At 39.1% G+C, this 72,089-nt stretch overlaps 3 protein-coding genes and 1 long non-coding RNA gene across 4 annotated transcripts; 2 read left to right on the top strand and 2 right to left on the bottom strand.

Annotated features, from left to right (window-relative positions):
• The first annotated feature begins 16,290 nt into the window (after nt 1-16,290).
• LOC110802764 (uncharacterized) lies at nt 16,291-17,604 on the top strand. Its single transcript, XR_002537312.2, has 2 exons — nt 16,291-16,547; nt 17,312-17,604. It is a non-coding gene; the product is annotated as an uncharacterized lncRNA (long non-coding RNA).
• Nucleotides 17,605-21,199: 3,595 nt separating this feature from the next.
• Nucleotides 21,200-29,489, bottom strand: LOC130463225 (uncharacterized). The gene is made up of 7 exons (XM_056832297.1): nt 29,373-29,489; nt 28,323-28,571; nt 27,762-28,139; nt 27,485-27,657; nt 24,750-24,892; nt 21,877-22,076; nt 21,200-21,241 (listed from the first exon to the last, which is right to left on the bottom strand). The coding sequence occupies exons 1-7, from the start codon at nt 29,487-29,489 to the stop codon at nt 21,200-21,202; spliced, it is 1,302 nt and encodes a 433-aa protein (XP_056688275.1).
• An 8,235-nt stretch (nt 29,490-37,724) lies between these two features.
• Nucleotides 37,725-38,411, bottom strand: LOC110802759 (uncharacterized). Its single transcript, XM_022008207.1, has one exon. It carries the CDS (start codon nt 38,409-38,411, stop codon nt 37,725-37,727), a length of 687 nt encoding a protein of 228 aa, XP_021863899.1.
• A 25,315-nt stretch (nt 38,412-63,726) lies between these two features.
• Nucleotides 63,727-64,200, top strand: LOC130463832 (glycine-rich RNA-binding protein RZ1B-like). Its single transcript, XM_056833094.1, has 2 exons — nt 63,727-63,997; nt 64,087-64,200. The coding sequence occupies exons 1-2, from the start codon at nt 63,769-63,771 to the stop codon at nt 64,101-64,103; spliced, it is 246 nt and encodes an 81-aa protein (XP_056689072.1). The 5' UTR covers nt 63,727-63,768; the 3' UTR covers nt 64,104-64,200.
• Nucleotides 64,201-72,089: the final 7,889 nt, after the last annotated feature.

The following is a 72,089-nucleotide window of genomic DNA, read 5'->3' as shown; positions in this document are numbered from 1 at the left end:
AGGATTACATGAGTGAATCAAAATACCGTTACGATTTTTGGAATGCTGTCTAAGGATTTGCTGGAAGCCAGGGTGCAGGCGTCAAGATATACTTGTGCCCGTTTGGCATATGCTTTAGGCTTTTAGGGCCATCTTTTCCAGAATTGCGGGAATATAAATCGTTTTCAAATTGACTTAGATTTACTTGGTGTATGTCTGCACAAAAGGTCAAGGTATACTTAGTTCTTTCCCTAGCATTTTCATTTCACTTTTTAGCCCCCAGTTGCTGTTATGTCTTCCCATTAATGATGCTTTCAGATTTCGATTTTAGATGCCCATGTCATATTCCTGAGTAGGGTGAGCCTTGGTTAAGTGCCAAGTCCTATTGACAATGTACCATTTTTTTTAGTATTTTTTTGTTTCAAAGGGGATTAGCAAGCATTTGAATTATCATGAACGGGTGCCCTGAGTTCGAAGGAACGATGGGGCGATGCCGTAGAACAATCCTCTTTATTTCAAGCTTACTGCCCTTACTACTTGTTGGCGATCATGACTGTGTCTAGTGGTGAAAAGAAGGTCTTTAAGTGAGTTAGTTCGCTTTAGGGAGGGTCAAGTCGAGTACTTTAGAGGTCATGGACGCTTGCGCTAGCCCCCATTCAATTGAGGCAAAGCGATCTTTTGAGTTTTGGCTAAGTGCCTAGGAGTGTGAGTGCTCCTTCTGGCAAGGGTACGTGCCCTTATTATTTTTCGATGTGTGCTCATTTTGGCATCTTGGTGACTTGGATTCTTCCTTTGACAACCAATTTTTCTTTCGACTTAGGTCGCAAGTAATTAAATTTCAATAAGGGACTTCTATTCGTTATTCTTGTTATTCTATAGGCTTTTAATATTTTTGCAAATTGGTTGGACCGAATCATGGATTGCCTACGTATCCGCCTTAAATAATTTTAATTTGGAATCAGGTCTTGCGTAGTTCTTAGCCTAGAAAATGGTTTCATAGAATGCCGATTTTAAACAAGTATGTTCTAAGGTGGAAACATATTATTTGAAATGGTAGAATAAGTGAAGTTTATTATTATTTTAATATGCTTCTTTGCCGTAAGCCAAAATTTTGTTTTATTTTTTAAGTACATGTATTTTTTGGTGGTACGTATGTCTGACTACGTGTTGTACCCCTCCAAGTGATCGTTATTTTTCCGTGCATGTGCGGATAAAATGACGAGCACTTCTGGACAAAATTTGGCAAGCAGAGAGATTCAACGCCCAGGCTGGGGCGCTAAAGATTTCGGCGCCCAACTCTGGGCGCTGAAAATGATATCTGGCGAATCCCTTTTTTAGGTGCGCTAAATGCTTTTTTTTTTCTTTTTAGACTAACTTTAGAGGCGCTTTGCAAAGTTCCTTTTTATTATTTATTACTTTTTTATACTTTTCATTTGTTTTCCTTTTTTATATTCGTGACTCAAGACGGTTTGAAAGATGGGTTGAATGGGATAGGATAATTTGTGTAGGTATTGGTCAAGCATGAGGATTATGTTTGCTAGGACTCACAATTTGCAGCCTCGAGCTAGTGTCATGAGTTTACATCAACCAGGGCCAATGAGTAGCATGGGGACGGCTCAAGGGTATATCAATAGGATGCATCCAAACAAGTTATATGGTCATTATGCTAATGGTGGTGTAAGAGCAGGTTTGGACTTTGGAAATGATGGGCATGACGCACGTGTCAATGGCCGTGCGCGGTTTGCGGTTGATAACAAGTTCAAAAAACAAGAGTTGAGGTAATGGTTTCTTGGGTTATGGCAACGAGAACATGGATGGGTTAAATGAGCTGAACAGGGACCCCAGAGCGAAGGCGTCTAAGAGCATAAGGATTGGAAAGGGTAGACATCGTAGAATTTTATGATTTGGATTGGTTGACTCAATTCTTTTCCTTCGTTTACTTGGGTAGATTTCGCACTTTGGGAGGTACGGGCTAAGTATTTCATGGCTCTTTTCGCTCTCCCTTTTCTCTTTCTCTTTTTTCTTTTTTGCTTGGGATTTCTCCCCAACATAAATTTTTCAAAATCTTTTTTATTTGGGCTAAAAGGTAGATGGTTGTGGTCTTTGAGTCACGAGGCGAGACTGAGTGAGCCTCGTTTGGTAGGCCTATATTGGACCTTTAATTTTAGTGGGCCTAGGGTGGACCTTTTAAATTGTCTTACTTTTCAAGCGTATTTAGTCGTTTCTTAAAAGGTGCAAATAGCGTAGATTCAAAATGTTGTTTTTACCTTATTGAAATTTAATGAAAGAATTACATCGAAAATAATAATTTTTTGCTTCTTTTCAGATTCTAGTTTCTGGGGTTTAATTGGAAGTTGTGATTTAGACTCAAACTTTCATTAATCTTTCTGATTACAACCCGTGTATGAATACAAGGAGGTGGCCTAGACTCAAAATAATGACGTGGCGTAAGCCTATAATACTTGACCAAGCAACTCTCAGACTTAGGCTAATTGGACCATAACTTTGGTTGACACTTTAGATTTTAATCCTTGGGTGTTCATTTGTCATGTGCCATTTTGCTTAATGTTGGCAAGGTAGTTAATTGGGGAGATCAAATTTTTATTTTTGCAAGACTAAAATCATTAGTGCGGCTTTTATCTTAGTGTGTATTACTTTACCCCAATGGTAGCCTTATGGTATGCCGATTTGGGTATTTTCATGGTTGGTCATGTTGCATTTATGGAAAATCTTGGGGCCATTAATTTTTTCTTTGCCAATGGTATTAACACCTTAGGTTCACTTAGGGGGTTGTGCGACTATGGGGGAATGATTTCCAGAATGTGACCGTTTCCATTTCGCAAATACTATAATATATTCTTTTTATTGGTGAGAGAGAGTATTGAGGCCGTAGACTTTTAGCAAGGGATGACAATTACATATGGGTGCTTATTAATTTAAATGTTAGGAAGGGAGACTCAATATGGCTTAACCTTTTAACTTGCAGAACGACACCCAGCATTAGGACCGATTCTATGGATAAGACAACTAAGACTTAGGATTTAGATTGTACTTTGGCATAGCCTAGTCTAGACTCGGATTTATTTGAACATTTATTTTTTTCTTGAAGACTTTATTCGAACATTATTTTTTGAATACTTTGCCCATGTGACATTCAAGGTTATTTCAATTAGCGTGCTCGGTTTTGGAGCCGAACATTGCCGTCGTAGGAGGCCTATCAACGACACAAAGAGTTATTATTTTTTTTTTATAAGTCGCTTTTGAAATCGAGTGCTTTTTCATACGCCCTCGCAGCAATTTTTTTCGAAAAGTTTTTTTTTTGCTACGTATATTTTTTATGCGCGGGCACCGAGGCTGCTGTGCCTGACCAAAAGGCCAGGCAGGAACTTCAGCGCCCAGCAGTGGGCGTGAGAAATTTCGGCGCCCAGCCAGGGGCGTTGAAAATGCGTCCCTGGCTGGTTCTCGTTTTCTGTTTGCGTCTACTTTTTTTTATGCGACTTCGATTTTGCGTGCTTGCCTAATAACGTCCTTACGCGTTGTGCAGCGTTTGTGGGATTCGTTACAGGCCCTCCCGAGCGTCGCTTATTTTTGTGGCGATCGTTCGGGTTTGTGGAACACGTATTTTGGTATAACTCTTTGGCCAATTGGTTTATGAATGTTTGGGTAATTTTTAAGGTCGTTGGTTTTTCTAGGATTATTTGTCTAGCATTATTCGTATGCACAATCATAACATAGTCACATAGTTCGCTACACATAACTACATTACAAACATGGATTTGAAAATTAAATATGTCACGTAGTTTATGATAGGCTTCTATGGGTAGTTATTTGCGCCTGGTTTGGTACCGCTTCTATCGTAGATCCAACACATGCCCCGGTCGAGGTAGTGTCTTTAACAGACGAATTTCGCTCAAGAGGCCAACCCGCAAGTGCAAGCCAAGGGAGCATGCAGGCGAGAGGGACCTAATGGGCGAGCGATTGGGTTCGGGATAGGTGTACTACCTGCACAAGTACCGAGTGGGCAACATGCGCGGCGTATGCACCCCCCTATTGGCGAAAAAAGGTATCCTTAGTCCCAACTCCCGAGGCAGCCGAGATTCGTTATGCTGTTCTGCCCGTTCACATTAATATGCTGATTTTCAGGTCGTCCCAACTTGATGGGGAAATAAACGCGGGGTAGGATCGTTTCACCCTTCGGCTATTTTGATTACCTACAAGCACGAGTATTTCCTTCACTATCCCCAGTGGAGTCGCCACTGTGAGGGGGTCGAAAAAGCGCGAGGCTAATGCGTGACCTTGTCCCTCGTGGGTGTGACGATTCTTTTTATTCAATCAAGTGTAATTGGATTTCCTGTGAGTATACACCCAATTGACTAGTAATATAGGAGTCGCCATTCACTTTTTAACGACAATGAGAAAAACTGACAAAACCCGGTTATCGTGACATAAAGGGAGTGCAATTATGTTTGACCACGACGGCCGTAGGTTCCCTTGTGATCCCTGGTGTGGGGATCTATCAATATACACCCGCAAGGTAGAGATTGAGGGTTCGGGGGACTGTAACTACCGAGAGGAGTAATTCGCTCGTCGACAACTCCAGAGGCAGGATATCCTTACTAGCTCAGCATAAATAATTGAAGGGACATGCGTTAACTATTAAACTAATCTGAGTTGATTTTAGCAATATGCAACATATAATACTAATTCGATCGTGATTATCTGATTTAAATAGCATTAAGGGACCTAGCATGATAATCCGATTTCCCAAAAATATTATATTTGTTAGGCGTGATAGAACAATCAGATTAGGTTAGTTTAACAGTTCATAAAAAGGGCGAGGAAAGCAGTTAAATCATCGAAAAGGGACACATTACGACGCACCCTTGAGAGGTGCGTCACGGTTCTCAGAAAACTAACCACTTTGACTTTGCTATTTCTTCTTTTTATTTAACGAATCTCAATTATGGGACAGGATACGTTCTGTTCGATTTATGGATCGATTGCGACAGAACGCGTGAACAGTTTCGCAGCGAGAGGCTTAGGCTAAGGGTTGGAGTCAATACTCAGAATATAATTGTGTGTTGTTGTGTTGTGTGTGTTCTTTTCACGTCGAACTTAGGGGTCTATTTATAGGAAAAAGTGGCGTAGAAATATAGTTTTTCAGGAATTTGAATACGAAACGGATTAGGAAAAGAATCCGTCCCAGGTACTTTCGGCGCCCAGGGCTGGGCGTTAAAAATAGGGTCTGGCAGAATTCTTTGGTCAGATTCGGATTCCTGAAATCCGTAGAGTTTGAGATTAATTCGAGTCTTTTAGCGCGTATCAATTTTATGACGAAATGCGTCTGGGCCCGTTACGAACTCTAGGTTCGTTAGGATTTTAATTAATACGTAACTCTTATTTCCGAATCATATTAGGAATAGGATTCTCGCAGTTTTCTATCTCATTTAGGATTTATGTTGGAATGCAACACCTAATTCTGACAGGTTTCTATCTTTTATGATTTGCCACTTTTAGAAGCTACCTTTTACGGCAGTTACTATTTTTAGCAGGTTTCTATAAATAGCAGGTTTCGGGTGAAGTGAAATGGGGAATCGAGATTCGTTTATTTCATAGGAGATGCGTTGTCAAGTGGAGATTTACGTTTTCATCATCGAACCTTTCCCTTGCGGGAACGGGGACAAAAGTAGGTGTCTACAGTGTCCATAAACCAGACTTGGGTAATTAATGAAAGATATCCTGAATTTTGATCCGCAATGAAATGTCAAGTGTCCATACACAAATGAAAAATCAGAATGTAAAACATCCAACTTGGGTATTTGAGGTCAAATGAAGAGACGGAGTAACATAGTATTGCAAACATCTAACACGAACCATATATAAAAAAACAATCATCACATCAAGATAAGATTTAGTTGACACTTGCTACAGAACACGTTATAAACAATACTAAATTGTGATACCCTCATGCAAAGAGATAGAAAAGATGTCAGCATAACTTCTCAGTATCTGAAAGTTTGATTCTAATGCCAAATGTGAACTTAATCCACACTTATTCTATTACCCTGAAATGAATTTGGTTTTATTCAATGTCCTGATGATGAAATCCCACATATTCAAGTTTCCTATTTTAGCTCCGTCCATCAACATATTTCAAGTTAAGTTTGATAGGGAGAGAGTCATATTCAAGAGATGACTGTATAATTTCTTTCCTTCCTCGAAATTTGCTGCTAGTCTCCTTAAGACAAATGTTTAGCATGGTGTTCTTATAATATATAAATCTGTATCTATATGATCTTCAAATCTCCAATTGAATTTTCCACACTGGACTAGATCAAAATAGACTAGTTAGCCATCATCGTTTCTTATTTATTGTGAAGTAGCAATGGTTCAGATAAGGGTCTAATGAAAATCACTAAAGCAGCTATCAGTTATTGCCTAGGTGAGGCAACGTACTCCTGAATTCCCCTTAGCCCGACATAAGCAGAGAGCTTGCTGATGTCACTGCTTCTGTTGCCGACTCTGTCACCCCTGGCAAAGTGGCAATGCACCCAGCAACCCTACTACGGGGATAACAACTCAAAGTGTTGAACAAATATAGTGATAGTCGGTTTAAGAATTGAACTTCAAAATTTCAGTGGTCAATTTATTTATTTTCCTGAAATTGCAGAAAGAGAAGAAAGGAGAGTTTAGCGAATTGACATTTTTCAAATCAGTTTACGCCAAAGAAGATGGAAGCTTTAAAGAGGGCACACTTCCTCAAAAATTTGTGGTATCATTGCATTGAGCTAATTCTATAAATCAATCTTGTCTCTTGAAGTCTATTTATTTTTTTCTTTACTTGTACATAGTATTCTTGGTTGATAGATTTTGAGTGATCTTTTCATATTAAATAACAGGAGGATGCCGAAAAAAAGGTCCAAGAAAATCTTGCGAGTTCCTCTTCTTCAAAGCCCGTAATTGAAATTGAGAATGCAGTCTTTAATGAGCTCATGTATAAAGGTGAAGTGCCTAAACGTCCTATGAATTATGGATTTGGAGTGAAGCAAAGCGACATCTTTGGAGTGGAAGGTTTGCTGAGGAAAGAAGGGTCAAGCTATGTTAACAACAATGCTACGGAAGTGGAGAACATGAAAGGTGAAATATCAGTTGTTAAGAAGCAAAATGAGGACCTTGCGCAACAAAATCAAGTTCTGAACACCAAGTTCAAAGAAACAACACAATCATTTAAAATGATTGCTTCTTTTTTGGGACAAGTTTTGAAGGAAGTACGCAAAGGGAATGTTTCATCGAACCTTTTAGATGGTGCGGAATCAGCAATAAATATGGTTAGTTATTTCTGGAAATTATTCTGATTGAGCATCATGTATCATTACCTGAAATGTGGCACATCTAATTTACATATTAAAATGCTTTTTGTAGATTACTGATGATTCTGGTGGCAATGGTGACAACCAGGCCGAGACATGAGACTTTAACACTATTGCCAAATGTAAGGTAATTTCATATGGAATTAATTAACTGCGTTTCATGCTTTATAGATAAACTTATAGCAGAAACAAGCTTAATAGTTGTCGATTATTTATGGATGATGGTGAGATTAGAAGGTAGATGCTTAGATTTAGTATTATCATTGTTCCGGTGTTGAAGTGGATGAAACAATGGGCTTCGAATGAAGGCCCTTTTTGTGTGTGTTGAAGATCTTGCTAGCTCGAATGTGTTGTGTCCAAATCAACTTGCGCAATAAACAAGTTACTAGCCTCGGGGGTGTTTCCGAGGAAAGCCCCTCCGATGCCTAAGTAAGAACGATGCTCGGATTCTAGAGAGAGAAGTTCTCTAGAAGAGTAGTCTTAAGGCGTGAAATGGACGTACCTTGGTATGTGAGCCATGACGACTTATTTATAGTGTTTGTATAATAAATCCCCTTAGGTCATTTATTGCAAGTGGGCCTTAGGCCTTGATTGGTGGCTGAATAGCCTTTTGGAAGGTAGTGCTTGTGGGTTTGATGTTGCTATATTGAGCCATTGGGCTTTGGACTTAGTGGCCCAATTGATAGTCAATTGGGAGCCCAAACAACATGCCCCCCAGACCCGGTCCATTTAGGAATAAATGGGCGGGTTTCCTGTATCAGAAGTTGGAAAGTTTTCCCTCTCTTTTTTTCAAAAAGGGCGTTGGAACCATGCATCAGTGGGGCAGGTGTCACATGGATGCTTCATGAATGGCGTTGATCGAACGGCCCAGAACAAAGTCGAAGTTGGGCGGTTTCTCGAGCCAAGGCTTATAAATACTCGACCCAAACCGTCATTCAAAACTTTATTCTCCAAAATTCTTGAACTTTTCCCAGAATTTCGCCAGTTTCTCTGTGAGTTTTCTTCAGATCTTCGTGAATTCGCCGAGAATTAGCTTCGGATCTTCATTCCCTTTGATTCGCCGGCGATTTCTGCTCCGAGCAAGGTAATTTGTTTCTCGTTTTCTCTTTTTGTTCTTCAGTTCTTAGCACTTCGGCACTCTATTTTCTTTGGAGTTTTTGCCATGGCTGGGGGAAGATGGAAAAAGAAATCTGGTGCGGTGTCTTCGTCTAGTGGTTCCGAAGATAGACCAGCGAAAACTTCCTCCGAGGCTGAAGAGCGCTCGGGGAGTGGAGCTCATGCCGGGCCGAGTCACGGAACTGGTGCTACTGGCCGCTTTCCTATTCGCCCTTTCTTCCCGAGGCGGTGGGAGGAGGCGGACCCTGAGGGTGGACTTGCGGCTCTCTTCGATGATCCGAGCGAGATTGCTGGTCCTGACGGCACGGCCGCCGAGGGGGAGTGGTTAGTTGAAGCTCGCCGTGGTCGTTATCATCATCTCGCCGAGGATCTTTATGGCATTCAGTATGCCTTGGGTTACTGGTGTGAGCTTCCGCTTCAGAAGCACGCTCGGGTGACGAGGCCGCCTCCAGGTTTGATTGCTGTATACCTCCACCATCCTGACTATGGGCTTCGGTTTCCTTTGGATCCGTTCATTTCTCGCGTGTTGGAGGAGTACAACATTTCCTTGGCCCAACTGACGCCGAAGTCTATGCGTCACATAATCTCCTACCGCTGGACGTGTGATTTCCTCGGTTATCCCCCGTCGCTAGAAGTTTTCAAGGAGATGCATGAGCTCGGGAGGAACCAGAATGCCCAACATGGTTGGTGGACTATCACCAACAAACGTCTTTGAAAGGGCGAACCGCAGTACTTGACTGCGTTTCCTTATGTTTCTTCGGTCCATAATTGGAAGAAGCAGTGGCTCCTAGTGTGGGTGCCTGTCGATCCGAAGCATGCACATTACTATGCACCGCCGAAGTGGTTTGTGAGGGTGGATCCGGAGATGTCTAGGGTTGGCCTTGTTGATCCGAGCAATTCGGATCATGTTGCTCTACTTGAGTGGTTTCGAGCGAAATCGACTAGGGAGCCTTTGTACTGGCTTCCTAATTTCCACTATATCACTCAAGAGGCTCTCCTCGCTGCTGCCGGTCTCAGTAGGATTCATGATAGGGGTGAGCTTTCTTCTCCTCGCTGAGCAACCTTCGCATTTCCAGCTCGCTGAAGGTGTAGCTTCTGAGGGTCGTGGGGTTAAGAGGGTTCGTGAGACCTTGGGCTCAACTTCTACCTCCGTGCTGGAAGGGTTGATCCATGGTGACCCCTGCGCGAACGTTCCTTTGAAGAGGATTCCGTTGGAGGTTCGGGAGACCATGGCTCGCTATGCTCGTCCTGCCGTGCTGGGTGAGGATCCTTTGTCCCATGTGGGCTCTTTGATTGGTCCCGAAGCTGCCTATGAGAATTTGCTTCGCGGGATCCCTCAATTCCGCGTTCCTGGGGAGGTGGTGAACCACCCTACCAAGATGGCTCAGTACCATCTGAACGAGGTAATGTGTACATGTTTTGTTTTTGTTTTGGTCGTAGCTTTTCTTTCTTCTTTCGTCAGCTAAGCTCGCTTCCCATTTTTTTTTATTTAGGTTGCCTATTGGAGCTCTCTGTCTGCTGCATGCCAGTCTCATGATGAGAGGAGGCTCCAAAAGTTTGAGGCAATCTATGCTCGGGACATCCCCAACATTGATAGAAATTTCAGCTTGGTCGTCTCCGAACTTGCGAGGGCAAGGGATGAGGTTGCCGAGTTTACCAAGGAAGGGGGGGATGCCTTGGTGCGGATTGGGAAGGAGGTCGGCATTCTCGCTTTCCACGCGGGAGAAGATGCCGAAAAGTACGAGGCGGAGAAGAAGAGGCATGCTGCTGAGAAGGTTGACCTGGAGGCAAAGTTCCAAGGTAAAGACACCACGATTGTCGACCTTCGGGAGAGAAATATGAGGCTTCAGGCCGAGGTTGACCGGATTCCTGTTCTTGAGGATGACCTTAAGCGTCTGAAGGAACAGGTTCGTGACCTCGAGCAGCAGAAGGCTCAGATGTATACTGGAGAGCAATGCTAGGATATGTACTGGGAGGGTATCCTCGGCGCGCGCAGGATGTTTGCCAAGAACATGCCTGACTTTAAGTGGGCCGAGCATGTGCCTAAATGGCTCGAGGCTGAGGACAACCAGGAGGAGTGCCAGGCTGATAGGGATGACGCGGCCAGGGAGCGCGAAGAAGCTGCTAAAGAACAGCAAGCTCGGAAGGTCGCCTCGGAAGGGGACACCACTGTTGGCACTTCTTCACAAGCTGCTCCTTAGGGACATGATGGTGACGTCCCCTAGGGACTTGGGCAGTCGTCTTCCTCAGAGTCGGTTGGTTCCAGTTGAGGACCCCCGAACTTGCGCTTGATTTTCTCCCTTTTGCCTCGGCACTGCGTTGTACTTCAATAATTTCTTTTTGCTTTCCTAGTACTTCGGTAGGCCGACGTTTTGTCTGTTGATGGCTGCCGATTTAGCTTTTTAAGTCATTTTGCTTTCAATTTTTGAGGATTCCTCGGTTTGATCCGAGCTTTAGTTGGTGTAATCGTATTTGCTCCCCAAACGTTGAATAAAAATGACTTCGCTGTTTCGTTTCATCTCTTTTGCATTTCCAAAGTATTTAACTTTTGTTTTGGGATCTCTGGATTCTGTTTTCATCCGCGGATCTCTCTTATTCTTTCAAATCCGTAGATTTGTTAAAGGACTTGGTTTGCTTCCGAGCCATTTCCCAATGTTGGGCATGCTTAGTCTACTTTTGAGCTCATCAGATCCGTGAATCTGTTGAGTCTGCTTTTGAGCTTTGCATGTTTAGAGTTTTCTTTTGAGCTCATCGGATCCGTGGATCTATTGAGTCTACTTTTGAGCTCTTTGTCGTTTGTAGACATGTCTAGAGTCTGCTTTTGAGCTCATCAGATCCGTGGATCTGTTGAGTCTACTTTTGAGCTCTTTGTTGTTTGTACACGTATCTAGAGTCTGCTTTTGAGCTCATCAGATCCGTGGATCTGTTGAGTCTACTTTTGAGCTCTTTCGATGTCTACTTCCGTTCTTCCGAATTCTTGTGGTTCGGAAACCTGGGCAAGAAGTCGCAAGTTTCTCTTAGCTATGAGCTTCGGGGATCCGTGGATCTGGGCCGAACTCTCTATAACTGTATTTGAGAAACTTTGTTGCGAACGAAATATCCCTGGGTGCCGCGAATCCGAGGATTCTGGACGATACCCTGCGGGTTGTTTTGAGTTAGCTATCCCTTGGGTTTTTGATCCCCAAGGGGTAGCTACTTCGGGTTGATTTTGGCTTCGGATTGATCAGATTCGAAGATGTATGCATAAGACATAGTGATGAAATAAAAAGACATAAGGATATGTTTAATGAAACACATGGTGCCAGTGGCTTTCCTCTTCTCATTAAACGACTTACTTGGATTACAAAAGGAGGGAAATTAGATCATACAAAATATTTCTTGAGAACATCGGCATTCCAATGGTTCTTCAAGATCGTTCCATCTAACTGTTTAAGCATAAAGGTGCCAGTCCTCTTTTCAGAGTGGATGATGTATGGTCCTTCCCATGTTGCCGAGAGTTTCCCGTGGATCTTCCCTTTCTGAACTGCTGCAGCGTTTCTGAGCACTAGGTCACCGACCTTTAGAGGTCTGGCATTGACTCTTCGGTTGTAGTGCTTGCTGACTCTTTGCTGATAAGCTGCGTTCAGGGTTATGGCCTCGTCCCGAGCTTCATCTAGTAGATCCAAGGATTCGGACAGAAGTTGGTCGTTGCTTTGACCGTGGACTCCATCATACCTGTTGTATGCCTGGACCCTTAAGCTTTTTGTTCCGATCTCTACAGGGATGACATCCTCGGAACCGTAGACCAGGTGGAAGGGCGTTTGTCCTGTGGCTTCCTTCTCGGTGGTCCGAACGGACCAAAGTGTTCCTGGGAGCTCTTCTAGCCATTTGCTTTTTTCGTCCTCGACTCTCTTCTTGAGTGCATTGAGGATGAGCTTGTTTGCGGCTTCGGCTTGGCCGGTGCCCTGAGGATGGCACACTGCTGAGTAGGCGAGGTGGATACCGAACTGTTTGCACCATCTTTGCAGTGGTGTGTTGTCAAATTGCTTCCCATGGTCAAAGACCATTAGCCTCGGTATCCCGAACCTTGTGATGATATTTTGCCAAATGAACTTGCGGACCTGGTTCTCCGTGATGGAGGAGACTGCCTCGGCCTCAATCCACTTACTGAAGGAGTCAGACCCCACAATCAGCCACTTTTTCTGGTTCACATCCGAGGGGAATGGACCGATGATATCCAGGCCCCATTGCGCAAATGGTAAGGGGTACAGTGTTGCTTGTAGGGTTTGAGCTGGCTGGTGGATTGCAGGTGCGAACTTTTGGCACTTCTCGCATTTTCTTGTCAGCGCCTTTGCTTCGGAAACCATGGTGGGCCGCCAAAATCCAGCTCTTAGTGCCTTGTGTGCCAGTGCCCTGCCTCCAATATGATTTCCACATATGCCGAGGTGGATTTCCCTTAGGATATAATCGGCATCGGTTGGGCCTACACATTTCAGCAGTGGGGCTGAGAATGACTTTCTCATGAGCTCTCCGTTAGCGTCAATGATGAACCACTGGTTGAACCTTTTCAGCTTCCTTGCTTGCAGCTTGTCTTCGGGAAGTTCTCCCCTCTCTTTGTATGCAATGACTATGTCCATCCAACTTGGCTCGGGACGTACATTGCAAACTGTAGGGGGTGGCATATCGATGCTCCTTTCTTGGTGTACTTCCACATGGACTGACTTGTTTAGGTCAGAGAGCGTTGAGCTTACAAGCTTGGACAGTGCATCTGCTTGTGCGTTTTGACCTCGGGGAATGAGTATGACTTTGAAGGATCTCAACTTTGACGTTAAGGATTTGATTTTTGCTAGGTAAGCTGTCATGCTTGGCCATTTGGCCTCGTACTCCCCTCGGATCTGGTTGGCTACGAGCTGAGAATCAGTCTTGAGACAAACATGTTCGGCTTCAAGAGATAAGCACAACTCTATCCCTGCGATTGTTGCCTCGTATTCGGCCTCATTGTTGGTTGCTTTGAAACCGAACTTTAGGGCGTACTCTATGTTTTTTCCCACTGGGGGTACCAGTACCACTCCGGCTCCCGAGCCGTTCACTGTGGAAGATCCGTCAATGTAGACCTCCCATGTTCTCTTGGTGTCATCTAGCACCTCTTGATATGAGCATTCGGCCAAGAAGTCTGCGAGTGCCTGTGCTTTGATGGTCGTCCTCGGCTGGTACTTGATTCCGAACACAGACAACTCGAAAGCCCAAGCAGCCAATCTTCCCGACCTTTCTATCTTGTCTAGCACTTTCTCCAATGGCTGGTCAGTTAGCACCACTATTTGATGGGAGTCAAAATAGGGCCTTAATTTCCGAGCTGCTACCACCACTGCGTATGCTACTTTCTCAATGAGTGGATACCGAGTTTCGGCATCCGTCAGGGTTCGGCTGGTAAAGTAGATTGGCTGTTGCTTCTTTTCTTCTTCTCGGAGGAGCACTGCGCTTACGGTCCCGGGGCTGATTGCGACGTATAAGTACAGAGTTTCCCCCTCTTTGGGCCTGGCTAGCGTTGACAGTTGAGCTAGGTGAGCCCTGAGCTGTTTGAACGCGTCTATTTGCTCTTGTTCCCATGTCAGCTCGGGGTCCACCTTCCTCGGGACGCCTTTCTTTTTGATGGGTTCTGCTTCTCCTCCTGGGAGGGTCTTGGGTTTGAGAGCTTTGAAGAAGGGTGCCCCTTTGTCCGAAGCTTTTGATATGAATCTTGACAGTGCGGCTAGCCTGCCTGTTAGCCTTTGCACGTCTCTCTTTGTCTTTGGCTCGGGCAGGTCTAGCGCGGCTTGGACCTTGTCCGGGTTTGCGTCTATTCCCCTTTCGCTCACCATGAATCCGAGGAACTTCCCTGACTTTACCCCGAAGACACATTTCTTCGGGTTTAATTTCATATTGTATTTCCTCAGGTTGGCGAAGGTCTCGGCCAGGTCTTTGATGTGATCCTCTTCTTTCACGCTTTTTACTATGGAATCGTCCACATAAATCTCGACGTTTCTTCCTTTTTGATTGGCGAAGACGTGATCAACTAGTCTTTGGTAGGTGGCTCCGGCATTTTTCAATCCGAAGGGCATCATTCTGTAGTTGAACACTCCCGCGCTCGTGATGAAGGCAGTCTTCGCTCTATCGTCGGGGTGCATGAACACTTGATGGTACCCTGAAAAGGCGTCCATGAAGCTCAGCAATGCATGGCCACTGGTAGAGTCTACCAGCTGGTCTATCCTCGGGAGAGGGTAGCAATCTTTTGGGCAGGCTCGGTTCAGATCTGTGAAATCGACACACATGCGTCATGAGCCATTCGCTTTCTTGACCATGACCACATTGGCCAACCATTTGGGGTACATGCATGGCTCGATGAAGCCTGCCTCTTGCAATTTCTTCACCTCTTCGGCGATAGCTTTGTTCTTCTCCGAAGAGTAGTTTCTTTTTTTTTGTTTGATTGGTCGAGCTTCAGTGCTGACATCCAGCTTGTGACAGATTATTTTCGAATCTATGCCTGGCATGTCAGCTGCTGACCATGCGAAAATGTCTTTGTGATCTCTCAGCAACTGAATCAGCTCTATTCGAAGTCCTGAGCCTAGGCCTTTGCCTATTCGGACATTCCTGTCTGAGTCATCCTCGAGGGAGATGTCCTCCATTTCTTGATCTGATTCAGGGGAGAGGGTTTCCGGCCGAGCATCAACCTCTGCGGGTTTTACCAGACTGCTCGACTCCGCCTTTCTCCTCTTTGCCTCTTTTCCTTCGCTTGGAGGAGGGCTTTTTTCATTCTCGTCTTCAGGGCTGTCTCCTAGCTTCGGTTTTCGGATGGCCGTTTCACAAGTTGACCTTGCCACCTCTTGGTCGCCTTTTATCCGCTCGGCGAAGCCTGCGTCCGAGACGTACATCATCATCTAATGGTATGTAGATAGGACTGCCTGTATTTTGTGGATCATGGTTCGTCCCATGATGACGTTGTACACTGAGTCGCAGTCCATCACTAAGAAATCCTCTCGGACGTTTCTTGCCGCCAGGCCTTGACCGATTGTAACGGTTAGGGTGATCTTTCCTCGGGGGATAGCTGCGGATCCGTTGAATCCGATCAATGGGTAGCTGATCTTGGTCAGTGACTCTTCTCCCTCTTCGAGGATGAGCTGTTCGAAACAGTTCCTGAAGATGATATTGACAGCGCTCCCTCCATCGACTAGTACTCTATGGACGTTGTGGTTGTTGAGATCCATTTCGATCAACAACGGGTCGTCATGTTTGTACTGGGTCCCGAGGCAATCATCAGCGGTGAAAGTCATGTTCGAGGGGGTAGGCTGATTCTCCCCTACATTGCTGAAGTTGACTCGGTGGGAGAGGGCCCTTAAGTGCTTCTTGCTGGCGTTGTTGGATCTTTGTCCTCCGAACACCACGAGGATTGGTTTTTTCTTTTGCCCTTCGGTCTCATGGACCCTTTTTTGGGCTTGCTCCTGCAGCTTACCAGATTTTGCTTTTTCTTTTTCTTCTCTTTCCGCCCTATGGTCAAGCAGGTAACCCTTGAGGTAGCCTCGTCGGATGAGGTCTTCGATGTTATCCTTTAACGAGTTACACTCCTCAGTGGTAGGGCTGTGCAAAACTATCCGAAAAACCAAAAACCCGAAAATCCGAACCGAAACCGATCCGAATATTAGGGTACCCGAACCGATAAAGATTTCGGTTTGGGTACCCGATCCGAAACTTTGTTAACGGGTCGGGTAACCGATACCCGTTAACAAAGATTCGGGTACCCGAATTACCCGAAAAGGTTCAGTTTTCAAATTTTTTTTTTAAAAAAAAAAGCTGAAAAGAAGTATACTAACTTACTAAGTCGCAAATGTGAAATAACCTAATTCCTTTTCTCGGTCTCCACTCTCTAGACCGCCGCTCATCCTCTCACTCACTCTCTTTCTCTCTCTTCTCATTCTCTATTTCTCTTAGTCACTTACAATCTACAGATCTGAGATATCCATCATCTCCTCTTTGGGTCTTTGATCTCATACTACTATTCTCCATCATCTCCTCAACACTCACTACTTACCGTCGTCACCGGCCGTTCACCACTTCGTCAGAGTTTTCAAGGTAATTAGTTTCATCTTTAACTTTAAATGTCATTAATTTCTGAAATTTTTTGTTGTCTTGAGTTTTCAATATTCAGGGTGTTTGACTCTGTTTGTAGATTACTTTTACAAGGATTTGTTATTTTTCATTATTTCTGAATCTATCTGAGCTTAGAATTGATTAATTGGTTAGTTTCGTGATTGAATTGGGCTTAAAATGTTGAATGGTGAGTTAAGAACTAAGAAGTATTGTTAATTGTTGACGGTAATTTGACCGGCCTTCCGTGGATTACAAATCAATGTTTAGATTTGTCTCTTTTATCACCCTTTTGGTCAGCTATCTTTGTTGGTACAGCAGTTGTTAATAACTTATTATGTATGTTAAATGTAACAAATTGGAGCTTGCACACAAGGTGTTCGAGAAAATGGCTCGTAGAGATGTGACTTTGTGGAATTCAATGCTTTTGGGTATTGCTCAGTTAGGTTCTATGGATAGAGTTTTCGTGCTTTTCCAGGAAATGAGACTTGCAGGGGTTTGTCCTTGACTCTATCACTATCATAGGGTTGACTCAATTTGTTACTGAATTGAAGAATGTTAATCTGGTTACAGGAATTCATGTTGGGGTGTTGAATGATGTTTCTCTGGTTAATACTTTGATTTCTGGTTATAGTAAATGTGGGGACTTGGTTTCTAATGCTAAATTTTGTGGTGGTGATTGAGTTTGATTGTCCAGGAGTTCATTATTTGTATTTGATATTGATAAAGCTTAGTTTCCTATTTTACAGGGATTGTATATGGACTTTCAAGTGGTGGGGAAATGCATGATTCTTCTGCCACAACTCTTCCGGCTGGTGTAAAGTTGATACTTACTTGAAGTTTCAAGTTAAATTGGAGGATGGTGTACCAGATTTTCAAAGATCAAGCTTGAAATTCCTAAAGCTTTTTTATTTTATCTTGTGTAATGGAGTGGATTATTTATTGTTTATTTAGTTGATTAATTAGTTACAACCGACTCGTGAGGCGTTGAATACTTTATTTATACAACATCTCGTCATATATTATTCAGTCATCATAAACACTCTACAGGTTTTATAAGCAGATTCAACTCTACAGGTTCTATTAGAATATGGTTCCCATGGAACTATGGAAGGACCATATGGATGCTATATCTAATTTATACAGTTTTTTGTTTTAAAAAAAAAGTGTTGTATAATAAAAATTGGGAATAAAATTATGAATTTAATCAAAATTCAAAAATTCGGTTCAGCTCGGTTAATTGGTTCGGGTATCCGGATTTTCGGGTACCCGATTCTTATCGGTTCGGTTTCGGATATCGGTTTTGCCTTTATCGGGTTTCGGGTAACCAAACCGATAAGCTTATCGGTTCGGTTACCCGAACCGTGCTCACCCCTACTCAGTGGTATGGCCGAAGTCATCGTGGAATTCACACCATTTGTTCTTGTTGCGGTGGCGGGGGTTTGACCTGAGCTTGTCTGGAAGCTTCCACTTTTCATCGTCCTTGTGGAGGTTGAAGATTTCTCTTTCGGGGTATGGTGAGTAGGGTGTAGTTGGTGTACTTGGGTTGAAATTCACCCTTCTTCCCATCTTTCTTGGGGCTCGCTTCTCTCGCACCCACCTTCTCTTTCCCCTTTCTTGAGTTGCTCTCGGGCTTACTCTGATTTGTTCTGTTATCGTTCGGATCCGAGGAACCTCTTAGCCTTGCTGCTGCCTTGTTGAATTCTTCCGTTCTGATGAACGCATCTGCCATTTGGAGCACGTCCGCTATTTTGGAGGGGTTTTTCATTATCAGTTTGTCTCGGAATTTCCCCTCCCGTAGCGCGTGCTTCAAGGCGAAGATTGCTACGTCTGGCTGCAGGTTCGGAATGTTGGTGGATTCCTTCATGAATCTGGCCATGAAGTCTCGCAGGCTCTCGTCTCTTTCTTGCTGTATAGAGGTTAGCTCGGCAGTGGTTCGTTCTGGGCGGTTGTTGCTCACGAACTGTACACAAAACCTCTTCTTCTGTTTCTTCCAACTTTTGATCGATCCCTTCGGCAGCGATCTAAACCATTCTCCAGCAACTCCTGTCAGCATGGTTGGGAAGTATTTGCACCAGCAGGCTTCGGAGTAGAGACTCAGAAACATCTGATGTTCGTAAGAGATGACATGATCCCTCGGATCTGTGATTCGGCTGTACGTCAGGTGCGCTGGTAGTCTCACTTTGGGAATTGTCTCCATGACAATATCATCCGAGAATGGGGAAGATGCTGGAGTCATGACTCTCTTTCCTAGCCTCGCCCTGATACCTTCGCTTCTCGAGTTTCCTCTAAGGGACTGCTCGGGGCGTGTAGGGGGCTAGGAGTTCGGTCACTTCTCCTTCTCCTTCTCGACTGGCCACTTCCCTCGGGTTGTCTACTGGACCCACAGGGGCTACCCAGCCTATCATGAATTGAAGGTCGCAGTCTGCTATGGACCGAGCTTCGGATCCGAGTTCGATCACTGGCCCCGCTTTGGAGAGCTTGGGGTGTTTGAGACGGTGTTGCGAACCATTCTGGCTGCTGTGCAGCTCTCTGTTGCGTATCCCACGTGCTCTCTCTCCACCTTGTCATTAGGTGCGTTCCTGACATTGTGGAGAGATCTTGCTCGGGCCTCACATTGTCCTCGTTAGTCGAGGGCATGTTCAGCAACACCTGTCGCCTAGCTCTCCTCGCTTCTCGCCGTGCTGCTGCTGGGCTTGTTCTTTCTCGTTGAAGAGGAAGTTCTGCATGATGGTCATGGCTGCAGCGAGCTCTTCTCGAGAAGGGAGTGGTCTGCTGGTCGTGGCGGTGGCCCTTGTTGGCTGCGACCTCGCCACTGAGTGCAGCTGTTCACCTCCATCGGATTTCGAATCCGTTTGGACAAGGACATCTCCCACCTGGTTGTCATTGTTGGGCATTTCCAATTTTTACGTGGAAAGTGAAGTGTTTTTTGGAGCTTTCAAGTGTTCTTCCCCACAGACAGCGCCAAATTGTTCCGGTGTTGAAGTGGATGAAACAATGGGCTTCGAATGAAGGCCCTTTTTGTGTGTGTTGAAGATCTTGCTAGCTCGAATGTGTTGTGTCCAAATCAACCTGCGCAATAAACAAGTTACTAGCCTCGGGGGTGTTTCCGAGGAAAGCCCCTCCGATGCCTAAGTAAGAACGATGCTCGGATTCTAGAGAGAGAAGTTCTCTAGAAGAGTAGTCTTAAGGCGTGAAATGGACGTACCTTGGTATGTGAGCCATGACGGCTTATTTATAGTGTTTGTACAATAAATCCCCTTAGGTCATTTATTGCAAGTGGGCCTTAGGCCTTTATTGGTGGCTGAATAGCCTTTTGGAAGGTAGTGCTTGTGGGTTTGATGCTGCTCTTTTGAGCCATTGGGCTTTGGACTTAGTGGCCCAATTGATAGTCAATTGGGAGCCCAAACAATCATAATAAGGTATTATGTTGATATTAGCTGAAACACGAGTTTGGTGTTAGGTCTGGGTTGTTAACAAACTATGGTTTCTGTTAGTTAATTTATGATGCTTACAGATACAATGAATCAGTGATTGAAATCACATGTCACAGTCTCACAGATACCATAGAAGCAATTCAGCAACACATAAGATAGATGAATACTTCATTATAAAACGACAAATGAACCAGACCTTGAGACAAAAACTCTGTAGAGTTTATCTGGTTCTGCTGGACATTTGCAGGCTGAGATGGTGTGGGTGATGGGGAAAGACTACTTTTCTCTTTTTTTTTTTTAATCTTCCAGGCATATATTTTTGACTGAAATATTTGGTACCTTTCCTTAAAACTTAAAGAGTGACTACCGCTTTAAAGCAAGCTTATTTACGTTCTTAGGTTTGGGAATAAAGATATTCTGAGGTTTTAGTGTCAACTCCTTAAGGATGTATAAATGTGTAGGATGAAAGCTGTAGATGTACACATTCTCTAACCCTTATCTACCCACCACTGAAGATGAGCAAGACACAAAACATTTGAAGGAAAATAAACATAATTTAATGAATAATGTATCAAAGGGAAATAAACATAAGTTCGATTAAGGAACTGAAGATTGTAGAGAAAGAAAATAGAAAATAAAAGTGTTTGGAATGCTGGAACTTATGATTGAAATTGATTTCTAAAAATCCCATTTTAAACTGGAAATAATAGACTGAATAGTGGGCACACACTGATTCCAGAAACTATTGTTTCTGCACCTCCACACTAGGTAAATAAGAGTTGCTACCACTACATAAATTACCATTCTTCTGAACTTGGAATACTTCCTACCAATCCACCTGATAACATTCTGCAAAGTACCAGCATGTATTTGTACTCCTACCCAACTAGTGAACCCCTGCAGGCAACTGTTGCTGTAATGACAATTGAAAAATAGATGCTCACAGACTTCATCAGCTTGACCACACAACAAGCATAGGGGAGAAGAACTAATTCCAATTCTGGCTAGCTTAGCAGTAGTCTGAAGTCTGTTTTGGACAGCCATCCAGCATATGAACCTATGCCTTGGAGTATTGAGTCTATTCCAAACCATGGTGTCTCAATGTACAACAGGTTTAGAACCTGCAAGCTTACTATACACATGTTTCACAGAGTAATGCACCATACTACACAACTCAGCCTTACTATATATCTTCTTTAACTATTCTTTAGTATCCCAAATCTTCTTCCGCTCGGAACTGTACTAAAAAAACATAATCAATCATAACCAAGCATTAAAAGTTATCAGTCTTGTTATTCTTGTAAACTAAGGTTCTGAACCTGAAAACTTGGATCAAGTTCCGAATTCTAGAAAACTGAATGAACATTTATTTCGTAAATAAAGTTCTGAAACTAAAACCACTTGTTCGTACATATAAGAATTTAAGTCAAACAAAATAAAACTTGGACAAATAGTACCGTTTAGAGTCATACTTGCCTGCAAAGCCCTAAATCCTCCCTATATTATAGAAAATAATTTTGTTTTGACATATAGTATGCGTAAGAGTAATTAACTGATAATATTAGCTTGGAAACTTGAAAAATAAGGCAGCAACAAAGCTCCTAGTGTTATTACAAGTCATCGAGGCATCAATGTTATATTTATATTAGCATTATAGCATATCAAATTGGTTTCACAACTTCAAAAAATTTCAAATAAATAAGGAAATGCACAAAAGTACCAATATATGACTAAAAACAAGAAGCCAACTCCTAGCAAGCCAGTAAAGACAACGCGAAAACATATAACCAAAACTTTAGAACCAAATCAAAACTTATAAAGTGAGTCGTTTTTATTTGGCAAATGAGCAGACATATAGAAAGTAGTGTTATACATACTCTAATCTTGTAAAGATATGGCAACAAGTCCAAAATCCCCATTACAGCAAGATCTTCCATAGGAAACAGAGATCGTAAACCATATTGAGACATCATTGATCTGGATGAAAGATAAAATGAAATATCTAAGCTAGAATCAGGATTGGACACATGAGGCAGCTTAATTGCTGGAAAAACCTCTCGTAGCACTCTAATGACAACTGGTTGGGAAGAAATATAGATCACAGATTCACAGTCCATCTTAGAAATGGGAAAGTATTATAAATGCACACATAAACAAAAACACACACACACAAGCACGAGGATGGTAAAGTTACTGAACCCACAGAACGTTTTCACTTTAAAGTGACACTAGATATTTCCATGTTTCAACTATTATTCGTAGAAAGAGGAACAGAATCGAGACTTTACAAGACTCAAATGGAATGTGGTGTACAGAGTATGGAGGCAGGCGAGCGCAAGTCCAGATTTCAGCCAGTAGGAAGTGCCTTATTAAACAAAATAGTATATAGAGAAAGTTAACATAAAACAAAATAGAATAGCCAGTAGGAAGTGCCTTATTAAACAAAATAGTATATAGAGAAAGTTAACATAAAACAAAATAGAATAGCCAGTAGGAAGTGCCTTATTAAACTTGAGAATGCTAATCACATTCTTATCTCCACATTCTTTTTAAATTTCTCCTTTTTACTTTCTTTTCTAGTTTTAAATAATGCAAATAGACACTTCTCATAAACTAATCTAAGCCTTTGTAGAGTGAGAGGACACACTGCAAGCGGAACTTCCCTCTCGAATTTGAAAGCTTACACTTCATGTAAAAAGACTACATCTGTTTTGTACTTGTAAACAAAATGTATCATGTATCATGCAAACGGAACTTCATCTAGTTGGTTATTTCATAAAGAGTTACCTTTTTTTCAAGAAATAAATCTCAATATAGAACTTCTGACTGGTGTCATCAATGAGTAATCTCTCCAGATTTTGAGAGACTGTTAGCAAGCTAAGAGGTATTGGGCATTCAGAATCTGCTGCTACTGCTAAGTCCTGCTGTTGTAGCTGCTGCTACTGCTGAGTCCTGCTGTTGTAGCTGCTGCTACTGCTGGGTCCTGCTGTTGCAGAGTTTCGCAGGTTCGCAGTCAGTCACGCATATTGTTCTGCTCAGGCTAGCTTGCTATTGTGCAGTTTCTTTTTCAGCTTGTTGTTGTGCAGTTCTTTTTTGCAAGCCTTGTGTTGTTCAGTCTGGTTCTGCTGTGTAGCTTGTTTGGCTGGTATCTTTTTTTTTTGGTTTTCAAATGGGCAAGCCTGCTAATTAAAGAAAGTCACGAAGTTAATGAACATCAGTTTGTCTTTGTAGAATGTTTTCGTTTTTTTGTTTTTGCTTGGGTGCGGGCTGTGTTGATTTTTGATTTTATGGAATGTTCATCATACTTCATATATATTTGACACTAAATTTTCTTTGCAGATTATTGATGATTCAAGTGGTAATGTAGATCAAGAGATGAACAAGTTATCTTGAAGCTAAGCTAGCATAAATATATGTTTACTTGGTAATTAGTTAGTAGCTAAGAAGTTGCTTTTATTTAGTTTTGGATTATCTTGTAGAAAAAATGATAATGCTAGTTAGAAGTTATTTTTGTTTTAAAATATCGCTTTTATTTCAGTTTGACTAGACTCTGCGAATTAATTTAATGTATAGATGATTTTTATCACTTTTTCTAAATTAACTACGTTATCGCTAAGTATATATGAATCATATCATGACGTTTATATATATTGCTTTAAGATAATGTACGTAGTAATTAGTTAATACTTGTATTTGATTAGGATTATCTATGGTCGATATATATTTTTATAGATAATTCATGATTTTAGATATATATATATATATATGATGCGAATTGTGACGCTCCAAAGTGTCTAAATTTTTATGTATATATGAAAAATAATATGATGCAAATTGTGACGCTTCAAAGGGTCTAAATTATTTTGGAGGGAACGAGGAGAACTCGCACGAAAGTAAACATGTAGTGACTCTAATAAGAGTCTATATATTTCGGGTGTCTAAAGCGTCTCTATATGGTTTATAGTGGCGGAGAAATGTGTCTATATGCGTGCAAATAGTGACGCTTTATACAGTCTAAATATTGCGACTCCCCATAGAGTCCCTATATCCCATATAGGGACGAAGAAATACATCGATATTTTGCAAATTGTGACGCTCTAAAGCGTCGGTAAATAGCGGCAATGAAAATAGCGACACTTTAGAGCATCGTAGTTTGTCCCAAAAAGCGTCAATGTGCCGCGTTTTTTTGTAGTGTCTTCTCCTTGGCTCTAAATCAGAATCATTATTATTAGTGGAGGAAGGAGCAATGGGCAAAGCATTAAAAGTGATAGAAGATAGTACATCATTACTAATGCAAGAGATTTTTAAAGGAAAAGTATTTTAAAAAAACTCAGTATCTCTTGCTTCAATAATGTTACCAACTGCATAAGAGTTGTTATCACCCTTAACAATAAAACGATAAGCAACACTTTGATAAGCATAACCAATAAAGATAGAATCAATAGTTTTGAGACCAATCTTATCCCTTTTGAAGCTGGGTATGCCAACTTTTGCTAGGCACCCCCACACTTTCAAGTATTTTAGGCTTGGTGCTCGACCTTTCCATAGCTCATATGAGGTCTTGTCCAGCTTCTTGTGAGGCACCCTGTTCAAAACATGACAAGTAGAAAGAATACCCTCCCCCCACATATTATCAGGAAACCCAGAACTAATAAGCATTGAATTCATCATATTTTAAAAGTTTAATTTTTCCTTTCAGCAATCCCGTTTTGTTCGGGTGTGTAAGGAGCCTTTATTTCATGAACTATACCATTCTGTTCACAAAATTTCTTAAGAGTGTTAGGGTCATACTCACCACCCCGGTCATTTCTAAGTCTCTTGATGTTACTGTCTAGTTGATTTTCAACTTCAGCCTTGTATTTGAGAAACATTTCCTGAGCCTCATTCTTTGACCTGAGAAGATAAACCATGGTAAATCGAGAGCAGTCATCAACAAAAGTAATGTGATATCTTTTACCGCCCCTGCTCTCATAATTTTCAAAATCCCCCAAGTCACTATGAACAAGTTATATTACTTCCATATGTCTGTCTATTGATTTAAACGAGTTTTAATCCCGTGCGATGCACGGTTATTTTATTTTTTTATAACCTTTTCATTTGAAATATATGGTCGTGGTATTCTTTGTTGATTTAGTTATTCAGATTTATGGAAATTACTTTTCGTGTGACTTTATAGTAGAAGCAATTATAAATACTTATTGACATTTGTAAAGAAATGCAACATTAGAATCAAAATTCATAGTTACAACCAAATTCACAATCTGCGTATACTAATCAAAGCCAAAATAAAGGAATAACCCGAAAACTTCAGCTTTACTGAACCACTCTCATGTTGGAGTAATATAAAGATGCTTGAATCAAACCAATGAAAGAACAATTATTCACAACGACAATTTAACCAAAAACACAGGCTAGCTAGTAGACAATGAGAAATAAGTACTAACGAAGATATGGCAAACAAATAATGTAGCCATAGTACTTAACAGTAGGTGTCATGGATTTATTCATCAGTCTCATGGAGAATATTACATTACAAACACACTCATAAAGGAAAAAATAGTTCGTAGAACATTAATACTCCGTATGTAGCAACATATACAACAACTTTCAATTCAAGCACTTACTCAAATTTTCTCAATGTCTATAGCAACAATAAATTTACAATGAAGAAACAACATTTTACATATATAATTTACAATCTTCATGGGAATTTACATCAAAACCACCCTAGAAATTATAATAAGGTCTCAAATCCTATCAAGTCAACCCTATCCTTTTAGGATTAGTAAAATACGCAACATCAGCATATCAGATAACTATATACTAATCCAATAACATAGAGCAATAACACATTCAAAAAAATAAAATAAAAATTAAGGACCTACGTAGAGTGAGTTCATCAACTTCTTTGACCTTCCTCTTGTAATTCGATGATCACCTGATGTTTGACATTAGACATTGTATTTCTCCAAATCTACCGATTGGTTCTCCATAACCTCTTTTGGTTCAAGATGTTGTTAAGATGACACTCTTGACATCAAACTAACAGAGTGAAGATTACTCGAAAATATAGACGTCACTTCTTTGGCTTTTGGTATTCAATAATATGAATAATGGGGTATCATATACCACTTCCTTCAGTTTATTGAACAGACTTATCTTTCATATACCCCAAGTAAGTTTCTAATTGTATATCAAACATGTTTTTGCAAACACCTGAAAGGTTCATAAGCAAATTCAATCCAAAGAACAACTTCTATCTAATTCCCTCACATTTTAACCTAAGAAAAGATTTGATCCATACTATTACGAATACACTCATCGAAGTCATATTCAATAATAATCGTCATAAGACTTCATTAAAAATAGACCCATAATATTCAACTATGGAAATCTATCTTTCTACCATTACTTGAAAAGGCTATGACAGACTAATCTCACAAAATTGTGACATTTTAACAATAAATATCCTCTATCGCCAGTCGGGAGATTAATCATAATACGAAGTCAAAATTGAAACACAGATAAAACACAAATAAAAAGTAAAGGAAAATAGAAAAAAAATAGAAAACAAAAATACATCAATCATGAGAATACTAATCAAAACTGAAACATGCATAACAGATTCACAGGCCTTTGAGGTAAATGGGAGAGAAAAAATTAACATTAATTGTGACTTTCTTAATCCCAACTTCCAATACTCTAATACAACATTCAAATTGACATTTCAAACCCAAGATTGAAATTTTGAAATAACAAAAATTTAGCGATTAATAAAGAACATAAGTACTCATATTTTGAGATGTAGCGAATTTTGTTTACAACTTTACATCCATAACAGAGGGGAATACCATAATCCTTCACCTTTGAGCACAAATTAGTTAAACCAATAAAAACACAAATTCGAACGAAATTAAAAAATGTAAAATTCAGAAAAGGAAAAAAATATACCATAAAAGCCCAATTGATTAAGAAACTTGGCGTAACTGTTCACAAATTATTGCCAAAAGAACTGTGAATTAACCTTTTTGGACAGAAAATTCAGAATTGGAGGATCGTGAGGGAAAGAGAAGTCAAATGTAGAAGTGAAATTGAATTAGGCAAGGGAGAAGTAGAGACATTGGAAATTAAAGAGAACTTTGATCTATAATGAAATGAAACAAATCATGAAAGTGTGATTCGTGGGTATGTAAGGAGAAACGGCGCAGGGGACGAAGTGTCGTATGAGCAATAGAGCGTCGTCTGAAACTTTGAGGGTAAAAAAAATGAAATAAAATGTGAAATGTCAAAAGAGGGCCACGTGGCACTCTATATGGGCTTTAAACTTCCCTATTATTAAATATTAGAATAGATGGCTTCTTTGATCATTTTTCTTCAACACATACTTCACATTTTGAAAAGCCAGTTTTAGAAAAACTTGGAATCAGATTTAAGTGTTTAAGTCTTTTGATTGAAGCAATATTAACATAGTCCAATCTTGCATGCCACAAATCGATAGATTCAGCAATACAAGCAGAAGAATTGCTAGCTTTCTTATTCATAATTTCAATTGAAACATCAAGAGTAAACATCCCCCCATTAGAAAAGCCCTGTCTCACAAATTCCCCATTGTGAGTAATAACTAGCCTATCCGAATCAAAAGAAAGCTTCAAACCAGCCTTCATTATATATTAAGCTACCAGAAATCAGGTTCCTACGCATTTATGGAACATGCAAAACATTGGTTAAAGTAGAATTTTTTTCCAGAGGTGAGAGTGAGAACGATCTTCCCTTTGCCTTGGACAATTGTCGAAGCAGAGTTACCCATGAAGAAATTATCACCATCAATCTTCTCATAGGCAGTGAATATGTCTTTGTTGGTGCAAATGTGTCTGGTTGCTCCTGTATCAACGATCCATTCAGCAACATCACCTGTCAGGTTAGCTTCTGAAACAACAGCAACAAAATTGTTAGGATCAGCAACAACTTCAGTAAGGTGGGATGGATTCTGATTCGGCTTCTTCTTGACCCTGCAATCCCTGGACTTGTGACCAGCCTTACCACATTCAAAACAGTTTCCTTTAAACTTATACTTCTGAATTTTCCCTTGAGGCTTGAACGAACTTCCCTTCCCCTTAAACCTATCAGAACTGAAATTGCCCTTAGGTTAAACAAAATTAGTTTTAGCAGAACCAGAAAACACAGATTGACCCTTATCCTTAATGCAGTTCTCCACCTCAATTTTCAGGTGACCTACAAGCTCCTCTAAGGTAAGGTCTTTCTTCTTATGCATTAACTGATTTCTAAAATCCTTCTATGAGGGTGGCAGTTTCTCAATCAAAACAATAGCAAGAGTGATATCACAACTACACAGACCATCATCTGCCATAGGTTTATCATCCTCAACTTGAAAACCTAAGCACTTACTAACACAGTAACGCTTAGTACCACCATCAATAGATCTATACTTCTTATCTAATGCATCCCAAATATCCCTAGCATGATTATAACCCATATAAATATCAAGAAATGCATCCGACATATGATGCAGCAACATGCCCTTACATGTTCTATCATCCTTAGAAAACTTCAACTGAAAATCATTTCAGATTCATCATCAGGTTTCACAACATCAGCAATAACATACACAAGATCAATTTGTTCTAAATAAAATCGCATCCTAACAACCCAATATTTATAATTCTTTCCATCAAGAGGTTCTAACTTAGAGATATCAGGAATCGGGAATTTTGAATTGAAAGCCACAATTGTCTTTTAGATTGTTAGCAATAAAATTAGAACGACTTATCTGGGTGTTACAAAATACGAACTGGACAACTTGTAACGCCGTGGCAGAACCACTTCTCTAAAAAGACAATTATGCGCTACCCCGGTGCAGTAGAACGCTTGCGGTTTCCCTCCAGGGTTAACACGACACCAAGGGTTGTGTGCACTCACAAACCTCGATTGGAGACCAGAATATTTCCCAGAACAGAAGAGAATTTTAGAGAGAGAATGATTTAACAGTGTTTTGTGTATTGTGTTTCTGAGAATGGAATTATAGAATATATATGGGAACTGAAAGTAATAAAAACGGAAGTAGTGGAGCAGTTACAACATTAAGTGGGGTTGATTAATTCTTCTGACCCTTACAACAATAATTGATCAAACCATTTCTGACCAAAAAGAATATACGGGCTCACAAAACCCACCCCACGCCTGCAAACCGCATTCCCAAGGCCCACGGCCTGAGCCCAACCTGATCAACCGACGTTTGTGTTATGTACCCATACCACTCTCATACTTTCTTAAACAAGTATTGCACTCAAGTACCCAATTATAAACAAAGACTAAGGTTGGGATTTTATCAATATGAGATTTTTCACTTTCTCACTTTTCCACTCTTTTTCTTTTGCACTTTCAACAAGGACTTCCAACAGACAATTACACACATTACAATACAAATTAAACTTATAGACCGAAGAGACGAAAAGATAGTTGGGTCTTTCATTGTCGGCCCTTGACTGTTGTAATTGCCTTGTTGAAATATAGCATTGGAGTTTGTGCACATAGTAAGCGTAAAAAGAATTAAGGAACGGCGATAGTGTAAAAGAGATGACAGGTGACATCACTTTATGCAAACATTGTGTTTTAAAATATTAGTATAGATTACTTGAAAACAACTTTTTTTTTTTCTAATAAACTACATCGCAGGAAAACGAGGTAAATATAAACTTACTATACATTTTTTTAGTTACAAGTGGTGTACAAGAATTATGTTACCCCGAATATAGGTAAAAGTTATACTTCCTCTATTCCGGAAATATTGCACCATTTTATTTTTCACACTATTCACGCTACGATTTTGGTCATTTTGTGTGATTCGTACGTAATAAAATTGTAGTCATGTGGGGTCATGTTAGATTCATATCAATATATATTTCTAAATATTAATTTTTATAATTTTTAATTGAACACGATTTGAGATATTCAGCCTAAGTAATGTGTTAGAGGAGTAAAATTCAACCATTGTGCGATATTTTAGGAAAGGAGGAAGTATATTATTTAGTGATAATTTTTATTAATTTTAATAAAAAATATTCATTCAAAATCATCAGTAAAAAAAGATGTAACTAGTTAACCCTTTAAAATGTTTATCAATCAATATTTATCATTAAAAAAAAACATATTAAAAGTTACAAAAAACTTGGTGTACAATAAATTGTGCGTGCAAGACCTTCTGAACTTTTTTTTTCTTTTATTAGGTAAGAAGATTGACTTTACTAAACCAACATCTATCACAGGTTAACCAGTCCAGCTACACAGGTCTTTGCTTGAGCCATTACCAAGCATTTCATAGTTGATGGGGCCCAACCCTATGACCTCCAAGTCACAAGATGAGTTCCCACCAACTCCACCAACTTATGTTGGTAAGACCTTTTGAACTTACTATGAAAAAAGGAGGTAAACATAAACTGTCATGTATAAAACATGATTATTAATGAACCAGTATTTCTAAACCGATGATATCATTTTTTGGGAACAAGGAAGAAAAGGTAGGTAATTACCCAAATGAATGCTCCTACGCAAGAATCTTGGATTGTCAACTAGCTTAGTTGGTAAAGACTTGAGGAGATGGTACCCAAGACCTGGGATTGAATCTCGTCTACATAATTTGTCTCCTTGCCCTCAGTGACTCTCTTTACACACACAAAAGAATCTTGGATTGTTAGACAGATTTTCATGTTAGGTTATGAACAATATAAACAATATAATTCATTCGGAAAAACCATAAATCCAGGAATGCAAATTAATTTCCACATTGTCAATTAGCATAATTTAGGATACATACAATGTGATGCGTGCCTTCCCTAGCTGCTCTCGAACCGAACAAGAACAAGTCTTTAGAGCTCCAAGTGTCGCCCCTTCATAGATAGTTTACAGCACGTTCGGATCCGCCTTAGGTTCAACCAATAACTAGGATATTCACTAAGGTTTTATGCACTCGGGTTAGGATATGAATTATGTTCTCCCTTGAACACAATCTATGTAAAGTATATGTTATGAGTTGTATATGAATTGTGTATGCTAATCACATATTTATAGAGTAGGAAATAAGAAATTAGTATTCTACTAGGATTCAATTAAAATCCTATTAGGACTCTAGTTAATTAGTAGCATTAGAATTCTAGGATTAATTAAACACTAAGTGTTTAAAATCTATCCAAATATCTAATTTTAGTAGAAATAGGAAAACTGATTTCTTAAGGCCCAAGTTACTTGGCGCAGAAGAAATCGCACAAGCCTTGATGCACAAGGAACTCCCCACCAACGCAGCCTTGCAGGCCCACGTTGGCGCGCTCCTTGGCTTGGCCCAAGCGAGGCTCGCTGCTAGCCTTCGGCCCATTGCTTGCTGCTTGTTCGTGGCCCGTCACACAACACGCCAGCACCATTTCTAGGCCCTGGGCATTGTGCTCGGCGTCGGCGTTGGGCCTTGTGCCTTGCGATGTGCGTGCGGCCTTTGTTCGTTGAGTGATGAGCCGGCTCGCTTGCCAGCTTGTCGCTCGTCGAGCTTCCGATTCGTTTTCCGATTCCGGAATTTATTTCCGTTTCGAACAATATTTACGTTTCCGTTAATATTTCCGATTCCGGTAATAATTTCCTATTCCGACAATATTTTCGATTCCGGTAATATTTCTGATTCCGGCAATATTTCAATTTCCGATAATATTTTCTGATACGAACCATGTTTCCGTTTCCGGCAAAATCTACGACTTGGATAATATTTATATTTCCATCATGAACCATATTTCCGTTTCCGGCAACATCTTCATTTCCGGAATATTCTTTACTTTGCCTTTTGACGATTTCAGCTCCCACTGGAACCGAGATTCGTCGTTTCCGAATGTTCATAAATGGAGTACTTAATGAATAATATATTCACTTAAATACTTGATCCGTTCACGTACTATTTGTGTGACCCTACGGGTTCAGTCAAGAGTAAGTTGTGGATTAATATTATTAATTCCACTTGAACTGAAGCGGCCTCTAACTAGGCATTCAGCTCACTTGATCTCACTGAATTTATTAACTTGTTAATTAATACTGAACCACATTTATTAGACTTAGAATTGAATGCATACTTGGACTAAGGGAATTATTTCCTTCAGTCTCCCACTTGTCCTTAGGGACAAGTGTGCATTTCCTAATTTCTTTGTCGCTTGATGCCTGCTCATGAACATAAGGTAAGAGTAGTCATCCTTCTTATGTACAGAGGTATTTCTCGGTTTCAGAGTTCAACTGATCAATTAAACAGATAATCATAGCCTATGATTCATCTGAGCACGGCCATGCATTTTTTCAGTTTCTAGCTCTCCGAGTGGCCTTGTACAACTTTCAGCATCTTATCCTGATTTAAGGGAGGACAATCCCAATCTTGTGATCTTGAGGTTAGACTTCGTTTGATAGGTGATTACCTGAGCGTTGTCGTTATAGTCTCATTTTACGGTGTGACGCATGACAACGTCAAAGTAACCAGTTCTCAAACAAGTAATCTCAAATCACTCAGGTATTGAGGATTAGTGTCTAATAATGTAATGTAATTTACTTATGACAGATTTTCATCTCTTATAGTAAAGTTTCATAGGTCTGTCTGATACTAATCTTCTCAAGTAAGTATCTATGCAAATGATTGTGACATTGCCATGTCCACATAGTTCAAGAAACAGAACTACTAGTCATCTTGCATTCTAGTAGTCTAGCGTTTTCTATGCGTCCACCTTTATAGAAAACTTCCGACCAGGGACCATTTTCAACTTTTGACATTCAAGTTCACTTGATAGACCTTTCTTAGTCACATGACTGGTCCAGACAGTCTATCTTGAATATATCGTCAAATTGAAAGGACTCATCATTTAATACTAAACCAAGATTAAATGGAATATGAAAATACATTTTCATATATGATAAATGTTCAACCCCAATGTTTTACAACCATGGGGCTCTAACCCATTTTTAAAACAATTAATGGAATTCAAAGCTATGTTTGACTTCCAGTGCCACAATGTGAGTGTTGTATTTCACTTGTTGCATAGGTTTAGTAATCATGCTTTGCCAATCTTAATATCCTTTTTCATCGAATGTCTTTCGAGATAGGATGATAAGATCTTTTGAGTTTGTATATTATGTGATCTAGTATTCAATAGTGGTTCTACGCATTTTGCAATGAAGAACCATCAAGTCAGCAGACATGTGATCTACCCAAGCTCAGTGAAGAACTCTTAACGTAAACAACTCAGTTTCATTGCTTATTAGGCAATAAGTACTGTACTTCAACTGTATAGGTTGCTAGTGACGCTTTGTTTGGATTGGCTTATCCAAGCAGTTCATGGATATGCGGAATACTTTCCAGCTGTAACTTAGAACACAGAAATTAATATTTAATTTCCCACATAATAACTCATAGTCTTCAATCCATGTTGCCATTTCAAAACACGATGCGTTGTAGGTCGTCCTTGCCAATGGTTAACTCCAAAGGGATCTTGCTTGATTATTTGCCAGTGTTTATGCGTGTAACATTGATATATAGCATATCTTTATTTCCTTGAATCAAGAACTATTCCTATGTACCTTTTCAAGTACCATAAGTTTTTCTTGATCTCAATCTAGTTGATCTTTACTTAGAACAATAGAGATTGGTATATGTTTGTCATGCCTAGAGCCATACGATACATTTTTGGCAATCCTTATATTATATCATACATGATAAATTCTTTTGCACAATAATTCCCAATTGAATTCTATTCATGTAACTTTAGCTATCCAATTTCAGTAGACACTAAATCCAGCTAAATTCTTTGGCATATAATATAGGTGAAGAATCTCATTAGATTCTTTGATGTTTAACTTAGTAAATGCTTATACATAGTTCAAACATTCATTACTTAGATTTATTCAATTCACATGGTTCGAATATCTCCACTGGAGTCTTTCATGTTTGATTTAGTAAATGCCATTACTTAATTCAAAACAATATTCTAAGATCTTTTGAGTATAGATTTTAATACCCAATATGTACTAAGTTTCGCTTTGGTCCATCATTGATGAATAATTTCAAATCTAAGTCATTAGAATTTGAGTGTTCTTTCACAATAGAGAGATATGTGTAGTACACATAGGACCAATTAATTTTTACGTACTCCCACTAAACTTCTTATACATTTATAAGATTCATGTATATTTTATGAAACTAAAATACTTTTTTTTTATAAGCAAGTATTGTATATATTATGCACAACATTTACAAATCAAGAGTTAAGTGGAACAAGCTCCACTCAAACAGCCAAAAAACAGGACTAAGCCAAACAAAACTACCCTTCTAAGAGGGTGATGAACCAACTGTGATCCCTTGAGCTAATTGCTCGAGGTAAAACTGAATGAACCCTGCTGCTAGCAGTGTACTTGACTAGGCTACAAATATTATCAATACATCTAATCTGATTATTCCACAGTGCATTATTTCTTTCTTTCCAAATATGGTACACTAAGCACCAGGCAAAGGTGAACAACACCCCTTTCCTGAACTTAGTGAACTTTCTCCTATGAATCCATTTAATCAGTTGAGGCAAGCTTCTGATACTTGTATTGATTTGCAGGAAACCAGCAATCTGCTTCCAACATCTTAAGCTATACTGCCAACCAAAAAACAGGTGACTGTGATTTTCCACTTCAACACCACACAGAAGACATATATCATCCACTGAGACCCCAAACAGCTTCAATCTATCCTTGGTACTTTGTCTCTCTAAAACTGCTAGCCATGAGATGAATTTGTGTTTAGGCTGAGCTAGTCTACACAAAATAGCATTAGCCCAATACATCTTGTTACCACTAGGAGAAACAAGCTGACTGTAAGCCAACTTAATTGAATATTTAGTCAATGAGCACAACTGAACTTCAGACAAATGCAGCTTCTTCATTTCTTTCACTTGACAGATGGACTTCCAGTACCAGCTATCAGTAATCTTAGGAGAGTAATTCCACCAATTCCCTCCTTTGAGATACACTGACTCTACCCATCTAACCCACACATTCTCCTTTCTTGAGGCTACCATCCATACATGCTTGCCCATAGCAGCTGTATTCCACACATGTAAATTAATAAGCCTCAAACCCCCTTCTTTTTTTGAACTACACAACTGCTTCCAAGCAACTTTCCCAGGCCCCACATGTTCTGCAACACCATTCCAGAGGAAAGATCTACATATACTATTGACAGTTTTCAAGATGCACTTTTGGAGAATCATGATTTGAGCCCAATAAGTCTGAATAGTCATTAGCACAGACTAGACCAGGGTTAATCTGCCAGCAAACGAGAGGTTTTTATGGCTCCAGCTTTGGATTCTAGAACACATTCTCTCAACAATTTTTTCACAATCAGCCACACTTATCTTCTTAAAACATATTGGTATGCCAAGATATCTAAATAGAAAAACACCTCTGGCAAAACCAGTCATCTCCAGTATTCTCTACATTGTGTGATCATCCATACCAGAACCATACACTGAGGTTTTGGAGGGGCTTTCTTTCAAACCAGTGGACATAGAGAAAAGCTGAAACCCTTGCATCAACAAGTGAATAGATTTAAATTCTCCTTTGCAACACAATATTATGTCATCTGCAAAACATAAATGATTAAGTTTGACATCTGCACACTTTGGGTGAAATCTGAACTCCTTTTTCTCACCAACCATCACCAGAGTTCTAGAAAGGTATTCAATGAACAACACAAAAAGTAGAGGAGACAGTGGATCACCCTGTCTGAGCCCCCTTTTCCCCTCAAAAAAACCATGTAAGGAACCATTAATAGATAAAGAAAATTTAGGAGATCTCACACATTGCATGACCAACTTGGTGAAATGAATAGGGAAATTAAGAGCCACCATTATTTCTTCTATAAAATCCCAATCAACAGAATCATAAGCTTTCTGTAAATCAAGTTTAATAAGACACCTTGCAGAGTTGTTTTTCCTTTCATAACCTTTCACCAGATCTTGACATACCATGATGTTATGAGCTATAAACCTGCTATGAACAAAAGCACCTTGGTTCTGGGAAATCACCTCAGGTAGAACAATTCTCAATCTGTTACAGAAAACCTTGGAGATGCATTTGTACACCACATTACAGCAAGAGATTGGTCTGTATTCTTGCACACTCTCTGGACATTTCCCCTTAGGAATGAGAGTGATACTTGTAGCATTAATTTCTTTCAACAACTTTCCAGTGTTCAAGAAATCCAGCACAGCTTTACACACATCCTCACCCACTTCCTCCCAAGCACCCTTGAAGAAAGAACTTCCAAACCCATCAGGGCCAGGAGCTTTGCTACCATCAATGTCCCACATAGCCACCTTAATCTCTTCTTTAGAAAAGCTATTAGACAGCATACAAGACATATCATCAGATACCAAAGGCCCTTTATTCACTACTGACTGCTTGACTGGAGTTCTATCACCACCTTTAGTTCCTAGAAGCCATTTATAGTAATCCAAAAACACAACTAGAACTTGCCCTGGATCAGTAGTCCATTTACCATTCATGTCTTTGATTGACAGGATAGTGTTCTGCATCTGTCTTCTTCTAATTGATTTGTGGAACATTGCAGTGTTCTCATCCCCTTCTTTAACCCACCTATCTTTAACTTTGTGAGTAAGAAAGCTAATCATGGCTTTATGAGCCACCATATAATCATGTTGAGCCTGTTTTTCTTTGTCAGCTATCACATTATCAGCAGGGTTAAGATGCAACTCATCTTGGAGCAATTGCAAGGCATGGGCAGTTTTAGCCTCCAAAGCTTCAATATCTCCAAACCCCTCCTTATTCAGTTTTTTCAAAGCAATTTTCACATTTTTCAATTTCTGTACCACTTGGTACATAGGGGTACCATGAATATTCTTGTTCCATGCTAGCTTTACAATTTCATTATATTGGGGTGCTGCTTGCCACATAGGAAAGAACTTGAAAGGTTTTTTTCCCCACAGCAAGGTGAGGATACACAGAAATGATGCCAGGACAATGATCAAAATAACCCTCATTTTTAAAACATACCTCAGTGTTTGGAAACTGAGTGCACCAGTCATGATGAATCATGACTCTATCCAGTTTTGAGAAAACCCTCATACTGCCTTGCTGTTTATTGTTCCAAGTAAAGAAATTACCATTCAACTTTGCATCCTCTATTCCACAACAGTTGACACAATTCTGGAAATCTTGAATCTCATTCAATCTAACAGCACTACCTACCCTTTCATCTGTATTAAGCACACAGTTAAAGTCCCCCATCATGATCCAAGCACCATTGATGTTTCCAGCAAGAGTACAAAGATCTTTCCATAGAGAAACTCTCTCATGCTGAGAGTTGTGAGCATATATAAAAGAACAGGCAAAGGTAGTACCATTTTTGGTACTGATGTCACAGTGAATTAACTGACTAGAACAAAAGTAAGGATTCACCTGAAATTCAGATGGATTCCAAGCAAGAATGATCCTACCCCCAGGGTGACACATGCTATTGGAAGTGAATGCCCAACCAGCAAACAAATTAAGGTACAAAGCCCCCAAATTCTTGGCTTTGACCTTGGTTTCAAGGAGGCAAACCAGGCTGCACTTGTTAGAGTTCAAAAAGGCTTTCACATCTTTTTGTTTAGTGCCCCTATTCACCCCCCTGACATTCCAAAATACCAATCTATCCATTAGAATCAGGAGGTAGTCCACCCCCATCATCTAATGCAGTTACACCACTATCAATGGTATCTTCTATGTTACCCCCATTATCCTGCAGCATCTGGAAAGAATTTGCCACCACAACTGGTGAAATGCTTTCCTGTCTAATCTGGAAAGTGTTGATGGCTTGTACAAAACCCTCATCCCCATCACCAGTATCCTGAACAACACTGTCCCTAGTAACTGGTTGTATGGTCTGGTTTGTTTTAGCCACCCACACCTTCTTCCCTTTTTTCTTCCTGCAGTCCACAGCAAGGTGCCCAAGTAACTTGCAATGTTCACAAACAATTGGCTTCCATTCATATCCAACCTTAATTGTTTTCAAAATACCATGTTCATCCTGGAATTTCACACAGTCAGGTAAATCCTGAGATAAAGCAACTTCCACCTGGACCCTAACAAATTGCAGTTTGTCCCTATTGATGGTTGCTTGATCAGCTTGGATGAATTCCCCAATAGAACTCACTATCTTACCCAAACTACGATTTCCCCAAAATTTAAGATCTAGGTGTTTCAAATGAATCCAAATAGGAACCACCTTGACTTCATCTTTGAAATCAACAATGTCCTTGTGCCAAGGTTTGCAAATTACAGGTTTCTTATCAAAAGTGGGTCTATTATCAGCAAGAACTTTATCTCGATTTTCCATAGTGAAAAATCTGACCAGAAAAACACCATGTTCAATAGCAACAATTTTATCAATCCCTAGATCTTTCTAGATTCTTCTACAAAAACCCTCAAAAACAGATAAGGGGGGATTAGCACCGAAAACAGCACAAATTAATGCTGAGTTCCAGTAATCCACCTCATCTTGGATATCATCCAATTCAATGCAAACAATATCTTCAGTTTTATGCAAGTTTGTATCACAATCAGGTTGAAAAATAGGAATGGGGGTTACCTGACTCTGTTTTCCAGACTTCATCACCGACAACCACGACGAGAATGTACGATGCGATTCCGATCGAGATTTCAGTTCCGAGAGTGAGGTTCTAGGAGATAACACCACATTCTCATCTCCCAAAGCATTCGTATCCTCCACCGAGTGATTACCATCATCATCCGATTCAACCTCCATAGCCAAAACACCAAGAACTTCGTCCATTGACTTCGTCTTCTTCGCTTGAGAGTCAGAAACAGGTCCCTTAGGTTTCGTGGAGTTCTTCCGAGCTTTTGATTTGCCAGCCATGGCGACGGCGCATGATAAGGAAGAGGGTCTTATCGTGCGCCGAGAGAAAACTTGGGCAGGAAGAAACTCAGCCTTTATCCGAAAAGATTCGTTTTGTATTTTACCAGTTGTCCAATAACTATTACTCCGTACAACGATAATATAAAATACTAAAATACTTATTAGTTTCACTAAAATACAATTCTAATTCCCAATTGCTTGCTTAAATTTGTACCTAGATTTCATAAGCTAGCTTTCCTTTTCAAGCATTTATTTGGATCCACAAATCCTATGACATGCCATGTACATAGTTTCTTCCAACATTTGATTGAGGAATATGTTTTGTCATCCAATTGCAATATGTACCAATATGCAATCATTGCTTGATTTATAGACTTGAGCATTACCATTTCGCATGAGGTTTCAACACAATCCACACCGTGAATTTACTTTTAACCTTTAGCAACTAATCTAACTTTGTGTGTGAAGACACAATTCCATGTTTTATGGTTTTTATCCTTAAAACCAATTTGCAACCAATAGGTGTTAATCTATTCTTGCAAATCAACAAAATTTCAATTTTGTCATCAAAAAATTGATTCTGTTTTATGGCCTTTAACCATCTAAAACATTTGAGTCTATATATAGCCTCTAACCATCTAAAACAAGTCACAAACTCATTAATCTATATGATAATAGTTTGACTGCAAGTTGTAGGTTTCTTCACTATCTAATAGAAGAATCTCATAGTTTCAGTGACTTGAATTCTATGCCTACTTGGGTATAGAACATCAAACAATAGAATACCAACAGACACTTGAAAGTCCTTTGAATATTCTGTTCTCCTTGAAGCACTTGTAAAGTCTTCTAAGAGATATCCATTCTTTAAAGCCACTTCTAAAGTCCTTAAAGAATAAATGTTCGGATTTTTAGAAGAACTTCGAAAATCCTCCTGAACGCCCGTTTATGTTTGTTATTCGCCTCGAAGATTTTCGAGGTCTATTTTCTCCCACTTATCATTTTGGGAACGAATCTCCAAAAGGACATTATTTCGAGCAAACAAACATTATGTTCTCAAAAATTTGTAGTAGAAACAATACCCTTGTGTCTCATTTGAATAAATCACAATGAAACATATATCTATACTTGGGCCTTAGTTTGTTGAATAACAAACACTAAGCTCCCACTGAGTTTAGCTACTCTTTAGATATATATTATTATTGAAAAGATATTCTGAATTTACTTTTCAATAGCTTTGACGAATTTGGTTTAGTTTGGTGGTAGTTGAGCATTTTGTTTTATAGAAATTATAGGAAAAATCTGTATGATTCATCATTAATCGAATCAAGTACCAATTGACTTAGATCATTCCAACGTAGATATACCATATCTTATGGAGCTAGATCGTGAAATTACAACACACGGTCATTGATGATCATTTTTGGTCTCAAGTAATCATCATCATGATCTAACCTAGATCTTTATGATTTCATGCCAAGTAGATTTTATACTTCTTAATCTTTGAACTAGCCAAACAGATTCTAACTTATATCCCATTGAGTAAATAAACCTATATTCACCCTAATTCAGCTAAAATAATAAAGTCATAAAATCTTTCTTTAACTTTGAACTCTATTGTCTAGGTGTTCTAACAATAGTTCATATCTTTTGTTACTTTCAACAAGTAAGACTAGCTAGCTTGTCTTGAATTGATCTAGAAATCAATCTACTTTCAAAAGTCGATCAAAATAGAGCTTTTGATTGTTAGCTTGTCGACATGGTCTAAGCAACAATGCTAAAGGTTTGTGGAACTCAAATCAAGATATTGATTTGAACCTAGTAAAATTCTTATTGTTAAAGAGTTGTTTGTTTTAATCAAGAATACATGACTCACCCCTTAAATGACCATTTCATTCAAATAAACAAACAAACATTGTTTTTATTTTTCTTGAATGTGAGTCTTTTTGTGTTTGAAAACAGAAATTTAGGTATGCTGATTATGGAACAAAATAGCCATTAAGTTCCAGCCTTGAAAGGTCTTAATTAAAAACAAACTAGATGACCCTACAACTAATGTAGCAATTCCATGCTTCGTTTCCCACTTGTAGGTCATTAGTGTAGCCTAGCTTCCATTGTTTGAGTTATTACCGAAGTAAGAACCTCAAGTGGTATACGATACCAAGGAAGTTTGATTGCTAGGTCACTTCTCTTTAAACACAAACTTATAGGTAGAAGCGGAATCGTAAATTCCTTTTATTTGTTCCTTGTTTTCCTATTTCTTGTACCCTTTCTTATAGTCTTAAGAATTTACTTCTCTAGTATTGACTTTTATACTTTGTTAGACATGTCAATGTCACTCCAACAAAGTTCTTACCATTTTATTTATGTTGAATATTCTGTTTCAACTAGATGATCTTACCAGAAGCTTCTAAAGTTCTCTAAGCATCAATATATTCGAATGTCTAGGGACTAGACTCATTCGAGAATTAAATGGGTAAAAAAATTAATAGGTTGTTAACCATTGGTAAAGATGAGTGTTAAACTCAATGCTTTATGATCTCAAAACTACATTGTATTTTGAATTCACAAGCACCAATCGGTTTTCCATTCGACTTTGATATTCGAAAACAACCATAAAAGTCGCTAAAAGAAACGTACATTTTAAATTGCTCATTTTCTCTCATTTCCGTGAATCGTTCTTGGATTCACTACCAATCGAGGAAATTTACTGTTACCCTTACTAAAAGGATTTATTGCAGTAAACATATTTAATTATAAACAATAATTAAAAACATACATTGAAAGCATGCAAAGTCTAAACATTTATCATTAGTAATAACTTGAAAAGAAAACATGCAATTTAAACAAGTCATTGGCATTTTATTCGAAACGTTTTGTTCCGGCTCGTGTAAATAAAATGAATCCAAGATCCTCAAAATCATTGAAGAATTAAGCACATTATGTATTTAGACTCAATTATAAAATATTTTAGGTAAGCAAATCCTTTTCTAATAGTCTAGAAACTACTCTTGGTTGATAGGTACGTCTAAGGACTTATTAGGTAAACCTATCCCATTTTCCACGACATAAAAGGACTCCTTACTTGTATCGTTGAGTTTTACCAAAACTAACATGTACTTACAATTATTTGTGTACCTTACCACTTTAGAATCAGCAAGTAACACCTCGCTATGGCGGAAAACTATTACTTAGATTGTTGTAAAGGTTATCGAAGTAAGTGTTATTTTGGAATGGCACATTTTAACTCAATTTTTAAAGTTTGGAACTTAAGGCTCTTACTATGTTGGTTAGATTTTAAGTGAACTAAAATCCTTAATCATGCAACATAATCAAGCCATAATCTCATGCATTATTAAGACATATTTAAAGCAATAAATAACTTAAATCATGCATAAGATTTAAATGTGATCTAGTATGGTCCGACTTCATCTTGAAGCTTCAACTTCGAATTCCGTCTTTGAAAATGGATTGGAAACTCCGTCTTGAATTTCACCATGGGAGGCGCCATTTTCTTCAAATAGGATATGCTATAATTAAAACTAATTACAACTATTTGATGGTACGCATACCATATTTAAATAAAAACTTTGGTGCATAAGACCAATTTTACATTCAAATTAATGGTACGTAGACCATATTTATTATTCTATTTGGGCCATACTAGTCACTTTCCATAACCTGCAAAACAGTACATTTACAATATACCATTCACCCATTCATTTATCAATGAATGGCCCACATAGCAAGTTAGTAGAAAAATCATGCATCACTTATACATTTGGAGCAACTAATCAAAGGTTCCAACAATCTACAAATTATTCAACCTTATTAGCTCTAATCGAGTTGCTTTAACCTTAAAGGAATATAGACCTAATCAAGAGTTTAATGACTAAAAGCTCCCACTAAAACCAAGAATTTACATGCTTTACTAATTTTAAACATAAAATTGTATTTCCTAATCCAACCAGAAACTTACAAATTTAATTAAAATTTAAAGCTCATATAAAATAATATTTAAATCCCTTAATTTTTTTTCCAGTTGATTAGAATTAATTAATTAAATTTTATCAAGGTTTTAATTTTATTAAAATAATTAGTATAAAATAATTTATAATAATTAAATTAATCAAAATTAAATTACGAAATTAAATTTAATTAAAATCGTTTTTCAACTGAAACAAAAACAAAACGGCCCAAAGTGCCAAGGCAAGGCCGTAGGCCGAAGCCCACGCCTCGCCAAGCAGCCACGCCGCAGCACCCATGGGCCGCGTGCACAAGACAACGCCCATGGCCTGCTTTGTTGCTGGCCGAGTGACGCACCACAGATACGCACCAGCCCATTGTTGTGCTTGCTGCCGCGCGCTTGGCGGGGGGCTTGGCCTCTTGCCTTGCCTCGCCCCTTGCCTCACATCGTTGTGATGCTGCCTCGCCTCTTGCCTTGCGCTACAATGCATCGTCGCCTTGCTCGATCACCCGCACAGCACACACCGCACAAGCCTGTGCCCGCCGCGCATGCTCGTGCTTGCTCATTGCTTCGTACTGCATGGAGCTCGTCGTCGCATGCCCGCACTATGCAACACCCCTTAAGGGTAACACTTAGCTTCCATTGCTTCATGCGTGCAATATTTGTGATCGTTTTATAAAAATTAATAACTTTTGTATTTTAAATTTAACGACAAATAAATAATCCATATTTATTTCACTAAATTTAGGCGAAAAATCGAAAATTTATTATTCAAATTAATTTCCGATTACATATATTTTTTAGGGATTAAAATCTAGTTCATAAAATTTTAAAACTTTACAATTGTAACAAATTTTATGGTGGTTTTTAATCATGGGATCCTAATTAAATTATCAATTAATTATGAAAATCAAAACAAATTCTAAATTATTTGAAATTCAACAAATTAATTATAATTACAAATTAGGTTGTATAATTAACAAAGTTAGGCCTTAAAATTGTTAAACATATACAGTAGGTCAGTCATAGATTCAAGATTTACATACAAGATTCGTAATATTTAATTTAACATTATAAAAATTACAAATTTTGCATTCGAAAAACTAAAACCTCCGAAAAGTCATAGTTAGGCTTCGAATTCGGGAATTCAGGGTTCGGCATCAAATCTTTGATTTTTATCAAAATTTTAAAACGTCGTTTACATGCGAAATTCACTATAAAAACATAAGATTTCGACCATTATTGACAAAACTGCCAAAAAATCCTGCGAACATATAATCAAATAATCGCACGAATTTGCAATTAATTACATTCACGAAATTAATCACCCCTTTAAGTCATTGCAAATTTATAAAATTTAATTCATGTTAACTATAATTGATTATGGAATTAATTAGAGGCTCGTGATACCACAGTTAGGTTATGAATAATATAAACAATATAATTCATGCAGAAAAACCATAAAGCTAGGAATCCAAATTAATTGACACATAGTTAATTAGCATAATTTAGTATACACACAATGTGATGCGTGCCTTCCCTAGATGCTCCCGAACCGAACAAGAACAAGTACAGGACTCCAAATGTCGCCCCTCCGTAGATAGTCCACAGCAAGTTCGGATCCGCCTTAGATTCAACCAACTAGAATATTCTCTAAGGTTTTATGTGCACTCGGGAAACTCACAATGGTGATAGGCAAGTATTAAATTCTCCCTTGAATTTTAATGTGTTGGAATGGGTTCATAAATTGTGATCATGAATCACATATTTATAGGGTGGAAATAAGGAATTACAAACCTACTAGGAATCAATTAACTAAATCTATTAGCACTCTAGTTAATTAATAATACTAGAATTCTAGGGACAATCAAATACTAAGTATTTTAGATCTACCCTTAATGTCCAATTTTAGTATATTTAGGAAAACTATAACTTGTAGCCCAAACTACTTGCCGCGCAAGTAGCTTGGCGCACAAGCTTGCTTAGCGTGCAAGCAACCGGGCGGCCAAAGGCCTTGCAGCGTGTGGCCTAAGTGAAGGAAATATGTCCTTCACCCAAGGTGCATTAAGTCTAATACCAAGGTTCAGATTAATTGCGAACAATTAATTCAGTGAGATCAAGTGATCGGAACAGCTAGCTGGAGCAATGCTTCCGATCAGTGAGTTCTAATGAATATTAAACTCACACCTTACTCTTGACTGAACCCACAAGGTCACACCAATGACACATAACAAATCACCGGATTAAATGAATCGGAAATTCATTTAATAGCTTTTCGGGAATTAGTTGGAAAACGTATTATACGATACGACCTTGCATCGGAATCGTATATCGTATCGCGAATATTCGTAAGCTGGGCGACACAAATAAATCGTATCGTACGACGGTGATTCGTCGTATACGAAACGATAAATAATATCGGAAAGATATTAAACGCGAATACGAAGAGCATCGGAGTTGCCGGCCCGTCGAGCCAAGCACGCAAGCGTGCAAGGCCCAACGAGCCAGCAAGCTTGCGAGCAAAGGCGAGAAGCCAGCCCGCGTTTGGGCGCGAGCACGCAACAGCAGCGCAAGCAACACAATTGATGAGCGAGCAGGCCCATGGCCCAGCTTCTTGGCGCGCGCGCGCTGTGGGCTTCGGCCTGCAGTGTGTGTTGCTGGGCGGCGGGCTGTGGTCCGTGTGCTCGTGTGTGTGGCCGGTCAAGGCTTGTTAGGCTTGGTCGGTTACATCATTAATACAATAGGTTAATTGTATTTTCCAACACACAATTCAATACACACTCAAACCCTAGAGACTCAGAGAACCCTAATTCTCTCTGTGCCTCCAAAGTGAGTTCTTCCCAAAAGCAAACTATCTTGATCGATTGTCTAAGCTACGATAATCAAGACGGATCTGATCGTGTCGGTGAACCAAGTAGAGGAACGACAAGTGGAGTTCTAAGTTCTTGTTTTTTGACCCTAAAGTTTTGATGATGACAAAGCAAACTCCTGACAATTGGTTAAGTTATGTTGCATAATAGGTTCCGAGATCCTTAGAGGGATAATGCTAAGTTAAAGGAGATCCTGAGTTGGATAAACTAAGCAACGTGGAATATAAGCAAGTAATTGATCCATGTCAGACACTACATTGAAGAAATAATCATTAAGCAAGGCGAGATCCTTAGGCGAGTTCCTAAGGCGAGATCCTCATATATTATGTGGATCCTTGGCGTTCCAGAGAAGGAACAAATTGGGAAGTCTTCGAGTGAAGCTTCTAAAGGTGCAACATGAAGACTACGACATATGAGTTTATGTTTTAGGATTTATGTAAATATTTAATAAAGTTTATAAGTAATTTGGTATGAAAGGGACATAGTATTTTGGTACGTTTTAAATGAAATATGTTAACTGTAATTATAAAAGAGTTTTAACTTGGAAAATCTTTTTAATAAATAAAATGTATTTAATTAATAAATGAAACATAGGATTCTGATTTATTCTCCTTGTTTCTCAAGTAAAAGCTTTTCCACGTTCCTTGAAACTCTCCCCACGTATTTCTGTTCAACGTACATTTAGTGTTTTGATTTGGTCTCCCTTGTTTCTCTCCGACTGTGCCCATGTTACTGAGCAGTAACTGTTAGTGGGTAGTTGAGGAGAACATGGGTACCCAACCCTAAGTAAAACTCTCCTATAAAAGGAGAAGAGTTTTAGCTTTTCAAAACACACAACTGATCTTTGCAAAATATATCTTAAGAGCTTAAACGTTTGAAAAGAGAATCAGTTTTCAAAAGAGTGTCCCTTGAGTTCCTTATTACTTTGAGCTTTATTACGTACTAGAGTTTTATATCAAATTGTATTTTGGGTTTAAGGGTTGAGTGATTCTTAATTGACTTAGAGTTAAGTCAAAGAGAAACAGAGCGACTTAGAGTTAAGTCAAAGAGAAAAGGAGCGACTTCGAGTTAAGTCAGAGAGAGAAAGAGGAGCACAGTAATCAAAGGGGATTGCTGTGGGGAACTCGTGTTCGAGAGGAACTCGAGTTAAAGAGTGTATTTGTAATAGAGTTATTGTATTAATACAAAAAGAGTAGTGAGGTTCTTCTTGATTAGGGTCAAGAAGATTCCTCCATTTTATATCTTTCTTCGCTCATTATTCTCAGTCTCTTTATTGTTTAAATTCCGCAAGAAACTTACCCAAGTTCCCAAGAAACAATTCACCTCCCCTCTTGTCAAGTGTTCCTACTGAACTATCATTGTTCGTTGACAGATTTGTGGAAAACACGCTTCAAACGTAAGTATGCTTAATCTGTGCTTTATACATGCTTCCTGGTTTTGGGGATTGTTTCCACACATGTTATTATGTTTAACTGTATTACCCGACAGTGGTATCATGAGCCTTATGTATTCAAAGCATATTTTAGCATGTTTTATTTGTTTTTGCATCTGTCGAAATTTTGGAATTTTTTATGAATTTTTCGGATTTATTATGAATTTTTGGATGAACTGATTTCAAAAAGATTCGCTATTTCGATTTTTTAAACCCTAATCTGATTGAAAAAAAAATTCTAAGATCAATTCATGAGAACGAAATCGCAAAAACAGGCCTCGAAGTGTCGTTTTTTGGGCGTTTTTGTTATTTTTTTTAATAAAAATTAAAAGTGTCGGAAAGTAATTCAATAACAAAGTCGACCTAAACTACTAGGAATTTCTTCAAATTTTGACACAGTGTCACTTGGTATATTCTTGATCTATGGTAAATATTTCAGATTTTTCCGATAAGTATAAACCCTAATTTTGATTTTCCCCAATTCGTAGAATTTAGAACCCTAATTGTTTTTTTAAATAATTTAGGTCTAATAATTCGGTTAATAGGGCAAGGGAATATAATTTCATGGGTCAGTGGATAATTTTAAAAATTATTGGATTAAAATTTTAATGGTTTCGTTAATTTTAATCGCACTTAAACCTAATTATTAAAATCTGAAATTTAAATGTTAAAGAACGATTTAATGTTTTGGATTTTATTATTTAAAAAGTTCAAATTTTTCAAGTTGATTCGTTCGTTCATAAAAAATTGAATAATGTTAGCCTTGATTTAATATTTTACGAAATTGGATTGTCGTTAAAATTTTATTAAATCGGTAAAAATCGTTGTTTTTCGAAAATAAAAATCGTAACTTTTTATGGAAAATAACATTAATGCAAAGTTCGTGAAATTAAATTTTTTTTTAATTGAGTTGGTCCGCAGGCACGAACCAAAGGCACGAACATACGAGTGTGTGGTGGGCATGTGGCTCGACGAGCCATGCGAGATACCATGCGAGTGCCGAGCCCCAGCGACGCGGGCAGCAGCATGGACGCTGCGTGCCGCGCGCGCTGGGCGAGGATGATGGGCGTGCGTTGCGCGCATGGCGAGGCGCAAGGCCTTGCGATGTGCAGCGATGCGCTGCGACAACGTCGAGCCAGGCACGCAGGGGCAGCAGCAACGCTGCGGGTACGTGTGCGATTGCTGCGGGAGCGCGGGCTTTGCTCTTGCGCCTCGTAGGCCACATAGTGCTACGATTGGCTGGGCGCAAGCCTAGCCCAAGCAAGCACATGACATATATTTTTTTAATTTGTTGGGCTTGACTTATTTGCATTAATTTGGGCTAACGGGATATTTAATTTAATATTTTATTTACTTGGGCCGGGCCGCGAGTTTAATTTAATATTTCATAATTAATTATCCGGAATAATTATTGGTTTGAGTGGGAGCCACTAAATGAAATTAAAATGAAATAATTATTTTTAATTATTTTCGTAGGTCGCATTATTTTAATTAAATTCAATTTTAATTAGAATAAAGTCTAAGGATTAATAATTTGGAAATTGATTAATCTTTTAGGACGCGTTTATGTGAACGTGAATTTTAATTAATTCACGTAAATACTTGCATAATTATATGGGCCATTCGTTTAAGCATACGAATGGGTGAATGCATAGAATATATATTTTATGTAATGCAGGTACTCCAAGTGACTAGTATGGCCAATTTAGGATAGTTAAATACGGTCTGCGAACCGTTCTATCTTTGAATGTAAAGTTTTAAATATGTTCTGCGTATCATGGAAATTTTGATGTAATTTTATTATTTTCAAGTATTTCTAAGTTTAGAACTTTAAGTTAGCATTTGAACGAAGATTCAAGACGATGTCAAGCTAACAAGGTGGTGATGAAGATTGGATACTTCAAGACAAGATGTTTTGGGCCATACTAGTTCACCAAATATTTATGCATTTTGATATATATATATATATATATATATATATATATATATATATATATATATATATATATATATATATATATATATATATATATATATATATATATATATATATATATATATATATATATATATATTATGCTTGAATGTATGTATGTATGTTTTGCATGAATAGGTTGTTTCGTATGACTAGATTAGATTAAGTTCACTAAATAATCAACATAGAAACAACTAGGTCCAAAGTAATATTGAGTTTAAAGTTGCCTTCCAAATCAAGCACTTACAAAAATCTAAGGATCTAAGGTAGTAGGTTTACGCCAAAGCGAGGTGCTATTTTAGTTGACTTAGGTGGTAAGGCGTCCCAAAGGAGCACGTTGATTGTGGTTTCAACTCAAACAACAATGGCATTATGTTGTGGCAATGGGATAATTATGGTATTAATTTATTAACCAAGAGTGATTTGGAGATTACTAGCAATAGGTTTTGCTTACCTAGAATCTTAAACTACTTAAGACATGCCAAAGCTGCTTAAGGATTTAGGACTTTTGGGGTCTTGGAATCGTTTCATTCTTCATGGACCATGTTTTGCTTTTGCATGAACGAAATGTTTAATAGCTTTAATGATTGCATGCTAAATTTTATTTCAAAGTTATTAAAGTTTATGAATGGTTATTTATTGCAAATTCTTTTCAAGTGTAGTAATGAGAATGGTCGCAAACATAACAACAATCATATCAGCTGAAATTCTTGATGTCGAGTTAGACTTGACTAATTTTCTTGAATGGAAAGGGAAACTTGTCGAAGTTTTGAAAGTTAATGGCATACACTATGTCATTGAACAACCTTTTCCTAGCTATGATGCGCAAGGCATGACTCCTGAAAAGTACAGAAGTTGGGCACTTCACAAGTACCTTGTCACGGAGTTCATCCTTAAGTCTATCCCTGAAGGTTGGAGAGGGAGGTTCGTTACTTTTGAACCTCATTCTCTCCTAAGAAGTCTCGAGGATAGATGTGGTGCGGGGTTTCAACCCATGTGCCAAACTGGTGGCAAAAGGGTTGATTGGCTAATTCAATGAGTAATCTCAAACTCATTACCCCACACAGGTCGTGCCTAGAGAACGGGCTTCTAGAGGCAAAAAAGCGCATTTACTCAATCAAGATGGACAAAAACACACCAATTCGGTCTCATGTGAATATGATGTCTGGATTGTTTTTTCACAATCGAGAGACTTGGTGGTTCCGTCAAAGAGTCGATAGCTATTGCACTAGTGCTGAATTCCTTTCATAAGGATTATGAGGGATTTAAGATGCACTATATGTTTAATAAGAAAGAGAGCACATTCTGTGAACTTGTGGAATTGCTCGAGAAATTCGAGAGAATCCTTAAGTTCAAGCAAGACCCTTTGAATGTGAGGTGCACCAAATTCAAGAAAGTAGGCAAGGGGAAGAAAAGCAAGGTTGCATCTTCACCCACTCTCGGAGGGCAACTGGCGCCTTCCAAGAGCAAGATGAGGAAGAATGCTTCTCCTTCCACATCGCAATGCTCCAATTGTAATGAAATTGGTCATTACAAGCGAGATTTCCCCAAACTAAAGGAAGAGAAGAAGGAAGGAAACGTTGCTTCTCCTTCAGGTATGCATGTTATACATTGTAATCTTGCTAATTCTACGTCTTGGGTATTAGATACTGGGTGTGGCTCACACTTATGTTCCAATTCGCAGGGACTAAGGACAAGTAGAAAGCTTGGTAAAGGCGAGATGGATCTACGCGTGGGAAATGGAGCACGGATTGCTGCATTAGCCGTAGGATCTTATTTTATTTCTTTGCCTAGTGGTTTTGTTCTGGAACTAGAAAACTGTTACTATGTTCCAAGTATCACCAGAAACATTATTTCCGTTTCAACTTTGGATTCTAAAGGTTTTGGTTTTCAATTTAAAGACAATAGTTGTTCTTTTTCTTTGAATGGAATGTTTTATGGTTCAGCACAACAAGAAAATGGTATATATGTGCTAGATACGAGCAAACACATTTATAACATAAATACCAAAAACGCTAAAACTGGTGATTCGGATCTCACATTTTTGTGGCATTGTTGATTGGGCCATATAAACACAAAGCACATGGAATTACTTCAACGGAAAGGAATTCTAGAATCATTCGACTTAGAGAAGATTGATCAATGCGAATCTTGTTTACTTGGCAAAATGACAAAGCAACCTTTCTCAAAGGTGGGAGAAAGAGCAAGCGAACTACTAGGGCTAATACATACGGACGTATGTGGGCCTATGAGTACGAAAGCTAGAGGTGAGTTCAGCTATTTCATAACGTTTACGGACGATTTCAGTAGATATGCCTATATTTACTTAATGAAACACAAGTCTGAATCGTTTTGAGAAATTCCGAGAATTTCAAAATGAAATAGAGAATCAACATGGCAAGAAAATCAAAGCTCTAAGATCGGATCGAGGAAGTGAATATCTTAGCCACGAGTTTGATGACCATCTAAAAGAATGCGGTTTTCTTTCTGAAGTGACTGCTCCGGGGACACCTCAATGGAATGGAGTGTCGGAACGGAGAAACCAGACCTTACTCGATATGGTCAGGTCAATGATGGGTCAGGCCGAACTTCCTTTACAGTTCTTTGGACATGCGTTGCAAACTGCAGCACTCACACTGAATCGTGCTCCGTCAAAAGCTGTTGAAAAGACTCCATACAAATTATGGACTGGAAAACTTCCAAAGTTGGCTTTTCTGAAGATTTGGGGTTGCGAAGCATATGTCAAGCGATTAATTTCGGACAAGCTCGAACCAAAATCTGACAAATGTTTCTTCGTTGGGTATCCAAAAGAAACAAAGGGGTTTATTTCTACAACAAAGTCAGACAACAAGGTTTTCGTTGCTCGTGACGGTGTCTTTTTGGAAAGAAATCATATTTCCAAATTGACAAGTTGGAGAATAATAGACCTCGAAGAGATTCGAGACGAACAACGAACTCAGAACTCTTTAGAAGAAGTTCTGGTTGATGAACCTCCAAGGTCTTTAGAAGAGCCAGTGGGAGTAGTTCCTCAAAACGTTGTTGCCCCTCGTAAGTCAAGTAGAACTATTTTTCGGCCGGACAGATGGACAAGCGTCCTCTTGACTGAAAACTTAGAGGTTCTCATATTGGATAGTGATGAACCTATGACTTACAAGCAAGCTATGACGAGCCCAAGCTCCACTAAATGGTTAGAGGCCATGAAATATGAAATAGACTCCATGTCTGAAAATCAAGTCTGGGATTTGGTTAATTTGCCTGATGGGATCACACCTATCGGATGCAAATGGGTCTTCAAATTGAAGAAAGACAAAGATGGAATTGTATACATATACAAGGCTAGATTGGTAGCAAAAGGTTACATGCAAGTTCACGGCGTTGACTACGATGAAACTTTTTCTCCAGTCGCGATGCTTAAGTCTATTAAGATAATCCTTGCGATTGCCGCTTTTCATGACTGTGAAATATGGCAAATGGATGTCAAAACTTCCTTCTTGAATGGTGTTCTTGAAAAGACTGTGTTTATGACGCAGACGGAGGGTTTTGTCGATCAAAAGAATCAAGGAAAGGTATGCAAGCTTAAGAAGTCCATCTACGGACTAAAGCAGACATCAAGGAGTTGGAATAAACGATTTGATGAAGCAGTCAATAAGTTTGGCTTCATCAAGAATCAGGATGAATCTTGTGTATACAAGAAGGTCAGTGGGAGTAAAATTGCATTCCTAGTCTTGTATGTTGATGACATACTGCTTATTGGAAACGACATTCCTATGTTGGAGTCTGTAAAGACTTGGCTTGGAAAGTGTTTCTCAATGAAGGACTTAGGAGAGGCACAGTACATATTGGGCATCAAGATCTATAGGGATATATCTAAGAGGATGATTGGACTAAGCCAAAGCACTTACATTGACAAAGTGCTAGCTAGGTTCAATATGATGGACGCTAAGAGGGGCCATCTACCCATGTCACATGGCACATATCTAAGCAAGAATCAGTGTCCCAAAAAATCTGATGAGCGTAGAAAGATGAGTGGAATTCCATACGCTTCGGTTATTGGATCCATCATGTATGCTATGATTTGTACAAGGTCAGATGTTTCATTCGCACTTAGTGCAACGAGCAGGTACCAGTCAGAACCAGGTGAGGCACATTGGACTGCTGCCAAGAACATCCTAAAGTACCTGAAAAGGACTAAGGATCAGTTTCTGGTTTATGGTGGTACAGATGAGTTGATTGTTAAGGGCCATACGGACGCAAGCTTTCAAACCGACAAAGATGATTTCAGATCACAGTCTGGGTTTGTGTTCTGCCTCAACGGCGGAGCAGTAAGCTGGAAAGGTGCTAAGCAAAGCACTATTGCGGATTCTACAATTGAAGCCGAGTACATTGCTGCCTCAGAAACAGCAAAGGAAGCTGTTTGGATTCGGAAGTTCATCGGAGAACTTGGGGTTGTCCCCTCCATTAAAGGACCAGTGGCTTGTATTGCGACAATAGCGGAGCCATTGCCCAGGCAAAGGAGCCTAGGAGCCACCAGAAGTTCAAGCACGTACTACGGCAATTTCATATACTTCGAGAGATCGTTGAAAGAAAGGAAATCGAGATTTGCAAGGTTGGAACTGACGACAACGTCACAGATCCATTGACTAAACCGTTGCCACAAAGTGAAACACAACGCACATGTAGCAACCATGGGAATCAAGAATGTTGGAGAATGGCTTTGATTTTCTAAGTGTTGTTTTAGAACATCTGTTAGATCTATGTTTAAAACAATTGGTTTAACCATTTCATATTTATGAAATTTATTTATTTCATATTCATTTAATTGTGGTTTAGAATTAAATGATAAGTCCATGTGATTCAAATCATTCAAATGGGATGTCAAGATGGATTCTTCGACAAAGAAACACCCATAAGTGAACTTGAATATTGAAGTCATAAAGGATCCCTAATCCAGGTCATTGAAAGGTGGACGACCAATGACTAATGAAGATTAGATTGCAAGTAGATTACTTAGTTATGTTTCTTGAACTAGAGTGACTGGATGTCAGAATCTTTTGCATAGATACTTATTGGATCTTGTATCGGATTGACCATGAGAACACTTTAAGAGATTAAAGTCATGTCATAGGTAGTTCTCATTAATGGTGATTAGAAACCGTTCCTCAGAACAAGAGAAATTATGTCTGCATGTTTGAGAATTAGTTCGCTTTGATGCTAGCTAAACGTCGCACCGTAAAAGGAGGCTATAAAAGCAGTTATTGGGCATACTATATATGAATCAAAGTGAGTGTTCATAGATTGCAAGAATGGATTGTCCTCCTATCTTTGATAGGATATGGTGATGTTGTGTAACAAGGCCTCTCGGAGAGTTAGATACTGTAAAATGCATGGCCGTGCTCAGAATGGTTAAGGCTTAACCTTCTGCAAAAGTTTAACAGTTGAGCTCTGTAATCCGAGAAACACTTCTGGACCTAATAAGGATGGCTTGGATCTTACCTTATGTTCAGTAAGTAACACTAAGTGACAAAGGAATGTGAATGCGCACTTGTCTGAATGACAAGTGGGAGACTGAAGGAAATATGTCTTTCACCCAAGGTGCATTAAGTCTAATACCAAGGTTCAAATTAATTGCGAACAATTAATTCAGTGAGATCAAGTGATCGGAACAGTTAGCTGGAGCAATGCTTCCGATCAGTGAATTCTAATGAATATTAAACTCACAGCTTACTCTTGACTGAACCTACAAGGTCACACCAATGACATGTAACAGATCACCGGATTAAATGGAAAATGTATTATACGATACGACCTTGCATCGGAATCGTATATCGTATCGCGAATATTCGTAAGCTGGGCGACACGAATAAATCGTATCGTACGACGGTGATTCGTCGTATACGAAACGATAAATAATATCGGAAAGATATTAAACGCGAATACGAAGGCATCGGAGTTGCCGGCCCGTCGAGCCAAGCACGCAAGCGTGCAAGGCCCAACGAGCCAGCAAGCTCGCGAGCAAAGGCGAGAACCTAGTCCACGTTTGGGCGCGAGCACGCAACAGCAGCACTAGCAACACAAGCGACGAGCGAGCAGGCCCATGGCCCAGCTGCTCGGCGTGCGCGCTCTGTTGGCTTCGGCCTGCAGTGTGTGTTGCTGGGCGGCGGGCTGTGGTCCATGTGCTCGTGTGTGTGGCCAGTCAAGGCTTGTTATTCTTGGCCGGTTACATCATTAATACAATAGGTTAATTATATTTTCCAACACACAATTCAATACACACTCAAACCCTAGAGACTCAGAGAACCCTAATTCTCTCTGTGCCTCCAAAGTGAGTTCTTCCCAAAAGCAAACAATCTTGATCGATTGTCTAAGCTACGATAATCAAGACGGATCTGATCGTGTCGGTGAACCAAGTAGAGGAACGACAAGTGGAGTTCTAAGTTCGTGTTCGTTGACAGATTTATGGAAAACACGCTTCAAACGTAAGCAGTGACTTCGTGTCAAAATTCCAAGCAATTCCGAGTTGTTTAGGTTGACCTTTTAATTGAATTACTTTCCGATACTTTTAATTTTTAATAAAAAATTAACAACAACGCCCAAAAAGCGACACTTCGAGGCCTGTTTTTGCAATTTCGTTCACAAGAGTTGATCTTAGAAAATCGTTTTCAATCAGATTAGGGTTTGAAAAGTCGAAAAACCGAATCTTTTTGAAATCAGACCTTATTACGCAATTCATCCAATAATCCATAATAAATCCGAAAATTCAACAAAAATTCCCAAAAATTCGACAACAGCAAAAACAAATAAATCATGTTAAACTATGCTTTGAATACATAAGGCTCATGATACCACTGTAGGGGAATACAGTTAAACATAATAACATGTGCGGAAACAATCCCCAAAGCCAGGAAACATGTATAAAGCACAGATCAAGCATACTTACGTTTGAAGCGTGTTTTCCCTAGTAATCTATCAACGAACACGAACTTAGAACTCCACTTGTCGTTCCTCTACTTGGTTCACCGACACGATCAGATCCGTCTTGATAATCGTAGCTTAGACAATCGATCAAGAGTGTTTGCTTTTAGGAAGAACTTGGTTTGGAGGCACAGAGAGAATTAGGGTTCTCTGAGTCTCTAGGGTTAGAGTAGTGATTGAATTGTGTTAGGAAAACTTGGGTGTGTAGGTTATTAGAATAACCTACTAACCGGCCAAGCCAATAAGGCCACGACCAGCCAGCAAGCCCACGCGACACACACACACGCGAGCACGCAGCCAGCTGGGCCATGGGCCGCGCGTTGTTGCTGTTGCGTTGTCGTCTTGGCCCGCGCGCGCACGCGCAGCCTCTCGGCTTTGGGCCAACGTTGTTGTGCTTGTGTTGCTAGCGTACCATGCGCCCATGAGCCTCGAATGCTTCGTGCATTCGGCTCGTGGGCTGCTCTTCGTATTTGCGACTTAATATCGTTTCGGATATTATTTATCGTTTCGTATACGATGACTCATCGTCGTACGATACGATTTATTCGTTTCGCCCAGCTTACGAATATTCGCGATACGATATACGATTCCGATGCAAGGTCGTATAGTATAATACGTTTTGTAAAACTAATTCCCGAAAAGCTATTAAATGAATTTCCGATTCATTTAATCCGGTGATCTGTTACGTGCCATTGGTGTGACCTTGTAGGTTCAGTCAAGAGTAAGTTGTGAGCTTAATATTCATTAGAACTCACTGATCGGAAGCATTGCTCCAGCTAGCTGTTCCGGTCACTTGATCTCACTGAATTAATTGTTCGCAATTAATCTGAACCTTGGTATTAGACTTAATGCACCTTGGGTGAAGGACATATTTCCTTCAATTTGTAGGTTAGGTTAATTAGGGCATAATTAGCTTATTAAAAAAACATAATATAATTTCAGAAAATTAATTAAATATATAAAATTTCAAAATCAATTTTTTATAAATATATTTAACCAAAATCATAAAATCATTAACCTGATTTCATAAATCAATTTAAATTACCAAAAAAAAAATTATTTTTAAAAAAACCCCAAAAGTTCAGGGTATTACACATGACCTTCTTCAGATCCGCATCCCAGACGGCGTGTCTTTCAGGAGTAATGTCTCTTGCATAATAGCTTGGCATGGGGTAGAACACTGCATACTAATGCCATTGATTTTGACCACTTCTACTAGTTTCCCTTCCCATTCAAGAAAAAGGTTCAACTTGATCATAAGTTTGGAACCCTTAATGATGTTTTGATTGTTGTTTGCCATAGTTAAAACTACAATTGAAAAGAATAAACAAATAAATAATCATTCATACATGCTCTTAATAAACTTAAATTCTAACATACATGCATAATTCAAAATTTATTAAGCATTTTATTCGAGTTTTTGTGTTTCGAAAGGTGTGAATAAAATGAATCCAAGATCCTTAAAATCATTGAAGAATTAAGCACATTATGTATTTTGACTCAATTCTAAAATATTTTAGGTAAGCAAATCCTTTGCTAATAGTCTAGAAACTACTCTTGGTTGATAGGTACGTCTAAGAACTTATTAGGTAAACCTATCCCATTTGCCACAACATAAAAGGACTCCTTACTTATATCGTCGAGTTCAACCAAAACTAACATGTACTCACAACTAATATATACCTTACCCCTTTAGAATCAATAAGTAACACCTCGCTATGGCGAAAAACTATTACTAGATTGATGTAAATTCAGGTTATCCAAGTAAGTGTTATTTTGGAATGGCACCTTTTAACTCAACTTTAAAGTTTGGAACTTAGGGCTCTTACTATGTTGGTTAGATTTTAAGTGAACTAAAATCCTTAATCATTGCAACATAATTAAGCCACAATCTCATGCATAATATCAAGACATATTTAAAGCAATAAATATCTTAAACATGCATAAGATTTAAATGTGATCTAGTATGGCCCGACTTCATCTTGAAGCTTCAACTTCAAACTCCGTCTTGAAAATGGATTGGAAACTCCGTCTTTAATTTCACCATGGGAGGTGCCATTTTCTTCAAATAGGATATGATATAATTAAACTAATTACAACTAATTGATGGTTCGCATACCATATTTAAATAAAAACTTTGGTGCATTAGACCAATTTTACATTCAAATTAATGGTACGCAGACCATATTTACTATCCTATTTGGGCCATACTATATAGTCACTTTCCGCAACCTGTAAAACATTACATTTACAATATACCATTCATCCATTCATTTATCAATGAATGGCCCACTTAGCAAGTTAGCAGAAAAATATGCATCACTTAAACATTTGCAGCAAGTAATTAAAGGTTCCAACAATCTACAAATTATTCAACCTTATTAGTTCTAATCGAATTGTTTTAACCTTAAATTAATAAAGACCTAATCAAGAGTTTAATGACTAAAAGCTCCCACTAAAACCAACAATTTACATGCTTTACTAATTTTAAACATAAAATTGTATTTCCTAGTCCAACAGGAAACTTACACATTTAATTAACATTTAAAGCTCACATAAAATAATTTTAAATCCCTTAATTATTTTTCAGTTGATTAAAATTAATTAATTGTAATTTTACCAAGGTTTTAATTTTATTAATTAATTAGTATAAAATAAATTATAATAATTAAATTAACAAAATTAAATTCCGAGAAAATTAGAATTACAAAATTAAATTAAGTAAAGTCGTTGTTCAACGGAAAAATCAAAACGAACCAACGGGCTAAGACAAGGCCATAGGCCTAAGCCTATTGAAGGAAATAATGCCCTTGGTCCAAGTATGCATTCAATGTTAAGTCTAATAAATGCGGTTCAGTATTAATTAACAAGTTAATAATTCAGTGAGATCAAGTGAGCTGAATGCCTAGCTAGAGGCCGCTTCAGTTCAAGTGGAATTAATGATATTAATCCACAGCTTACTCTTGACTGCACCCGTAGGGTCACACAAATAGTACGTAAACGGATCAAGTATTTAATGGCATTAAATACTCCATCTATGGATATTCGGAATCGACGGATCTTGGTTTCAGTGGGAGCTGAGATCGTCACAGGCAAGAAAAGAATACTCCGGAAACGATGATATTGCCGGAAACGGAAATATGGATCGTATCGGAAATATAAATATTATCCAAGTCGTAGATGTTGCCGGAAATGGAAACATGGTACGTATCGGAAAATATTATCGGAAATAGAAATATTGCCGGAATCGGAAATATTGCCGGAAACGGAAATATTGTCTGAATCGGAAATATTATCGGAATCGGAAAATAATTCCGGAAACGGAAATATTAAATATTTCTTCGAAACGGAAATTAATTCCGGAATCGGAAATGTTAAATATTGTTCGTATCGGAAATGAATTCCGGAATCGGAAAATTAATCGGAAGCGCGTCGTACGAATTAGCATCGGACGAGCTTGCTAGACGAAGGCCCAGCACGAAGCCAGGCCCACGTCCAGCAAGGGAAACGCGCGCCACAACACGCCAGCCCAAGGCTGCGCCAGGCCCACCGCAAGGCAGGCCCAGCGCGCGCCCAAGGCTGCGGCAGTCGTGGGCTGCGTTGCTCGGGCTGTGCGCGCGCGCGCATGGCGCCCCTCGTGGGCTGCTATGCGTGCGTGAGTGTTTGTGTTCACATACGAAACCGAAAACGTACAGGATTCGTTTAATGATTAAATTCCTAATCCTATTTGATAAATTAATTAAATAAGAGTTTCACTAGGATTCTAATTTAATTAATTCGTATCCTAGTAGGATTCCAATTCTCTTTCCATACCCCTATAAATATGTGGCCTGGGTTCACAATTTATAACGAGTTTTTCAAGTATTCAAAGTGAATTTTTGAGAGAAAATTTCAGTCACATATCTTGCCTAAAAGTGCCGAAATTATTAGTACCTTAAGGGCGATTCTAGTTGGTCAATCTTAAGGCGGATCCGGACGTGCTTTGGACTATCTACGGAGGGACGACACTTGGAGTCCTAAAGACTTGTTCTTGTTCGGTTCGGGCGCAGCTAGGGAAGGCACGCAACAAAGAGTATGCATCTAAACTATGCTATATGATTATGTGTAAATAATATGTATTCCTGGCTAAATGGTTTTTCCGCATGATTTATGAATTGTCATATGTATCATAACCTAACAGTGGTATCAGAGCCTCTTATTATTTTCATAATCTAAATTGCATGAACATGGTTAAATATTACAAATTTGCAAGAATTAAAAGGGGTGATTAATTTTCGTAATTGTTAATTAATTGCAAATTGCGTTTATTTAATTATACGTACGCAGTTTTTCGGCAGTTTCTTCGTTACTCATCCAAATCGAGTGATTTTTGTGTCAATTCCGCATGTAAAACGCATTCTAAAATTTTTACAAAAATAGTTTTTTTCTGCCGAACCCAGAATTCTCAAATTCGAAGCCTAACTATGACTTTTCGAAGGTTTTAGTTTTTCGAATGCAAAATTTCGTAAATTTAAGATGTTAAATTAAATATTTGCGATTCTTGTTGATAAATCTTGAATTTTTGATTGACCTACTGTATATGTTTAACAAGTTTGAATGCCTAGCCTTGTTAATTATGCAATCTAATTTGTAATTATGATGAATTTGTTGAAAATTAGAATAATTTAGAATTAATTTGATTTTCATAATTAATTATAATTTAATTAGATACTTATGATTAAAAACCACCATAAAAATTGTAAATTTATGATAAATTTTAAATTTTTATGACCTAGGCTTGAATCCATGTTAATCGGAAATCAATTGAATAATAAATTTTCGATTTTTCGCCCTAAAATTATGAAATTAATATTATTTATTAATTTGTCATTAATTTTAAGTATAAATTTTTAAATTTTATGCGATTCGTTCATATAACTTGCACGCACAAAGCAATGGACGCTACGTGTTACCCTTAAGGGGTGTTGTATAGTGCGGGAATGCGACGACGAGCAAGGGAGCTCGTCGCCCATGCGGCACGAATGCAATGAGCAAGGCCATGGTGCACGAGCACAAGGCAGCAGCCCTGCCTTGTGTCGTGGGCTATGAGCAATGGACGAATGGGCATGGGCAAAGGCAAGGCACGGCAGTCGCGTGTGGGCAGCAAGCGAGCTGCGCCACAACGCGCACTGCCTCGCGCAAGCGCGCGCAGCCTCGCGCGCAGCGAGCGCAAGCTCGCGTGCCAAGAGTGCTGCGCCCAGCGTCGATGCCGCGCGCAGCGAGCGCTGGCTCGCACCAAGCGAGCGCTAGCGAGCGCGCACAGCGAGCGCTGGCGAGCGCGCACACCGAGCCCTGGCTCGCATGCAGCAAGCGTTGGCGAGCGAATGCAGCGAGCGATGGCTCGCGTGCATCGAGCGCTGGCGCGCGCGCAGCGAGCACCAGCTCGCGCGATGGCTTGCGAAGGGTAGAAGCAGCAGCTATGCGACGCAGCGCATGGGCTGCGCGCACATGGCCAGCAATGGTTGTGTGCGTGTGGCCCATGGGCGTGCGATGCGTAGGGTGTTTGCGTTGCGATTAGATCGTTTTGAATGTTTAATTTGAAATTTTCAGTTTATGTAATTTTAATTAATTTTAAAATTAATAATTTAAATTATTTTCTTGGATTTTAATTTTGAATATTTTAATTATAATAAATTTTATTTATTCTAATTATTTTACTAAAATTAAAATCATGAATTAATTTAAATACGACTGAAATTAAATTAAACTTTTGGATTCCATTATAAATTTATATGAGCTTTAAATTTTAATTAAATTTGTATGTTTCCGGTTAGACTAGAAATACATTTTTATGTTTAAAATTAGTAAAGCATATGAATTTATTGGTTTGAGTGGGAGCCCTTTTTAGTCATAAACTCTTGATTAGGTCTACAAATCCTTAAGGTTAAAACAACTTGATTAGAATTAATAAGGACTGAATAATTGGTAGATTATTGGTGCCCTTGATTAATTGCTGCAAATGTTTACGTGATGCATAATGTGTTTTACTAACCAGCTATGTGGGCCATTCATGATAATGAATGGGTGAATGGTATATATTGTATATGTACTGTTTTGCAGGTTATGAAGTGACTAGTATGGCCCAAATAGGATAGAAAATATGGTCTGCGTACCATTTATTTGAATGTAATTGGTCTAAAGTACCAAAGTTGTTTTTCAATTCAAATATGGTCTGCGTACCATCAAATAGTTGTAATTAGTTTTAATTATAGCTTATCCTATTTGAAGAAAATGGTGCCTCCCACGGAGATTTTCAAGACGGACTTTGAAGTTAAAGCTTCAAGATGAAGTCCGGCCATACTAGATCACATTTATCTTATGCATGTTTTAAGTTATTTATTGCTTTTAAATATGTCTTCAAATGCATGAGATCAAAAGCTTGATTATGTTGCATGATTAAGGATTTTAGTTCACTTAAAATCTAACCAACATAGTAAGAGCCTTAAGTTCCAAACTTAAAAATTGAGTTATAAGGTGCCATGCCAAAATATACACTTGCTTGGATATCCTTTACTTCAATCTAGTAATAGTTTTCGCTCAGCGAGGTGTTACTTATTGGTCCTAAAGAAGCAAGGTACACAAATAATTGTGATACATGTTAGTTTTGGTGAAACTCAACGATATAAGTAAGGAGTCCTTTTATGTCGTGGCAAAATCGATAGGTTTACCTAATAAGTTCTTAGACGTACCTATCAACCAAGAATAGTTTCTAGACTATTAGCAAAAGGCTTTTGCTTACCTAAGATGTTTTAGGATTAAGTCGACAAACTGTGCTTAGTTCTTCAATGATTTTAGGATCTTGGAATCATTTTATTCACACCTGCCGGAACACATAACTTGAATAAAATGCTTAATAAACATTGAATTATGCATGTATGCTAGAATTTAAGTTTATTAAGAGAAACTGTGAATGGTTATTTATTTGTTTATTCTTTTCAATTGTAGTTTTTAATATGGCAAATAACAATTCATTCAACATTCGATCAATTCTCGAAAAGGAGAAGTTGAACGGGAAAAACTTCCTTGACTGGCAAAGGAACTTGCAAATAGTTCTTATGCAGGAAGAAAAGGAGTATGTCCTAGAAGAGGCGATGCCCGAAGCCGCAGGCGACGGGGTCACTCAGGCAGCCCTCAATCGTTGGATTGATGCCAACAAGGATGTGAAATGTCTAATGCTCGCCACCATGAGTGCGGATCTGCAGAAAACGTTCATCAACTCAGATGCTTTCACAATCATCAGTGAGTTGAAGAACATGTTCCAAGATCTGGCTCGAGTCGAAAGATTCGAAACTCATAGGCAAATTCTTGAGACCAAGCTTAAGAAAGGCGAGCCCGTAAGTCCACATGTTCTCAAAATGATTGGACTCATTGAGAATATGAGTCGGCTGGATCAGCAATTTTCTCAGGAAATGGCTATAGACACCATCCTCCATTCTCTTCATAGCGGGTATGATCAGTTCAAACTGAACTACAGTATGAATAGTCTGGACAAAACGCTCACTGAGCTTCACGGTATGCTGAAGACCGCTGAAAAGACGCTCAAAAGTGATAAGCAGGATGTGCTTATGGTGCGTGGGGGCAAGTTCAAGAAATCTGGAAAGAAGAGGAATGCTAAGAAAGGTGGCAACAAGGCCAGCCCAACTAAGCAAACTGGCGCCAAATCTGTAAAGAGGAAGGTCAGTCAACCCACTTCTGAATCCGAATGCTTCTACTGCAAGAAGAAGGGGCATTGGAAGAGAGATTGCTTGAAGCTAAAGGAAGATCAGAAGAACGGAACAGTCGTTCCATCTTCAGGTATTTTCGTTATAGACTGTATACTTGCTAATTCAACTTCTTGGGTATTAGATACAGGTTGTGGCTCACACTTATGTTCCAATTCACAGGGACTAAGAAGAAGTAGAAAGTTAAGCAAGGGTGAAGTCAACCTACGAGTGGGAAATGGAGCACGGATTGCTGCATTAGCTGTAGGAACTTACTATTTGTCGTTGCCCTCCGGGCTAGTTTTGGAACTGGAAGAATGTTTCCATGTTCCAAGTCTTACTAAAAACATCATTTCAGTTTCTTGCTTAGATGCTAAGGGATTTTCCTTTTTAATAAAAGACAATAGTTGTTCGTTTTATTTTAAAGAGATGTTTTATGGATCTGCTAGATTAGTCAATGGACTTTATTTATTAGATCATGACAAACAAGTATATAACATAAATACCAAAAAGGCCAAAAAGGATGATTCAGGTCTCACCTATCTGTGGCATTGTCGATTAGGCCATATAAACTTGAAACGCTTAGAAAGACTTCAAAAGGAAGGAATTCTAGAACCATTTGACTTAGAGGATTATGGTAAATGCGAATCATGTTTACTTGGCAAAATGACAAAGCAACCTTTCTCTAAAGTTGGAGAAAGAACAAATGAACTATTGGGTTTAATCCATACAGATGTATGTGGACCAATGAGTACAAATGCTAGAGGTGGTTTCAGCTACTTTATCACTTTCACTGATGACTTCAGTAGATATGGTTATGTCTACCTAATGAAGCATAAGTCTGAATCCTTTGACAAATTCAAGGAATTTCAGAGTGAAGTAGAGAATCAATTAGGCAAGAAGATTAAGGCACTGCGGTCGGATAGAGGCGGTGAATATCTGAGCTATGAATTTGATGACCATCTGAAAGAATGTGGAATTCTATCAGAATTGACTCCTCCAGGAACACCACAATGGAACGGTGTGTCGGAACGGAGGAACAGAACCTTGCTAGACATGGTCAGGTCAATGATGGGTCAGGCCAAACTTCCATTAGAATTTTGGGGACATGCACTAAATACAGCTGCACTCACTATAAATAGAGCTCCGTCTAAAGCTGTCGAAAAGACTCCATATGAATTATGGTTTGGAAAGCCTCCAAATGTGTCTTTTCTTAAGATTTGGGGATGTGAAGTATACGTCAAACGATTAATTTCAGACAAACTTCATCCAAAATCTGACAAATGTATCCTTGTGGGCTATCCAAAGGAAACAAAGGGGTATTACTTCTACAATACATCTGAGAACAAGGTGTTTGTTGCTCGAGATGGTGTCTTTTTGGAGAAAGATCACATTTCCAAAATGACAAGTGGGAGAAAAGTAGACCTCGAAGAAATTCGAGTCGAACAACAAACTCTAGAGAATGCTCAAGATGACATTCAGGATGAAACTCAGAGATCATGGTCAAACTAGAAATGTTACCCCGCGTAGATCGCAAAGATATAGATCTCAACCGGAAAGGTACTTAGGTATTTTGACGAACGAGAGATATGACGTTCTATTACTTGAAAGTGATGAACCTGCGACTTACAAACAAGCTATGACGAGCCCTAGCTCCAAGCAATGGCAAGAAGCCATGCAATCTGAATTAGACTCCATGTCTGAAAACCAAGTATGGGATTTGGTCGATTTGCCAGATGGCTACCAAGCCATTGGAAGCAAATGGGTTTTCAAACTGAAAAAGGACAAGGATGGGAAACTTGAAGTTTTCAAAGCTAGATTGGTTGCAAAAGGTTACAGGCAAGTCCACGGTGTGGATTACGATGAAACCTTTTCACCAGTTGCAATGCTAAAGTCTATTCGGATAATGTTAGCAATCGCTGCATATTACGATTACGAAATATGGCAGATGGATGTCAAAACTGCTTTCTTAAACGGCGTTTTAACAGAAACTGTATTTATGACACAGCCTGAAGGTTTTGAGGATCCAAAGAATGCTAAAAAGGTATGCAAGCTAAAGAAGTCAATCTACGGATTGAAGCAGGCATCCAGGAGCTGGAATATACGTTTTGATGAAGCAGTCAGTGACTTTGGTTTCATCAAAAACGCAGACGAATCTTGTGTATACAAGAAGGTCAGTGGGAGCAAAATTTCTTTCCTAGTATTATATGTCGACGACATATTACTTATCGGAAATGATATTCCTATGTTGAACTCTGTCAAGATTTGGCTTGGGAAATGTTTTTCGATGAAAGATCTAGGAGAAGCACAGTACATATTGGGCATCAAGATTTACAGAGATAGATCTAAAAAGATGATTGGACTTAGTCAAAGCACTTATATCAATAAGGTGCTTGATAGGTTCAAGATGGCGGACTCCAAGCGAGGTTACCTACCCATGTCTCATGGAATGACTCTAAGCAAGAATCAGTGCCCAAAAACACTTGATGAGCGTAGACGAATGAATGGGATTCCATATGCATCATTGATTGGTTCAATAATGTATGCTATGATATGTACACGCCCGGATGTTGCGTACGCACTCAGTGCTACGAGCAGATACCAGTCAGACCCAGGAGAGGCGCATTGGACTGCTGCCAAGAATATTCTAAAGTACCTGAAAAGGCACAAAGATGACTTCCTGGTCTATGGTGGAGATGATGAATTAATTGTTAAAGGCTATACGGACGCAAGTTTCCAAACCGACAAAGATGATTTCAGATCACAGTCTGGGTTTGTCTTCTGCCTCAACGGAGGAGCAGTAAGCTGGAAAAGTGCTAAGCAAAGCACCATTGCGGATTCTACAACTGAAGCGGAGTACATTGCTGCACATGAAGCAGCAAAGGAAGCTATATGGCTAAGGAAGTTCATAGGTGAACTTGGTGTAGTCCCCTCCATTAAAGGACCAATAGCCCTGTATTGTGATAATAACGGAGCTATTGCACAGGCAAAGAAGCCTAGACACCACCAGAGAATCAAGCATGTACTTCGTAGATTTCACCTTCTACGAGAGTTCGTTGAAAGAAAAGAAGTCGAGATAAGCAAAATTGGAACTGATGACAACATATCAGATCCATTAACTAAACCTCTGCCGCAAGCGAAGCACAACTCGCACACTGCAGCTATGGGAATCAAGCATATTGGAGAATGGCTTTGATGTCTCTGTTTAATGTTTTAAAGTTTTAGAGTTTAAATCTTTGTAAAACATTATTGGTTAATCATTCACAATAAATGAAAAGAATTCATTTTTTCATTTAATTTGTGGTTTATTAAATGATGAGTCCCTTCAATTTGACGATATATTCAAGATAGACTGTCAGGACCAGTCCTGTGACTAAGAAATGTCTATCAAGTGAACTTGAATGTCAAAGGTTGAAAATGGTCCCTAGTCGGAGTTTTCTATAAAATTGGACGCATAGAAAATGTTAGACGACTAGAATGCAAGATGACTAGTAGTTCTGTTTCTTGAACTATGTGGACATGGCAATGTCATAATCATTTACATAGATACTTACTTTGTGAAGACTAGTATCGGACAAGACCTATGAAACTTTACTGTAAGAGATGAAAATCTGTCATAAGTAAATTTCATTAAAATTATTAGACACTAAATCCTCAATACCTGAGTGATTTGAGATTGCTTGTTTGAGAACTGGTTACTTTGACGTTGACCAACCGTCGCACCATAAAAGGAGGCTATAAAGGCAACGCTCAGGTAATCACCTATCAAACGAAGTCTAATCTCAAGATCGCAAGATTGGGATTGTCCTCCCATAAATCGGGATAAGATGCTTAAAAGTTGTACAAGGCCACTCGAAGAGCTAGAAACTGTGAAATGCATGGCCGTGCTCGGATGAATCATAGGCTATGATTATCTGTTTATTTGATCAGTTGAACTCTGAAACCGAGGAACAACTCTGGACATAATAAGGATGACAACTCTTACCTTATGTTCAAGAGCAAGCATCGAGCGACAAAGGAATTAGGAAATGCACACTTGTCCCTAAGGACAAGTGGGAGACTGAAGGAAATAATGCCCTTGGTCCAAGTATGCATTCAATGTTAAGTCTAATAAATGCGGTTCAGTATTAATTAACAAGTTAATAATTCAGTGAGATCAAGTGAGCTGAATGCCTAGCTAGAGGCCGCTTCAGTTCAAGTGGAATTAATGATATTAATCCACAACTTACTCTTGACTGAACCCGTAGGGTCACACAAATAGTACGTAAACGGATCAAGTATTTAATGGCATTAAATACTCCATCTATGGATATTCGGAATCGACGGATCTTGGTTTCAGTGGGAGCTGAGATCGTCACAGGCAAGAAAAGAATACTCCGGAAACGATGATATTGCCGGAAACGGAAATATGGATCGTATCGGAAATATAAATATTATCCAAGTCGTAGATGTTGCCGGAAATGGAAACATGGTACGTATCGGAAAATATTATCGGAAATAGAAATATTGCCGGAATCGGAAATATTGCCGGAAACGGAAATATTGTCTGAATCGGAAATATTATCGGAATCGGAAAATAATTCCGGAAACGGAAATATTAAATATTTCTTCGAAACGGAAATTAATTCCGGAATCGGAAATGTTAAATATTGTTCGTATCGGAAATGAATTCCGGAATCGGAAAATTAATCGGAAGCGCGTCGTACGAATTAGCATCGGACGAGCTTGCTAGACGAAGGCCCAGCACGAAGCCAGGCCCACGTCCAGCAAGGGAAACGCGCGCCACAACACGCCAGCCCAAGGCTGCGCCAGGCCCACCGCAAGGCAGGCCCAGCGCGCGCCCAAGGCTGCGGCAGTCGTGGGCTGCGTTGCTCGGGCTGTGCGCGCGCGCGCATGGCGCCCCTCGTGGGCTGCTATGCGTGCGTGAGTGTTTGTGTTCACATACGAAACCGAAAACGTACAGGATTCGTTTAATGATTAAATTCCTAATCCTATTTGATAAATTAATTAAATAAGAGTTTCACTAGGATTCTAATTTAATTAATTCGTATCCTAGTAGGATTCCAATTCTCTTTCCATACCCCTATAAATATGTGGCCTGGGTTCACAATTTATAACGAGTTTTTCAAGTATTCAAAGTGAATTTTTGAGAGAAAATTTCAGTCACATATCTTGCCTAAAAGTGCCGAAATTATTAGTACCTTAAGGGCGATTCTAGTTGGTCAATCTTAAGGCGGATCCGGACGTGCTTTGGACTATCTACGGAGGGACGACACTTGGAGTCCTAAAGACTTGTTCTTGTTCGGTTCGGGCGCAGCTAGGGAAGGCACGCAACAAAGAGTATGCATCTAAACTATGCTATATGATTATGTGTAAATAATATGTATTCCTGGCTAAATGGTTTTTCCGCATGATTTATGAATTGTCATATGTATCATAACCTAACACCTATGCCCCATCGAATCCTTGTAGTAGCAGCGCCCATGGGCCGCGTGCACGAGTGCAGCGCCCATGGCCTGCTACGTTCGATGGCCGTGGTGCATTGCAGCGAGCAACGCAGCAGCCTGCACGATGTGCTTGCTCCCATGTGCGATGGGCAGTGGGCTAGGCGCAGTGGCACGCGAGCTCCCTTGCTCAGCGTGCTGCTCGCCTTGCCTCTTTCCTTGCGCTTGATGCTCGTCCCCTTGCTCGATCACTCACACAGCACACACCTCACAAGCCCTGAGCCCGCGCGCGCATGCTCGTGCCTTGCTCGCTGCTTAGTACCGCATGGGCGACGAGCTCCCTTGCTCGCCGTCGCATGCCCGCACCATTCAACACTCCTTAAGGGTAACACTTAGCTTCCATTGCTTCGTGCGTGCAAGATTGTGAACGATTCATAAAAATCAAAACTTTTATAATTAAATTTAATGACAAATTAATAATCCATATTAATTTCACTAAATTCAGACGAAAATCGAAATTTTATTAATCTAATTAATTTTCGATTACATGTATTCTTAGGGATTAAAATCTAGATCATAAAATTTTAAAAATTTTCAACTTAAAAAATTTTATGGTGGTTTTTAATCATAGGATCCTAATTAAATTATCAATTAATTATGAAAATCAAAATTCTAAATTATTTGAAATTCAACAAATTAAATATAATTACGAATTAGGTTGTATAATTAAAATCTTTGATTAATCATAATTAATTAGGCTTCGGATTTGGGAATTCTGGGTTCGGCATCAAATCTTTGATTTTTGTCAAAATTTTATAACGTCATTTACATGCGAAATTCACTATAAAAACATAAGATTTCGATCATTATTGACAAAACTGCCGAAAATCCTGCGAACATATAATCAAATAATCGCACGAATTTGCAATCAATTACAATCACGAAATTAATCACCCTTTTAATTCATTGCAAATTTATAAAATTTAATCCATGTTAACTATAACTGATTGTGGAACTAATTAGAGACTTGTGATACCACTTTAGGTTATGAACAATATAAACAATATAATCCATGCGAAAAAACCATAAAGCCAGGAATTCAAATTAATTCTCACATTGTCAATTAGCATAATTTAGAGTACATAAAATGTGATGTGTGTCTTCCCTAACTGCTCCCGAACTGAACAAGAACATGTCTTTAGAGCTCCAAGTGTCCCCCCTCCGTAGATAGTTCACATCACGTTCGGATCCGCCTTAGGTTCAACCAACTAGGATATTCACTAAGGTTTTATGTGTTAGGTTATGATACATATGACAATTCATAAATCATGCGGAAAAAACCATAAACCCAGGAAAACATATTATTTACACATAATCATTTAGCATAGTTTAGATGCATACTCTTTGTTGCGTGCCTTCCCTAGCTGCGCCCGAACCGAACAAGAACAAGTCTTTAGGACTCCAAGTGTCGTCCCTCCGTAGATAGTCCACAGCACGTCCGGATCCGCCTTAAGATTGACCAACTAGAATCGCCCTTAAGGTTCTAATATTTTCGGTTAGGTAGGCAAGAATATTGGCTGATTTTTCTGCTTAAAAATCTTAGTTTTGAATACTTAAAACTTGTATGTAAATAATGACCCCTAGGCCTTTATTTATAGAGTTATGGAAAAGGAATCGTAATCCTAGTAGGATACGAATTAATTGAAATTAGAATCCTACATGAATTCTATTTAATTAATTTATCCAATTAGGAATAGGAATTTAATCATACACTAACTCTTGTAGATTTAGGAATCACGCATGAGCACAAACTCACACACACACGGCAGCCACAAGGGCTGCCCATGCGCGTGCGAGCAGCAGCCCACGCAGCGCGGCCCACGCATCCGTGGCCTTGGCGCGCGCTGGGCCTGCCTTGCGGTAGGCCTGGGCGCTGCCTTGGCTGGGCTTGTGGCGCGCGTGCTTGCTGGGCGATGGCCCGGCTTCGTGCTGGGCCTTCGTCCGGCAGGCCTCGTCCGATGCTAATTCGTACGATACGCTTCCGATTAAATTTCCAGTTCCGGAATTTATTTCCGATACGAACAATATTTAATATTTCCGATTCCGGAATTAATTTCCGTTTCGAACAAATATTTAACATTTCCGTTTCCGGAATTATTTTCCGATTCCGGTAATATTTCCGATTCTGACAATATTTCCGTTTCCGGCAATATTTCCGATTCTGGTAATATTTCCATTTCCAATAATATTTTCCGATACGTACCATGTTTCCGTTTCCGGCAACATCTACGACTTGGATAATATTCATATTTCCGATACGATCCATATTTCCGTTTCCGGCAATATCATCGTTTCCGGAGTATTCATTTCTTGCCTGTGACGATCTTAGCTCCCACTGAAACCAAGATCCGTCGGTTCCGAATATTCATAGATGGAGTATTTAATGCCATTAAATACTTGATCCGTTTACGTACTATTTGTGTGACCCTACGGGTTCAGTCAAGAGTAAGCTGTGGATTAATATCATTAATTCCACTTGAACTGAAGCGGCCTCTAGCTAGGCATTCAGCTCACTTGATCTCACTGAATTATTAACTTGTTAATTAATACTGAACCGCATTTATTAGACTTAACATAGAATGCATACTTGGACCAAGGGCATTATTTCCTTCAGTCTCCCACTTGTCCTTAGGGACAAGTGTGCATTTCCTAATTCCTTTGTCGCTCGATGCTTGCTCTTGA

The sequence above is a fragment of the Spinacia oleracea genome, chromosome 6 (assembly GCF_020520425.1).
Source record: "Spinacia oleracea cultivar Varoflay chromosome 6, BTI_SOV_V1, whole genome shotgun sequence".
NCBI classification, from domain to species: Eukaryota; Viridiplantae; Streptophyta; class Magnoliopsida; order Caryophyllales; family Amaranthaceae; genus Spinacia; species Spinacia oleracea.
This window is presented reverse-complemented; position numbering and strand designations above follow the sequence as displayed.

Bases quoted from the DNA above. Each gene is read 5' to 3' on its own strand.
- LOC130463225 (XM_056832297.1), bottom strand. From the start codon at position 29,489: ATGAAAGACCCAACTATCTTTTCGTCTCTTCGGTCTATAAGTTTAATT. The intron at 28,572-29,372 runs GTGAGAAAGTGA...AATGATTTTCAG, and splicing joins AAAAGAAAAAGAGTGGAAAA to TTGAAGTTTTCTAAGGATGA. The intron at 28,140-28,322 runs GTTTTGATTGAG...GTTTAACCTAAG, and splicing joins GTGATATCACTCTTGCTATT to GGCAATTTCAGTTCTGATAG.
- LOC130463832 (XM_056833094.1), top strand. From the start codon at position 63,769: ATGGTGCGTGGGGGCAAGTTCAAGAAATCTGGAAAGAAGAGGAATGCT.
- LOC110802759 (XM_022008207.1), bottom strand. From the start codon at position 38,411: ATGGAAAATCGAGATAAAGTTCTTGCTGATAATAGACCCACTTTTGAT.